The following is a 72,089-nucleotide window of genomic DNA, read 5'->3' as shown; positions in this document are numbered from 1 at the left end:
TATAAAAGGCACAATGCCGACTAAAGTACAAGAAGACTGAATCTTCTAACAGTTTGTGCTTTTAGCGGCTCCTGGGAGACCAGTATTGGATTCCGATGCACCAGTGCAGGTTTACTGTATCCCTTGGACCTTCACATTGACGATGAAACACAGAAATCGCATCGGATTTGAATATAAAAGGCACAATGCCAACTTAAGTACAAGAAGAGTGAATCTTCTAAGAGTTTGTGGTTTGAGCGGCATCTTGGAGACCAGTATTGGATTCCGATGCACCAGTGCAGGTTACCTGTATCCCTTGGACCTTCACATTGACGATGAAACAAAGAAATCGCATCGGAATTGAATATAAAAGGCACAATGCCGAGTTAAGTACAAGAAGAGTGAATCTTCTAGGAGTTTGTGGTTTGAGCGATTCCTGGGAGACCAGGATTAGATTCCAATGCACCAGTGCAGGTTTACAGTATCCCTTGGACCTTCACATTGAATATGAAACACAGAAATCGCATCGGAATTGAATATAAAAGGCACAATGCCGACTTAAGTACAAGAAGAGTGAATCTTCTAGGAGTTTGTGCTATGAGCGGCTCCTGGGAGACCAGTATTGGATTCCGATGCACCAGTGCAGTTTTACTGTATCCCATGGACCTTCACATTGACGATGAAACACAGAAATCGCATCGGAATTGAATATAAAAGGCACAATGCCGACTTAACTACAAGAAGAGTGAATCATCTAAGAGTTTGTGCTTTGAGCGGCTCCTGGGAGACCAGTATTGGATTCCGATGCACCAGTGCAGGTTTACTGTAGCCCTTGGACCTTTACATTGACGATGAAACACAGAAATCGCATCGGATTTGAATATAGAAGGCACAATGCCGACTTAAGTACAAGAAGAGTGAATCTTCTAAGAGTTTGTGCTTTGAGCGGCTCCTGGGAGACCAGTATTAGATTCCAATGCACCAGTGCAGGTTTACAGTATCCCTTGGACCTTCACATTGACGATGAAACACAGAAATCGCATCGGAATTGAATATAAAAGGCACAATGCCGACTTAAGTACAAGAAGAGTGAATCTTCTAGGAGTTTGTGCTATGAGCGGCTCCTGGGAGACCAGTATTGGATTCCGATGCACCAGTGCAGGTTTACTGTATCCCTTGGACCTTTACATTGACGATGAAACATAGAAATCGCATCGGAATTGAATATAGAAGGCACAATGCCGACTTAAGTACAAGAAGAGTGAATCTTCTAAGAGTTTGTGGTTTGAGCGGCTCCTGGGAGATCAGTATTAGATTCCAATGCACCAGTGCAGGTTTACAGTATCCCTTGGACCTTCACATTGACGATGAAACACAGAAATCGCATCGGAATTGAATATAAAAAGCACAATGCCGACTTAAGTACAAGAAGTGTGAATCTTCTAAGAGTTTGTGCTTTGAGCGGCTCCTGGGAGAACAGTATTGCATTCCGATGCACTAGTGCAGGCTTACTGTGTCCCTTGGACCTATACATTGACGACGAAACACAGATATCGCATCGGAATTGAATATAAAAGGCACAATGCCGACTTAAGTACAAGAAGAGTGAGCCCTCTAACAGTTACTGCTTTGAGCGGCTCCTGGGAGACCAGTATTGGATTCCGATGCACCAGTGCAGGTTTACTGTATCACTTGGACCTTCACATTGACGATGAAACACAGAAATCGCATCGGAATTGAATATAAAAAGCACAATGCCGACTTAAGTACAAGAAGAGTGAGTCTTCTAACAGTTTGTGCTTTGAGTGGCTCCTGGGAGTCTAGTATTGGATTCCGATGCACCAGTGCAGGTTTACTGTATCTCTTGGGCCTTCACATTGAGGATGATACACAGAAATTGCATCGGAATTGAATATAAAAGGCACAATGCCGACTTAAGTACAAGAAGAGTGAGCCTTCTAACAGTTTGTGCTTTGAGCGGCTCCTTGGAGACCAGTATTAGATTCCTATGCACCAGTGCTGGTTTACTGTATCCCTTGGACCTTCACATTGACGATGAAACACAGAAATCGCATCGGATTGAATATAAAAGGCACAATGCCGACTTAAGTACAAGAAGAGTGAGCCTTCTAACAGTTTGTGGTTTGAGCGGCTCCTTGGAGACCAGTCTCAGATTCCGATGCAACAGTGCAGGTTTACTGTATCCCTTGGACCTTCACATGGACGATGAAACACAGATATCGCATCGCAATTGAATATAAAAGGCACAATGCCGACTAAAGTACAAGAAGACTGAATCTTCTAACAGTTTGTGCTTTTAGCGGCTCCTGGGAGACCAGTATTGGATTCCGATGCACCAGTGCAGGTTTACTGTATCCCTTGGACCTTCACATTGACGATGAAACACAGAAATCGCATCGGATTTGAATATAAAAGGCACAATGCCAACTTAAGTACAAGAAGAGTGAATCTTCTAAGAGTTTGTGGTTTGAGCGGCATCTTGGAGACCAGTATTGGATTCCGATGCACCAGTGCAGGTTACCTGTATCCCTTGGAGCTTCACATTGACGATGAAACAAAGAAATCGCATCGGAATTGAATATAAAAGGCACAATGCCGAGTTAAGTACAAGAAGAGTGAATCTTCTAGGAGTTTGTGGTTTGAGCGGCTCCTGGGAGACCAGTATTAGATTCCAATGCACCAGTGCAGGTTTACAGTATCCCTTGGACCTTCACATTGAATATGAAACACAGAAATCGCATCGGAATTGAATATAAAAGGCACAATGCCGACTTAAGTACAAGAAGAGTGAATCTTCTAGGAGTTTGTGCTATGAGCGGCTCCTGGGAGACCAGTATTGGATTCCGATGCACCAGTGCAGTTTTACTGTATCCCATGGACCTTCACATTGACGATGAAACACAGAAATCGCATCGGAATTGAATATAAAAGGCACAATGCCGACTTAACTACAAGAAGAGTGAATCATCTAAGAGTTTGTGCTTTGAGCGGCTCCTGGGAGACCAGTATTGGATTCCGATGCACCAGTGCAGGTTTACTGTAGCCCTTGGAACTTTACATTGACGATGAAACACAGAAATCGCATCGGATTTGAATATAGAAGGCACAATGCCGACTTAAGTACAAGAAGAGTGAATCTTCTAAGAGTTTGTGGTTTGAGCGGCTCCTGGGAGACCAGTATTAGATTCCAATGCACCAGTGCAGGTTTACAGTATCCCTTGGACCTTCACATTGACGATGAAACACAGAAATCGCATCGGAATTGAATATAAAAGGCACAATGCCGACTTAAGTACAAGAAGAGTGAATCTTCTAGGAGTTTGTGCTATGAGCGGCTCCTGGGAGACCAGTATTGGATTCCGATGCACCAGTGCAGTTTTACTGTATCCCATGGACCTTCACATTGACGATGAAACACAGAAATCGCATCTGAATTGAATATAAAAGGCACAATGCCGACTTAACTACAAGAAGAGTGAATCACCTAAGAGTTTGTGCTTTGAGCGGCTCCTGGGAGACCAGTATTGGATTCCGATGCACCAGTGCAGGTTTACTGTATCCCTTGGACCTTTACATTGACGATGAAACATAGAAATCGCATCGGATTTGAATATAGAAGGCACAATGCCGACTTAAGTACAAGAAGAGTGAATCTTCTAAGAGTTTGTGGTTTGAGCGGCTCCTGGGAGACCAGTATTAGATTCCAATGCACCAGTGCAGGTTTACAGTATCCCTTGGACCTTCACATTGACGATGAAACACAGAAATCGCATCGGAATTGAATATAAAAGGCACAATGCCGACTTAAGTACAAGAAGAGTGAATCTTCTAGGAGTTTGTGCTATGAGCGGCTCCTGGGAGACCAGTATTGGATTCCGATGCACCAGTGTAGGTTTACTGTATCCCATGGACCTTCACATGGACGATGAAACACAGAAATCGCATCGGAATTGAATATAAAAGGCACAATGCCGACTTAACTACAAGAAGAGTGTATCATCTAAGAGTTTGTGCTTTGAGCGGCTCCTGGGAGACCAGTATTGGATTCCGATGCACCAGTGCAGGTATACTGTATCCCTTGGACCTTTACATTGACGATGAAACATAGAAATCGCATCGGAATTGAATATAGAAGGCACAATGCCGACTTAAGTACAAGAAGAGTGAATCTTCTAAGAGTTTGTGGTTTGAGCGGCTCCTGGGAGATCAGTATTAGATTCCAATGCACCAGTGCAGGTTTACAGTATCCCTTGGACCTTCACATTGACGATGAAACACAGAAATCGCATCGGAATTGAATATAAAAAGCACAATGCCGACTTAAGTACAAGAAGTGTGAATCTTCTGAGAGTTTGTGCTTTGAGCTGCTCCTGGGAGAACAGTATTGCATTCCGATGCACTAGTGCAGGCTTACTGTATCCCTTGGACCTATACATTGACGACGAAACACAGATATCGCATCGGAATTGAATATAAAAGGCACAATGCCGACTTAAGTACAAGAAGAGTGAGCCCTCTAACAGTTTCTGCTTTGAGCGGCTCCTGGGAGACCAGTATTGGATTCCGACGCACCAGTGCAGGTTTACTGTATCACTTGGACCTTCACATTGACGATGAAACACAGAAATCGCATCGGAATTGAATATAAAAGGCACAATGCCGACTTAAGTACAAGAAGAGTGAGCCTTCTAACAGTTTGTGGTTTGAGCGGCTCCTTGGAGACCAGTCTCAGATTCCGATGCAACAGTGCAGGTTTACTGTATCCCTTGGACCTTCACATGGACGATGAAACACAGATATCGCATCGCAATTGAATATAAAAGGCACAATGCCGACTAAAGTACAAGAAGACTGAATCTTCTAACAGTTTGTGCTTTTAGCGGCTCCTGGGAGGCCAGTCTTGGATTCCGATGCACCAGTGCAGGTTTACTGTATCCCTTGGACCTTCACATTGACGATGAAACACAGAAATCGCATCGGATTTGAATATAAAAGGCACAATGCCAACTTAAGTACAAGAAGAGTGAATCTTCTAAGAGTTTGTGGTTTGAGCGGCATCTTGGAGACCAGTATTGGATTCCGATGCACCAGTGCAGGTTACCTGTATCCCTTGGACCTTCACATTGACGATGAAACAAAGAAATCGCATCGGAATTGAATATAAAAGGCACAATGCCGAGTTTAGTACAAGAAGAGTGAATCTTCTAGGAGTTTGTGGTTTGAGCGATTCCTGGGAGACCAGGATTAGATTCCAATGCACCAGTGCAGGTTTACAGTATCCCTTGGACCTTCACATTGAATATGAAACACAGAAATCGCATCGGAATTGAATATAAAAGGCACAATGCCGACTTAAGTACAAGAAGAGTGAATCTTCTAGGAGTTTGTGCTATGAGCGGCTCCTGGGAGACCAGTATTGGATTCCGATGCACCAGTGCAGTTTTACTGTATCCCATGGACCTTCACATTGACGATGAAACACAGAAATCGCATCGGAATTGAATATAAAAGGCACAATGCCGACTTAACTACAAGAAGAGTGAATCATCTAAGAGTTTGTGCTTTGAGCGGCTCCTGGGAGACCAGTATTGGATTCCGATGCACCAGTGCAGGTTTACTGTAGCCCTTGGACCTTTACATTGACGATGAAACACAGAAATCGCATCGGATTTGAATATAGAAGGCACAATGCCGACTTAAGTACAAGAAGAGTGAATCTTCTAAGAGTTTGTGCTTTGAGCGGCTCCTGGGAGACCAGTATTAGATTCCAATGCACCAGTGCAGGTTTACAGTATCCCTTGGACCTTCACATTGACGATGAAACACAGAAATCGCATCGGAATTGAATATAAAAGGCACGATGCCGACTTAAGTACAAGAAGAGTGAATCTTCTAGGAGTTTGTGCTATGAGCGGCTCCTGGGAGACCAGTATTGGATTCCGATGCACCAGTGCAGTTTTACTGTATCCCATGGACCTTCACATTGACGATGAAACACAGAAATCGCATCGGAATTCAATATAAAAGGCACAATGCCGACTTAACTACAAGAAGAGTGAATCATCTAAGAGTTTGTGCTTTGAGCGGCTCCTGGGAGACCAGTATTGGATTCCGATGCACCAGTGCAGGTTTACTGTATCCCTTGGACCTTTACATTGACGATGAAACATAGAAATCGCATCGGAATTGAATATAGAAGGCACAATGCCGACTTAAGTACAAGCAGAGTGAATCTTCTAAGAGTTTGTGGTTTGAGCGGCTCCTGGGAGACCAGTATTAGATTCCAATGCACCAGTGCAGGTTTACAGTATCCCTTGGACCCTCACATGGACGATGAAACAGAGAAATCGCATCGGAATTGAATATAAAAGGCACAATGCCGACTTAACTACAAGAAGAGTGTATCATCTAAGAGTTTGTGCTTTGAGCGGCTCCTGGGAGACCAGTATTGGATTCCGATGCACCAGTGCAGGTTTACTGTATCCCTTGGACCTTTACATTGACGATGAAACATAGAAATCGCATCGGAATTGAATATAGAAGGCACAATGCCGACTTAAGTACAAGAAGAGTGAATCTTCTAAGAGTTTGTGGTTTGAGCGGCTCCTGGGAGATCAGTATTAGATTCCAATGCACCAGTGCAGGTTTACAGTATCCCTTGGACCTTCACATTGACGATGAAACACAGAAATCGCATCGGAATTGAATATAAAAAGCACAATGCCGACTTAAGTACAAGAAGTGTGAATCTTCTAAGAGTTTGTGCTTTGAGCGGCTCCTGGGAGAACAGTATTGCATTCCGATGCACTAGTGCAGGCTTACTGTGTCCCTTGGACCTATACATTGACGACGAAACACAGATATCGCATCGGAATTGAATATAAAAGGCACAATGCCGACTTAAGTACAAGAAGAGTGAGCCCTCTAACAGTTACTGCTTTGAGCGGCTCCTGGGAGACCAGTATTGGATTCCGATGCACCAGTGCAGGTTTACTGTATCACTTGGACCTTCACATTGACGATGAAACACAGAAATCGCATCGGAATGGAATATAAAAAGCACAATGCCGACTTAAGTACAAGAAGAGTGAGTCTTCTAACAGTTTGTGCTTTGAGTGGCTCCTGGGAGTCTAGTATTGGATTCCGATGCCCCAGTGCAGGTTTACTGTATCTCTTGGGCCTTCACATTGAGGATGATACACAGAAATTGCATCGGAATTGAATATAAAAGGCACAATGCCGACTTAAGTACAAGAAGAGTGAGCCTTCTAACAGTTTGTGCTTTGAGCGGCTCCTTGGAGACCAGTATTAGATTCCTATGCACCAGTGCTGGTTTACTGTATCCCTTGGACCTTCACATTGACGATGAAACACAGAAATCGCATCGGATTGAATATAAAAGGCACAATGCCGACTTAAGTACAAGAAGAGTGAGCCTTCTAACAGTTTGTGGTTTGAGCGGCTCCTTGGAGACCAGTCTCAGATTCCGATGCAACAGTGCAGGTTTACTGTATCCCTTGGACCTTCACATGGACGATGAAACACAGATATCGCATCGCAATTGAATATAAAAGGCACAATGCCGACTAAAGTACAAGAAGACTGAATCTTCTAACAGTTTGTGCTTTTAGCGGCTCCTGGGAGACCAGTATTGGATTCCGATGCACCAGTGCAGGTTTACTGTATCCCTTGGACCTTCACATTGACGATGAAACACAGAAATCGCATCGGATTTGAATATAAAAGGCACAATGCCAACTTAAGTACAAGAAGAGTGAATCTTCTAAGAGTTTGTGGTTTTTAGCGGCATCTTGGAGACCAGTATTGGATTCCGATGCACCAGTGCAGGTTACCTGTATCCCTTGGAGCTTCACATTGACGATGAAACAAAGAAATCGCATCGGAATTGAATATAAAAGGCACAATGCCGAGTTAAGTACAAGAAGAGTGAATCTTCTAGGAGTTTGTGGTTTGAGCGGCTCCTGGGAGACCAGTATTAGATTCCAATGCACCAGTGCAGGTTTACAGTATCCCTTGGACCTTCACATTGAATATGAAACACAGAAATCGCATCGGAATTGAATATAAAAGGCACAATGCCGACTTAAGTACAAGAAGAGTGAATCTTCTAGGAGTTTGTGCTATGAGCGGCTCCTGGGAGACCAGTATTGGATTCCGATGCACCAGTGCAGTTTTACTGTATCCCATGGACCTTCACATTGACGATGAAACACAGAAATCGCATCGGAATTGAATATAAAAGGCACAATGCCGACTTAACTACAAGAAGAGTGAATCATCTAAGAGTTTGTGCTTTGAGCGGCTCCTGGGAGACCAGTATTGGATTCCGATGCACCAGTGCAGGTTTACTGTAGCCCTTGGACCTTTACATTGACGATGAAACACAGAAATCGCATCGGATTTGAATATAGAAGGCACAATGCCGACTTAAGTACAAGAAGAGTGAATCTTCTAAGAGTTTGTGGTTTGAGCGGCTCCTGGGAGACCAGTATTAGATTCCAATGCACCAGTGCAGGTTTACAGTATCCCTTGGACCTTCACATTGACGATGAAACACAGAAATCGCATCGGAATTGAATATAAAAGGCACAATGCCGACTTAAGTACAAGAAGAGTGAATCTTCTAGGAGTTTGTGCTATGAGCGGCTCCTGGGAGACCAGTATTGGATTCCGATGCACCAGTGCAGTTTTACTGTATCCCATGGACCTTCACATTGACGATGAAACACAGAAATCGCATCGGAATTGAATATAAAAGGCACAATGCCGACTTAACTACAAGAAGAGTGAATCATCTAAGAGTTTGTGCTTTGAGCGGCTCCTGGGAGACCAGTATTGGATTCCGATGCACCAGTGCAGGTTTACTGTATCCCTTGGACCTTTACATTGACGATGAAACATAGAAATCGCATCGGAATTGAATATAGAAGGCACAATGCCGACTTAAGTACAAGCAGAGTGAATCTTCTAAGAGTTTGTGGTTTGAGCGGCTCCTGGGAGACCAGTATTAGATTCCAATGCACCAGTGCAGGTTTACAGTATCCCTTGGACCTTCACATTGACGATGAAACACAGAAATCGCATCGGAATTGAATATAAAAGGCACAATGCCGACTTAAGTACAAGAAGAGTGAATCTTCTAGGAGTTTGTGCTATGAGCGGCTCCTGGGAGACCAGTATTGGATTCTGATGCACCAGTGCAGTTTTACTGTATCCCATGGACCTTCACATTGACGATGAAACACAGAAATCGCATCGGAATTGAATATAAAAGGCACAATGCCGCCTTAACTACAAGAAGAGTGAATCATCTAAGAGTTTGTGCTTTGAGCGGCTCCTGGGAGACCAGTATTGGATTCCGATGCACCAGTGCTGGTTTACTGTATCCCTTGGACCTTTACATTGACGATGAAACACAGAAATCGCATCGGAATTGAATATAGAAGGCACAATGCCGACTTAAGTATAAGAAGAGTGAATCTTCTAAGAGTTTGTGGTTTGAGCGGCTCTTGGGAGACCAGTATTAGATTACAATGCACCAGTGCAGGTTTACACTATCCCTTGGACCTTCACATTGACGATGAAACACAGAAATCGCTTCGGAATTGAATATAAAAAGCACAATGGCGACTTAAGTACAAGAAGTGTGAATCTTCTAAGTGTTTGTGCTTTGACCGGCTCCTGGGAGACCAGTATTGCATTCCGATGCACTAGTGCAGGCTTACTGTATCCCTTGGACCTATACATTGACGATGAAACACAGATATCGCATCGGAATTGAATATAAAAGGCACAATGCCGACTTAAGTACAAGAAGAGTGAATCTTCTAAGAGTTTGTTGTTTGAGCGGCTCCTGGGAGACCAGTATTGGATTGCGATGCACCAGTGAAGGTTTACTGTATCACTTGGACCTTCACATTGACGATGAAACACAGAAATCGCATCGGAATTGAATATAAAATGCACAATGCCGACTTAAGTACAAGAAGAGTGAATCTTCTAAGAGTTTGTGGTTTGAGCGGCTCCTGGGAGACCAGTATTGGATTCCGATGCACCAGTGCAGGCTTACTGTATCACTTGGACCTTCACATTAACGATGAAACACAGAAATCGCATCGGAATCTAATATAAAAGGCACAATGCCGACTTAAGTACAAGAAGAGTGACTCTTCTAACAGTTTGTGCTTTGAGCGGCTCCTGGGACTCCAGTATTGGATTCCGATGCACCAGTGCGGGTTTACTGTATCCCTTGGACCTGCACATTGACGATGAAACACAGAAATCGCATCGGAATTGAATATAAAAGGCACAATGCCGACTTAAGTACAAGAAGAGTGAATCTTCTAAGAGTTTGTGGTTTGAGCGGCTCCTGGGAGACCAGTATTAGATTCCAATGCACCAGTGCAGGTTTACAGTATCCCTTGGACCTTCACATTGACGATGAAACACAGAAATCGCATCGGAATTGAATATAGAAGGCACAATGCCGACTTAAGTACAAGCAGAGTGAATCTTCTAAGAGTATGTGGTTTGAGCGGCTCCTGGGAGACCAGTATTAGATTCCAATGCTCCAGTGTAGGTTTACAGTATCCCTTAGACCTTCACATTGACGATGAAACACAGAAATCGCATCGGAATTGAATATAAAAAGCACAATGCCGACTTAAGTACAAGAAGTGTGAATCTTCTAAGAGTTTGTGCTTTGAGCGGCTCCTGGGAGACCAGTATTGGATTCCGATGCACCAGTGCTGGTTTACTGTATCCCTTGGACCTTCACATTGACGATGAAACACAGAAATCGCATCGGAATTGAATATAAAAGGCACAATGCCGACTGAAGTACAAGAAGAGTGAGCCTTCTAACAGTTTGTGGTTTGAGCGGCTCCTGGGAGACCAGTCTCAGATTCCGATGCACCGGTGCAGGTTTACTGTATCCCTTGGACCTTCACATTGACGATGAAACACAGATATCGCATCGCAATTGAATATAAAATGCACAATGCCGACTAAAGTACAAGAAGACTGAATCTTATAACAGTTTGTTGCATTGAGCGGCTCCTGGGAGACCAGTATTGGATTCCGATGCAACAGTGCAGGTTTACTGTATCCCTTGGACCTTCACATTGACGATGAAACACAGAAATCGCATCGGATTTGAATATAAAAGGCACAATGCCGACTTAAGTACAAGAAGAGTGAATCTTCTAGGAGTTTGTGATATGAGCGGCTCCTGGGAGACCAGTATTGGATTCCCATGCACCAGTTCAGTTTTACTGTATCCCATGGACCTTCACATTGACGACGAAACACAGAAATCGCATCGGAATTGAATATAAAAGGTACAATGCCGACTTCACTACAAGAAGAGTGAATCTTCTAAGAGTTTGTGGTTTGAGCGGCTCCTGGGAGACCAGTATTAGATTCCAATGCACCAGTGCAGGTTTACAGTATCCCTTGGACCTTCACATTGACGATGAAACACAGAAATCGCATCGGAATTGAATATAAAAGGCACAATGCCGACTTAAGTACAAGAAGAGTGAATCTTCTAGGAGTTTGTGCTATGAGCGGCTCCTGGGGGACCAGTATTGGATTCCGATGCACCAGCGCAGTTTTACTGTATCCCATGGACCTTCACATTGACGATGAAACACAGAAATCGCATCGGAATTGAATATAAAAGGCACAATGCCGACTTAACTACAAGAAGAGTGAATCATCTAAGAGTTTGTGCTTTGAGCGGCTCCTGGGAGACCAGTCTCAGATTCCGATGCACCAGTGCAGGTTTACTGTATCCCTTGGACCTTCACATTGACGATGAAACACAGATATCGCATCGCAATTGAATATAAAATGCACAATGCCGACTAAAGTACAAGAAGACTGAATCTTATAACAGTTTGTTGCATTGAGCGGCTCCTGGGAGACCAGTATTGGATTCCGATGCACCAGTGCAGGTTTACTGTATCCCTTGGACCTTCACATTGACGATGAAACACAGAAATCGCATCGGATTTGAATATAAAAGGCACAATGCCGACTTAAGTACAAGAAGAGTGAATCTTCTAGGAGTTTGTGCTATGAGCGGCTCCTGGGAGACCAGTATTGGATTCCCATGCACCAGTGCAGTTTTACTGTATCCCATGGACCTTCACATTGACGACGAAACACAGAAATCGCATCGGAATTGAATATAAAAGGTACAATGCCGACTTAACTACCAGAAGAGTGAATCTTCTACGAGTTTGTGGTTTGAGCGGCTCCTGGGAGACCAGTCTCAGATTCCGATGCACCAGTGCAGTTTTACAGTATCCCTTGGACCTTCACATTGACGATGAAACACAGAAATCGCATCGGAATTGAATATAAAAGGCACAATGCCGACTTAAGTACAAGAAGAGTGAATCTTCTAGGAGTTTGTGCTATGAGTGGCTCCTGGGAGACCAGTATTGGATTCCGATGCACCAGTGCAGTTTTACTGTATCCCATGGACCTTCACATTGACGATGAAACACAGAAATCGCATCGGAATTGAATATAAAAGGCACAATGCCGACTTAACTACAAGAAGAGTGAATCATCTAAGAGTTTGTGCTTTGAGCGGCTCCTGGGAGACCAGTATTGGATTCCGATGCACCAGTGCAGGTTTACTGTATCCCTTGGACCTTTACATTGACGATGAAACACAGAAATCGCATCGGAATTGAATATAGAAGGCACAATGCCGACTTAAGTACAAGAAGAGTGAATCTTCTAAGAGTTTGTGGTTTGAGCGGCTCTTGGGAGACCAGTATTAGATTCCAATGCACCAGTGCAGGTTTACACTATCCCTTGGACCTTCACATTGACGATGAAACACAGAAATCGCTTCGGAATTGAATATAAAAAGCACAATGGCGACTTAAGTACAAGAAGTGTGAATCTTCTAAGTGTTTGTGCTTTGAGCGGCTCCTGAGAGACCAGTATTGCATTCCGATGCACTAGTGCAGGCTTACTGTATCCCTTGGACCTATACATTGACGATGAAACACAGATATCGCATCGGAATTGAATATAAAAGGCACAATGCCGACTTAAGTACAAGAAGAGAGAATTTTCTAAGAGTTTGTGCTTTGAGCGGCTCCTGGGAGACGAGTATTGGATTCCGATGCACCAGTGCTGTTTTACTATATCCCTTGGACCTTTACATTGACGATGAAACACAGAAATCGCATCGGAATTAAATGTAAAAGGCACAATGCCGACTTAACTACAAGAAGAGTGAATCTGATAGAGTTTGTTGTTTGAGCGGCTCCTGAGAGACCAGTATTGGATTGCGATGCACCAGTGAAGGTTTACTGTATCACTTGGACCATCACATTGACGATGAAACACAGAAATCGCATCGGAATTGAATGTAAAAGACACAATGCCGACTTAACTACAAGAAGAGTGAATCTTCTAAGAGTTTGTTGTTTGAGCGGCTCCTGGGAGACCAGTATTGGATTGCGATGCACCAGTGAAGATTTACTGTATCACTTGGACGTTCACATTGACGATGAAACACAGAAATCGCATCGGAATTGAATATAAAATGCACAATGCCGACTTAAGTACAAGAAGAGTGAATCTTCTAAGAGTTTGTGGTTTGAGCGGCTCCTGGGAGACCAGTATTGGATTCTGATGCACCAGTGCAGGCTTACTGTATCACTTGGACCTTCACATTGATGATGAAACACAGAAATCGCATCGGAATTGAATATAAAAGGGCACAATGCCGACTTAACTACAAGAAGAGTGAACCATCTAAGAGTTTGTGCTTTGAGCGGCTCCTGGGAGACCAGTATTAGATTCCGATGCACCAGTGCAGGTTTACTGTATCCCTTGGACCTTCACATTGACGCTGATACACAAAAATCGCATCGGAATTGAATATAAAAGGCACGTTGCCGACTAATGTACAAGAAGAGTGAATCTTCTAAGAGTTTGTGCTTTGAGCGGCTCCTGGGAGACCAGTATTGGATTCCGATGCACCAGTGTAGGTTTACTGTATCGCTTGGACATTCACATTGACGATGAAACACAGAAATCGCATCGGAATTGAATATAAAATGCACAATGCCGACTTAAGTACAAGAAGAGTGAATCTTCTAAGAGTTTGTGCCTTGAGCGGCTCCTGGGAGACCAGTAATGGATTCCGATGCACCAGTGCAGGTTTACTGTATACCTTGGACCTTCACATTGATGATGAAACACAGAAATCGCATCGGAATTGAATATAAAAGGCACAATGCCGACTGAAGTACAAGAAGAGTGAATCTTCTAAGAGTTTGTGCTTTGAGCGGCTCCTGGGAGACCAGTATTAGATTCCGATGCACCAGAGCAGATTTACTGTATCCCTTGGACCTTCACATTGACGATGAAACACAGAAATCGCATCTGAATTGAATATAAAAGGCACAATGCCTACATAAGTACATGAAGAGTGAATCTTCTAAGAGTTTGTGCTTTGAGTGGCGCCTGGGAGACCAGTATTGGATTCCGATGCACCAGTGCAGGTTTACTGTATCCCTTGGACCTTCACATTGACGATGAAACACAGAAATCGCATCGGAATTGAATATACATGGCACAATGCCGACTTAACTACAAGAAGAGTGAATCTATTAAGAGTTTGTGGTTTGAGCGGCTCCTGGGAGACCAGTCTTCGATTCCGATGCACCAGTGCAGGTTTAATGTATCCCTTGGACCTTCACATTGACGATGAAACACAGATATCGCATCGCAATTGAATATAAAAGGCACAATGCCGACTAAAGTACAAGAAGACTGAATCTTCTAACAGTTTGTTCTTTGAGCGGCTCCTGGGAGACCAGTATTGGATTCCGATGCACCAGTGCAGGTTTACTGTATCCCTTGGACCTTCACATTGACGATGAAACACAGAAATCGCATCGTATTTGAATATAAAAGGCACAATGCCGACTTAAGTACAAGAAGAGTGAATCTTCTAAGAGTTTCTGGTCTGAGCGGCTCCTTGGAGACCATTATTGGATTCCGATGCACCAGTGCAGGTTACCTGTATCTCTTGGACTTTCACATTGACGATGAAACAAAGAAATCGCATCGTAATTGAATATAAAAGGCACATTGCTGACTTAACTACAAGAAGAGTGAATCTTCTAAGGGTTTGTTGTTTGAGCGGCTCCTGGGAGACGAGTATTGGATTCCGATGCACCAGTGAAGGATTAATGTATCACTTGGACCTTCACATTGACGATGAAACACAGAAATCGCTTCGGAATTGAATATGAAAGGCACAATGCCGACTTAAGTACAAGAAGAGTGAATCTTCTAATAGTTTGTGCTTTGAGCGGCTCCTGGGAGACCAGTATTAGATTCCGATGCACCAGTGCAGGTTTACTGTATCCCTTGGACCTTCACATTGCCGCTGAAACACATAAATCGCATCGGAATTGAATATAAAATGCACAATGCCGACTTAAGTACAAGAAGAGTGAATCTTCTATGAGTTTGTGGTTTGAGCGGCTCCTGGGAGACCAGTCTCAGATTCCGATGCACCAGTGCAGGTTTACTGTATCCCTTGGACCTTCACATTGACGATGAAACACAGATATCGCATCGCAATTGAATGTAAAATGCACAATGCCGACTAAAGTACAAGAAGACTGAATCTTCTAACAGTTTGTGCTTTTAGCGGCTCCTGCTAGACCAGTATTGGATTCCGATGCACCAGTGCAGGTTTACTGTATCCCTTGGACCTTCACATTGACGATGAAACACAGAAATCGCATCGGATTTGAATATAAAAGGCACAATGCCGACTTAAGTACAAGAAGAGTGAATCTTCAAAGAGTTTGTGGTTTGAGCGGCTCCTGGGAGACCAGTATTGGATTCCGATGCACCAGTGAAGGTTTACTGTATCACTTGGACCTTCACATTGACGATGAAACACAGAAATCGCAACGGATTTGAATATAAAAGGCACAATGCCGACTAAAGTACAAGAAGACTAAATCTTCTAACAGTTTGTTCTTTGAGCGGCTCCTGAGAGACCAGTATTGGATTCCGATGCACCAGTGCAGGTTTACTGTATCCCTTGGACCTTCACATTGACGATGAAACACAGAAATCGCATCGGATTTGAATATAAAAGGCACAATGCCGACTTAAGTACAAGAAGAGTGAATCTTCTAAGAGTTTGTGGTTTGAGCGGCTCCTTGGAGACCAGTATTGGATTCCGATGCACCAGTGCAGGTTACCTGTATCCCTTGGACCTTCACATTGACGATGAAACACAGAAATCGCATCGGATTTGAATATAAAATGCACAATGCCGACTTAAGTACAGGAAGAGTGAATCTTCTAAGAGTTTGTGGTTTGAGCGGCTCCTTGGAGACCAGTATTGGATTCCGATGCACCAGTGCAGGTTTACTGTATCCCTTGGACCTTTACAGTGACGATGAAACACAGAAATCGCATCGGATTTGAATATAGAAGGCACAATGTCGACTTAAGTACAAGAAGAGTGAATCTTCTAAGAGTTTGTGGTTTGAGCGACTCCTGGGAGACCAGTATTGGATTCCGATGCACCAGTGCAGGTTTACTGTATCCCTTGGACCTTTACTTTGACGATGAGACACAGAAATCGCATCGGAATTGAATATAGAAGGCACAATGCCGACTTAAGTACAAGAAGAGTGAATCTTCTAAGAGTTTGTGGTTTGAGCGGCTCCTGGGAGACCAGTATTAGATTCCAATGCACCAGTGCAGGTTTACAGTATCCCTTGGACCTTCACATTGACGATGAAACACAGAAATGGCATCGGAATTGAATATAAAAAGCACAATGCCGACTTAAGTACAAGAAGTGTGAATCTTCTAAGAGTTTGTGCTTTGAGCGGCTCCTGGGAGACCAGTATTGCATTCCGATGCACTAGTACAGGCTTACTGTATCCCTTGGACCTATACATTGACGATGAAACACAGATATCGCATCGGAATTGAATATAAAAGGCACAATGCCGACTTAACTACTAGAAGAGTGAATCTTCTAAGAGTTTGTTGTTTGAGCGGCTCTTGGGAGACCAGTATTGGATTCCGATGCACCAGTGAAGGATTACTGATTCACTTGGACCTTCACATTGACGATGAAACACAGAAATCGCATCGGAATTGAATATGAAAGGCACAATGCCGACTTAAGTACAAGAAGAGTGAATCTTCTAATAGTTTGTGCTTTGAGCGGCTCCTGGGAGACCAGTATTAGATTCCGATGCACCAGTGCAGGTTTACTGTATCCCTTGGACCTTCACATTGCCGCTGAAACACAAAAATCGCATCGGAATTGAATATAAAAGGCACAATGCCGACTTAAGTACAAGAAGAGTGAATCTTCTAGGAGTTTGTGGTTTGAGCGGCTCCTGGGAGACCAGTCTCAGATTCCGATGCACCAGTGCAGGTTTACTGTATTCCTTGGACCTTCACATTGACTATGAAACACAGATATCGCATCGCAATTGAATGTAAAAGGCACAATGCCGACTAAAGTACAAGAAGACTGAATCTTCTAACAGTTTGTGCTTTGAGCGGCTCCTGGGAGACCAGTATTGGATTCCGATGCACCAGTGCAGGTTTACTGTATCCCTTGGACCTTCACATTGACGATGAAACACAGAAATCGCATCGGATTAGAATATAAAAGGCACAATGCCGACTTAAGTACAGGAAGAGTGAATCTTCTAAGAGTTTGTGGTTTGAGCGGCTCCTTGGAGACCAGTATTGGATTCCGATGCACCAGTGCAGGTTACCTGTATCCCTTGGACCTTCACATTGACGATGAAACAAAGAAATCGCATCGGAATTGAATATAAAAGGCACAATGCCGACTAAACTACAAGAAGAGTGAATCTTCTAAGAGTTTGTTGTTTGAGCGGCTCCTGGGAGACCAGTATTGGATTGCGATCCACCAGTGAAGGTTTACTGTATCACTTGGACCTTCACATTGACGATGAAACACAGAAATCGCATCGGAATTGAATATAAAATGCACAATGCCGACTTAAGTACAAGAAGAGTGAATCTTCTAAGAGTTTGTGGTTTGAGCGGCTCCTGGGAGACCAGTATTGGATTCCGATGCACCAGTGCAGGCTTACTGTATCACTTGGACCTTCACATTGATGATGAAACACAGAAATCGCATCGGAATTGAATATAAAAAGCACAATGCCGACTTAAGTACAAGAAGAGTGAATCTTCTAAGAGTTTGTGCTTTGAGCGGCTCCTGGGAGACCAGTATTAGATTCCGATGCACCAGTGCAGATTTACTGTATCCCTTGGACCTGCACATTGACGATGAAACACAGAAATCGCATCGGAATTGAATATACAAGGCACAATGCCGACTTAAGTACAAGAAGAGTGAATCTATTAAGATTTTGTGCTTTGAGCGGCTCCTGGGAGACCAGTATTAGATTCCGATGCACCAGTGCAAGTTTACTGTATCCCTTGGACCTTCACATTGACGATTAAACACAGAAATCGCATCGGAATTGAATATAAAAGGCAAAATGCAGACTGAAGTACAAGAAGAGTGAGCTTTCTAACAGTTTGTGGTTTGAGCGGCTCCTGGGAGACCAGTCTTAGATTCCGATGCACCAGTGCAAGTTTACTGTATCCCTTGGACCTTCACATTGACGATGAAACACTGATATCGCATCGCAATTGAATATAAAAGGCACAATGCCGTTAAAGTACAAGAAGACTAAATCTTCTAACAGTTTGTTCTTTGAGCGGCTCCTGGGAGACCAGTATTGGATTCCGATGCACCAGTGCAGGTTTACTGTATCCCTTGGACCTTCACATTGACGATGAAACACAGAAATCGCATCGGATTTGAATATAAAAGGCACAATGCCGACTTAAGTACAAGAAGAGTGAATCTTCTAAGAGTTTGTGGTTTGAGCGGCTCCTTGGAGACCAGTATTGGATTCCGATGCACCAGTGCAGGTTACCTGTATCCCTTGGACCTTCACATTGACGATGAAACACAGAAATCGCATCGGATTTGAATATAAAAGGCACAAAGCCGACTTAAGTACAGGAAGAGTGAATCTTCTAAGAGTTTGTGGTTTGAGCGGCTCCTTGGAGACCAGTATTGGATTCCGATGCACCAGTGCAGGTTACCTGTATCCCTTGGACCTTCACATTGACGATGAAACAAAGAAATCGCATCGAAATTGAATATAAAAGGCACAATGCCGACTAAACTACAAGAAGAGTGAATCTTCTAAGAGTTTGTTGTTTGAGCGGCTCCTGGGAGACCAGTATTGGATTCCGATGCACCAGTGAAGGTTTACTGTATCACTTGGACCTTCACATTGACGATGAAACACAGAAATCGCATCGGAATTGAATATAAAATGCACAATGCCGACTAAAGTACAAGAAGACTAAATCTTCTAACAGTTTGTTCTTTGAGCGGCTCCTGGGAGACCAGTATTGCATTCCGATGCACCAGTGCAGGTTTACTGTATCGCTTCTACATTCACATTGACGATGAAACACAGAAATCGCATCGGAATTGAATATAAAAGGCACAATGCCGACTTAAGTACAAGAAGAGTGAGTCTTCTAAGAGGTTGTGTTTTGAGCGGCTCCTGGGAGACCAGTATTGGATTCCGATGCACCAGTGCAGGTTTACTGTATCCCTTGGACCTTCACATTGACGATGAAACACAGAAATCGCATCGGAATTGAATATAAAAGGCACAATGCCGACTTAACTACTAGAAGAGTGAATCTTCTAAGAGTTTGTTGTTTGAGCGGCTCTTGGGAGACCAGTATTGGATTCCGATGCACCAGTGAAGGATTACTGATTCACTTGGACCTTCACATTGACGATGAAACACAGAAATCGCATCGGAATTGAATATGAAAGGCACAATGCCGACTTAAGTACAAGAAGAGTGAATCTTCTAATAGTTTGTGCTTTGAGCGGCTCCTGGGAGACCAGTATTAGATTCCGATGCACCAGTGCAGGTTTACTGTATCCCTTGGACCTTCACATTGCCGCTGAAACACAAAAATCGCATCGGAATTGAATATAAAAGGCACAATGCCGACTTAAGTACAAGAAGAGTGAATCTTCTAGGAGTTTGTGGTTTGAGCGGCTCCTGGGAGACCAGTCTCAGATTCCGATGCACCAGTGCAGGTTTACTGTATTCCTTGGACCTTCACATTGACTATGAAACACAGATATCGCATCGCAATTGAATGTAAAAGGCACAATGCCGACTAAAGTACAAGAAGACTGAATCTTCTAACAGTTTGTGCTTTGAGCGGCTCCTGGGAGACCAGTATTGGATTCCGATGCACCAGTGCAGGTTTACTGTATCCCTTGGACCTTCACATTGACGATGAAACACAGAAATCGCATCGGATTTGAATATAAAAGGCACAATACCGACTTAAGTACAGGAAGAGTGAATCTTCTAAGAGTTTGTGGTTTGAGCGGCTCCTTGGAGACCAGTATTGGATTCCGATGCACCAGTGCAGGTTACCTGTATCCCTTGGACCTTCACATTGACGATGAAACAAAGAAATCGCATCGGAATTGAATATAAAAGGCACAATGCCGACTAAACTACAAGAAGAGTGAATCTTCTAAGAGTTTGTTGTTTGAGCGGCTCCTGGGAGACCAGTATTGGATTGCGATCCACCAGTGAAGGTTTACTGTATCACTTGGACCTTCACATTGACGATGAAACACAGAAATCTCATCGGAATTGAATATAAAATGCACAATGCCGACTTAAGTACAAGAAGAGTGAATCTTCTAAGAGTTTGTGGTTTGAGCGGCTCCTGGGAGACCAGTATTGGATTCCAATGCACCAGTGCAGGCTTACTGTATCACTTGGACCTTCACATTGATGATGAAACACAGAAATCGCATCGGAATTGAATATAAAAAGCACAATGCCGACTTAAGTACAAGAAGAGTGAATCTTCTAAGAGTTTGTGCTTTGAGCGGCTCCTGGGAGACCAGTATTAGATTCCGATGCACCAGTGCAGATTTACTGTATCCCTTGGACCTGCACATTGACGATGAAACACAGAAATCGCATCGGAATTGAATATACAAGGCACAATGCCGACTTAAGTACAAGAAGAGTGAATCTATTAAGATTTTGTGCTTTGAGCGGCTCCTGGGAGACCAGTATTAGATTCCGATGCACCAGTGCAAGTTTACTGTATCCCTTGGACCTTCACATTGACGATGAAACACAGAAATCGCATCGGAATTGAATATAAAAGGCAAAATGCAGACTGAAGTACAAGAAGAGTGAGCTTTCTAACAGTTTGTGGTTTGAGCGGCTCCTGGGAGACCAGTCTTAGATTCCGATGAACCATTGCAAGTTTACTGTATCCCTTGGACCTTCACATTGACGATGAAAAACTGATATCGCATCGCAATTGAATATAAAAGGCACAATGCCGTTAAAGTACAAGAAGACTAAATCTTCTAACAGTTTGTTCTTTGAGCGGCTCCTGGGAGACCAGTATTGGATTCCGATGCACCAGTGCAGGTTTACTGTATCCCTTGGACCTTCACATTGACGATGAAACACAGAAATCGCATCGGATTTGAATATAAAAGGCACAATGCCGACTTAAGTACAAGAAGAGTGAATCTTCTAAGAGTTTGTGGTTTGAGCGGCTCCTTGGAGACCAGTATTGGATTCCGATGCACCAGTGCAGGTTACCTGTATCCCTTGGACCTTCACATTGACGATGAAACACAGAAATCGCATCGGATTTGAATATAAAAGGCACAAAGCCGACTTAAGTACAGGAAGAGTGAATCTTCTAAGAGTTTGTGGTTTGAGCGGCTCCTTGGAGACCAGTATTGGATTCCGATGCACCAGTGCAGGTTACCTGTATCCCTTGGACCTTCACATTGACGATGAAACAAAGAAATCGCATCGAAATTGAATATAAAAGGCACAATGCCGACTAAACTACAAGAAGAGTGAATCTTCTAAGAGTTTGTTGTTTGAGCGGCTCCTGGGAGACCAGTATTGGATTCCGATGCACCAGTGAAGGTTTACTGTATCACTTGGACCTTCACATTGACGATGAAACACAGAAATCGCATCGGAATTGAATATAAAATGCACAATGCCGACTAAAGTACAAGAAGACTAAATCTTCTAACAGTTTGTTCTTTGAGCGGCTCCTGGGAGACCAGTATTGCATTCCGATGCACCAGTGCAGGTTTACTGTATCGCTTCTACATTCACATTGACGATGAAACACAGAAATCGCATCAGAATTGAATATAAAAGGCACAATGCCGACTTAAGTACAAGAAGAGTGAGTCTTCTAAGAGGTTGTGTTTTGAGCGGCTCCTGGGAGACCAGTATTGGATTCCGATGCACCAGTGCAGGTTTACTGTATCCCTTGGACCTTCACATTGACGATGAAACACAGAAATCGCATCGGAATTGAATATAAAAGGCACAATGCCGACTTAACTACTAGAAGAGTGAATCTTCTAAGAGTTTGTTGTTTGAGCGGCTCTTGGGAGACCAGTATTGGATTCCGATGCACCAGTGAAGGATTACTGATTCACTTGGACCTTCACATTGACGATGAAACACAGAAATCGCATCGGAATTGAATATGAAAGGCACAATGCCGACTTAAGTACAAGAAGAGTGAATCTTCTAATAGTTTGTGCTTTGAGCGGCTCCTGGGAGACCAGTATTAGATTCCGATGCACCAGTGCAGGTTTACTGTATCCCTTAAACCTTCACATTGCCGCTGAAACACAAAAATCGCATCGGAATTGAATATAAAAGGCACAATGCCGACTTAAGTACAAGAAGAGTGAATCTTCTAGGAGTTTGTGGTTTGAGCGGCTCCTGGGAGACCAGTCTCAGATTCCGATGCACCAGTGCAGGTTTACTGTGTTCCTTGGACCTTCACATTGACTATGAAACACAGATATCGCATCGCAATTGAATGTAAAAGGCACAATGCCGACTAAAGTACAAGAAGACTGAATCTTCTAACAGTTTGTGCTTTGAGCGGCTCCTGGGAGACCAGTATTGGATTCCGATGCACCAGTGCAGGTTTACTGTATCCCTTGGACCTTCACATTGACGATGAAACACAGAAATCGCATCGGATTTGAATATAAAAGGCACAATGCCGACTTAAGTACAGGAAGAGTGAATCTTCTAAGAGTTTGTGGTTTGAGCGGCTCCTTGGAGACCAGTATTGGATTCCGATGCACCAGTGCAGGTTACCTGTATCCCTTGGACCTTCACATTGACGATGAAACAAAGAAATCGCATCGGAATTGAATATAAAAGGCACAATGCCGACTAAACTACAAGAAGAGTGAATCTTCTAAGAGTTTGTTGTTTGAGCGGCTCCTGGGAGACCAGTATTGGATTGCGATCCACCAGTGAAGGTTTACTGTATCACTTGGACCTTCACATTGACGATGAAACACAGAAATCGCATCGGAATTGAATATAAAATGCACAATGCCGACTTAAGTACAAGAAGAGTGAATCTTCTAAGAGTTTGTGGTTTGAGCGGCTCCTGGGAGACCAGTATTGGATTCCAATGCACCAGTGCAGGCTTACTGTATCACTTGGACCTTCACATTGATGATGAAACACAGAAATCGCATCGGAATTGAATATAAAAAGCACAATGCCGACTTAAGTACAAGAAGAGTGAATCTTCTAAGAGTTTGTGCTTTGAGCGGCTCCTGGGAGACCAGTATTAGATTCCGATGCACCAGTGCAGATTTACTGTATCCCTTGGACCTGCACATTGACGATGAAACACAGAAATCGCATCGGAATTGAATATACAAGGCACAATGCCGACTTAAGTACAAGAAGAGTGAATCTATTAAGATTTTGTGCTTTGAGCGGCTCCTGGGAGACCAGTATTAGATTCCGATGCACCAGTGCAAGTTTACTGTATCCCTTGGACCTTCACATTGACGATGAAACACAGAAATCGCATCGGAATTGAATATAAAAGGCAAAATGCAGACTGAAGTACAAGAAGAGTGAGCTTTCTAACAGTTTGTGGTTTGAGCGGCTCCTGGGAGACCAGTCTTAGATTCCGATGAACCATTGCAAGTTTACTGTATCCCTTGGACCTTCACATTGACGATGAAACACTGATATCGCATCGCAATTGAATATAAAAGGCACAATGCCGTTAAAGTACAAGAAGACTAAATCTTCTAACAGTTTGTTCTTTGAGCGGCTCCTGGGAGACCAGTATTGGATTCCGATGCACCAGTGCAGGTTTACTGTATCCCTTGGACCTTCACATTGACGATGAAACACAGAAATCGCATCGGATTTGAATATAAAAGGCACAATGCCGACTTAAGTACAAGAAGAGTGAATCTTCTAAGAGTTTGTGGTTTGAGCGGCTCCTTGGAGACCAGTATTGGATTCCGATGCACCAGTGCAGGTTACCTGTATCCCTTGGACCTTCACATTGACGATGAAACACAGAAATCGCATCGGATTTGAATATAAAAGGCACAATGCCGACTTAAGTACAGGAAGAGTGAATCTTCTAAGAGTTTGTGGTTTGAGCGGCTCCTTGGAGACCAGTATTGGATTCCGATGCACCAGTGCAGGTTACCTGTATCCCTTGGACCTTCACATTGACGATGAAACAAAGAAATCGCATCGAAATTGAATATAAAAGGCACAATGCCGACTAAACTACAAGAAGAGTGAATCTTCTAAGAGTTTGTTGTTTGAGCGGCTCCTGGGAGACCAGTATTGGATTCCGATGCACCAGTGAAGGTTTACTGTATCACTTGGACCTTCACATTGACGATGAAACACAGAAATCGCATCGGAATTGAATATAAAATGCACAATGCCGACTAAAGTACAAGAAGACTAAATCTTCTAACAGTTTGTTCTTTGAGCGGCTCCTGGGAGACCAGTATTGGATTCCGATGCACCAGTGAAGGTTTACTGTATCCCTTGGACCTTCACATTGACGATGAAACACAGAAATCGCATCGGATTTGAATATAAAAGGCACAATGCCGACTTAAGTACAAGAAGAGTGAATCTTCTAAGAGTTTGTGGTTTGAGCGGCTCCTTGGAGACCAGTATTGGATTCCGATGCACCAGTGCAGGTTACCTGTATCCCTTGGACCTTCACATTGACGATGAAACACAGAAATCGCATCGGATTTGAATATAAAAGGCACAATGCCGACTTAAGTACAGGAAGAGTGAATCTTCCAAGAGTTTGTGGTTTGAGCGGCTCCTTGGAGACCAGTATTGGATTCCGATGCACCAGTGCAGGTTACCTGTATCCCTTGGACATTCACATTGACGATGAAACAAAGAAATCGCATCGGTTTTGAATATAAAAGGCACAATGCCGACTTAAGTACAGGAAGAGTGAATCTTCTAAGAGTTTGTGGTTTGAGCGGCTCCTTGGAGACCAGTATTGGATTCCGATGCACCAGTGAAGGTTTACTGTATCACTTGGACCTTCACATTGACGATGAAACACAGAAATCGCAACGGATTTGAATATAAAAAGGCACAATGCCGACTAAAGTACAAAAAGACTAAATCTTCTAACAGTTTGTTCTTTGAGCGGCTCCTGGGAGACCAGTATTGGATTCCGATGCACCAGTGCAGGTTTACTGTATCCCTTGGACCTTCACATTGACGATGAAACACAGAAATCGCATCGGATTTGAATATAAAAGGCACAATGCCGACTTAAGTACAAGAAGAGTGAATCTTCTAAGAGTTTGTGGTTTGAGCGGCTCCTTGGAGACCAGTATTGGATTCCGATGCACCAGTGCACGTTACCTGTATCCCTTGGACCTTCACATTGACGATGAAACACAGAAATCGCATCGGATTTGAATATAAAAGGCACAATGCCGACTTAAGTACAGGAAGAGTGAATCTTCTAAGAGTTTGTGGTTTGAGCGGCTCCTTGGAGACCAGTATTGGATTCCGATGCACCAGTGCAGGTTACCTGTATCCCTTGGACCTTCACATTAACGATGAAACAAAGAAATCGCATCGGAATTGAATATAAAAGGCACAATGCCGACTAAACTACAAGAAGAGTGAATCTTCTAAGAGTTTGTTGTTTGAGCGGCTCCTGGGAGACCAGTATTGGATTCCGATGCACCAGTGAAGGTTTACTGTATCACTTGGACCTTCACATTGACGATGAAACACAGAAATCGCATCGGAATTGAATATAAAATGCACAATGCCGACTAAAGTACAAGAAGACTAAATCTTCTAACAGTTTGTTCTTTGAGCGGCTCCTGGGAGACCAGTATTGGATTCCGATGCACCAGTGAAGGTTTACTGTATCCCTTGGACCTTCACATTGACGATGAAACACAGAAATCGCATCGGATTTGAATATAAAAGGCACAATGCCGACTTAAGTACAGGAAGAGTGAATCTTCTAAGAGTTTGTGGTTTGAGCGGCTCCTTGGAGACCAGTATTGGATTCCGATGCACCAGTGCAGGTTACCTGTATACCTTGGACCTTCACATTAACGATGAAACAAAGAAATCGCATCGGAATTGAATATAAAACGCACAATGCTGACTAAACTACAAGAAGAGTGAATCTTCTAAGAGTTTGTTGTTTGAGCGGCTCCTGGGAGACCAGTATTGGATTCCGATGCACCAGTGCAGGTTTACTGTATCCCTTGGACCTTTACTTTGACGATGAGACACAGAAATCGCATCGGAATTGAATATAGAAGGCACAATGCCGACTTAAGTACAAGAAGAGTGAATCTTCTAAGAGTTTGTGGTTTGAGCGGCTCCTGGGAGACCAGTATTAGATTCCAATGCACCAGTGCAGGTTTACAGTATCCCTTGGACCTTCACATTGACGATGAAACACAGAAATGGCATCGGAATTGAATATAAAAAGCACAATGCCGACTTAAGTACAAGAAGTGTGAATCTTCTAAGAGTTTGTGCTTTGAGCGGCTCCTGGGAGACCAGTATTGCATTCCGATGCACCAGTGCAGGTTTACTGTATCGCTTCTACATTCACATTGACGATGAAACACAGAAATCGCATCGGAATTGAATATAAAAGGCACAAGCCGACTTAAGTACAAGAAGAGTGAGTCTTCTAAGAGTTTGTGTTTTGAGCGGCTCCTGGGAGACCAGTATTGGATTCCGATGCACCAGTGCAGGTTTACTGTATCCCTTGGACCTTCACATTGACGATGAAACACAGAAATCGCATCGGAATTGAATATACAAGGCACAATGCCCACTTAAGTACAAGAAGAGTGAATCTATTAAGAGTTTGTGCTTTGAGCGGCTCCTGGGAGACCAGTATTAGATTCCGATGCACCAGTGCGAGTTTACCGTATCCCTTGGACCTTCACATTGGCGATGAAACACAGAAATCGCATTGGAATTGAATATAAAAGGCACAATGCCGACTGAAGTACAAGAAGAGTGAGCTTTCTAACAGTTTGTGGTTTGAGCGGCTCCTGGGAGACCAGTCTTAGATTCCGATGCACCAGTGCAGGTTTACTGTATCCCTTGGACCTTTACAGTGACGATGAAACACAGAAATCGCATCGGATTTGAATATAGAAGGCACAATGTCGACTTAAGTACAAGAAGAGTGAATCTTCTAAGAGTTTGTGGTTTGAGCGACTCCTGGGAGACCAGTATTGGATTCCGATGCACCAGTGCAGGTTTACTGTATCCCTTGGACCTTTACTTTGACGATGAGACACAGAAATCGCATCGGAATTGAATATAGAAGGCACAATGCCGACTTAAGTACAAGAAGAGTGAATCTTCTAAGAGTTTGTGGTTTGAGCGGCTCCTGGGAGACCAGTATTAGATTCCAATGCACCAGTGCAGGTTTACAGTATCCCTTGGACCTTCACATTGACGATGAAACACAGAAATGGCATCGGAATTGAATATAAAAAGCACAATGCCGACTTAAGTACAAGAAGTGTGAATCTTCTAAGAGTTTGTGCTTTGAGCGGCTCCTGGGAGACCAGTATTGCATTCCGATGCACTAGTACAGGCTTACTGTATCCCTTGGACCTATACATTGACGATGAAACACAGATATCGCATCGGAATTGAATATAAAAGGCACAATGCCGACTTAACTACTAGAAGAGTGAATCTTCTAAGAGTTTGTTGTTTGAGCGGCTCTTGGGAGACCAGTATTGGATTCCGATGCACCAGTGAAGGATTACTGATTCACTTGGACCTTCACATTGACGATGAAACACAGAAATCGCATAGGAATTGAATATGAAAGGCACAATGCCGACTTAAGTACAAGAAGAGTGAATCTTCTAATAGTTTGTGCTTTGAGCGGCTCCTGGGATACCAGTATTAGATTCCGATGCACCAGTGCAGGTTTACTGTATCCCTTGGACCTTCACATTGCCGCTGAAACACAAAAATCGCATCGGAATTGAATATAAAAGGCACAATGCCGACTTAAGTACAAGAAGAGTGAATCTTCTAGGAGTTTGTGGTTTGAGCGGCTCCTGGGAGACCAGTCTCAGATTCCGATGCACCAGTGCAGGTTTACTGTATTCCTTGGACCTTCACATTGACTATGAAACACAGATATCGCATCGCAATTGAATGTAAAAGGCACAATGCCGACTAAAGTACAAGAAAACTGAATCTTCTAACAGTTTGTGCTTTGAGCGGCTCCTGGGAGACCAGTATTGGATTCCGATGCACCAGTGCAGGTTTACTGTATCCCTTGGACCTTCACATTGACGATGAAACACAGAAATCGCATCGGATTTGAATATAAAAGGCACAATGCCGACTTAAGTACAGGAAGAGTGAATCTTCTAAGAGTTTGTGGTTTGAGCGGCTCCTTGGAGACCAGTATTGGATTCCGATGCACCAGTGCAGGTTACCTGTATCCCTTGGACCTTCACATTGACGATGAAACAAAGAAATCGCATCGGAATTGAATATAAAAGGCACAATGCCGACTAAACTACAAGAAGAGTGAATCTTCTAAGAGTTTGTTGTTTGAGCGGCTCCTGGGAGACCAGTATTGGATTGCGATCCACCAGTGAAGGTTTACTGTATCACTTGGACCTTCACATTGACGATGAAACACAGAAATCGCATCGGAATTGAATATAAAATGCAAAATGCCGACTTAAGTACAAGAAGAGTGAATCTTCTAAGAGTTTGTGGTTTGAGCGGCTCCTGGGAGACCAGTATTGGATTCCGATGCACCAGTGCAGGCTTACTGTATCACTTGGACCTTCACATTGATGATGAAACACAGAAATCGCATCGGAATTGAATATAAAAAGCACAATGCCGACTTAAGTACAAGAAGAGTGAATCTTCTAAGAGTTTGTGCTTTGAGCGGCTCCTGGGAGACCAGTATTAGATTCCGATGCACCAGTGCAGATTTACTGTATCCCTTGGACCTGCACATTGACGATGAAACACAGAAATCGCATCGGAATTGAATATACAAGGCACAATGCCGACTTAAGTACAAGAAGAGTGAATCTATTAAGATTTTGTGCTTTGAGCGGCTCCTGGGAGACCAGTATTAGATTCCGATGCACCAGTGCAAGTTTACTGTATCCCTTGGACCTTCACATTGACGATGAAACACAGAAATCGCATCGGAATTGAATATAAAAGGCTAAATGCAGACTGAAGTACAAGAAGAGTGAGCTTTCTAACAGTTTGTGGTTTGAGCGGCTCCTGGGAGACCAGTCTTAGATTCCGATGCACCAGTGCAAGTTTACTGTATCCCTTGGACCTTCACATTGACGATGAAACACTGATATCGCATCGCAATTGAATATAAAAGGCACAATGCCGTTAAAGTACAAGAAGACTAAATCTTCTAACAGTTTGTTCTTTGAGCGGCTCCTGGGAGACCAGTATTGGATTCCGATGCACCAGTGCAGGTTTACTGTATCCCTTGGACCTTCACATTGACGATGAAACACAGAAATCGCATCGGATTTGAATATAAAAGGCACAATGCCGACTTAAGTACAAGAAGAGTGAATCTTCTAAGAGTTTGTGGTTTGAGCGGCTCCTTGGAGACCAGTATTGGATTCCGATGCACCAGTGCAGGTTACCTGTATCCCTTGGACCTTCACATTGACGATGAAACACAGAAATCGCATCGGATTTGAATATAAAAGGCACAATGCCGACTTAAGTACAGGAAGAGTGAATCTTCTAAGAGTTTGTGGTTTGAGCGGCTCCTTGGAGACCAGTATTGGATTCCGATGCACCAGTGCAGGTTACCTGTATCCCTTGGACCTTCACATTGACGATGAAACAAAGAAATCGCATCGGAATTGAATATAAAAGGCACAATGCCGACTAAACTACAAGAAGAGTGAATCTTCTAAGAGTTTGTTGTTTGAGCGGCTCCTGGGAGACCAGTATTGGATTCCGATGCACCAGTGAAGGTTTACTGTATCACTTGGACCTTCACATTGACGATGAAACACAGAAATCGCATCGGAATTGAATACAAAATGCACAATGCCGACTAAAGTACAAGAAGACTAAATCTTCTAACAGTTTGTTCTTTGAGCGGCTCCTGGGAGACCAGTATTGGATTCCGATGCACCAGTGAAGGTTTACTGTATCCCTTGGACCTTCACATTGACGATGAAACACAGAAATCGCATCGGATTTGAATATAAAAGGCACAATGCCGACTTAAGTACAAGAAGAGTGAATCTTCTAAGAGTTTGTGGTTTGAGCGGCTCCTTGGAGACCAGTATTGGATTCCGATGCACCAGTGCAGGTTACCTGTATCCCTTGGACCTTCACATTGACGATGAAACACAGAAATCGCATCGGATTTGAATATAAAAGGCACAATGCCGACTTAAGTACAGGAAGAGTGAATCTTCCAAGAGTTTGTGGTTTGAGCGGCTCCTTGGAGACCAGTATTGGATTCCGATGCACCAGTGCAGGTTACCTGTATCCCTTGGACCTTCACATTGACGATGAAACAAAGAAATCGCATCGGATTTGAATATAAAAGGCACAATGCCGACTTAAGTACAGGAAGAGTGAATCTTCTAAGAGTTTGTGGTTTGAGCGGCTCCTGGGAGACCAGTATTGGATTCCGATGCACCAGTGAAGGTTTACTGTATCACTTGGACCTTCACATTGACGATGAAACACAGAAATCGCAACGGATTTGAATATAAAAGGCACAATGCCGACTAAAGTACAAGAAGACTAAATCTTCTAACAGTTTGTTCTTTGAGCGGCTCCTGGGAGACCAGTATTGGATTCCGATGCACCAGTGCAGGTTTACTGTATCCCTTGGACCTTCACATTGACGATGAAACACAGAAATCGCATCGGATTTGAATATAAAAGGCACAATGCCGACTTAAGTACAAGAAGAGTGAATCTTCTAAGAGTTTGTGGTTTGAGCGGCTCCTTGGAGACCAGTATTGGATTCCGATGCACCAGTGCAGGTTACCTGTATCCCTTGGACCTTCACATTGACGATGAAACACAGAAATCGCATCGGATTTGAATATAAAAGGCACAATGCCGACTTAAGTACAGGAAGAGTGAATCTTCTAAGAGTTTGTGGTTTGAGCGGCTCCTTGGAGACCAGTATTGGATTCCGATGCACCAGTGCAGGTTACCTGTATCCCTTGGACCTTCACATTAACGATGAAACAAAGAAATCGCATCGGAATTGAATATAAAAGGTACAATGCCGACTAAACTACAAGAAGAGTGAATCTTCTAAGAGTTTGTTGTTTGAGCGGCTCCTGGGAGACCAGTATTGGATTCCGATGCACCAGTGAAGGTTTACTGTATCACTTGGACCTTCACATTGACGATGAAACACAGAAATCGCATCGGAATTGAATATAAAATGCACAATGCCGACTAAAGTACAAGAAGACTAAATCTTCTAACAGTTTGTTCTTTGAGCGGCTCCTGGGAGACCAGTATTGGATTCCGATGCACCAGTGAAGGTTTACTGTATCCCTTGGACCTTCACATTGACGATGAAACACAGAAATCGCATCGGATTTGAATATAAAAGGCACAATGCCGACCTAAGTACAAGAAGAGTGAATCTTCTAAGAGTTTGTGGTTTGAGCGGCTCCTTGGAGACCAGTATTGGATTCCGATGCACCAGTGCAGGTTACCTGTATCCCTTGGACCTTCACATTGACGATGAAACACAGAAATCGCATCGGATTTGAATATAAAAGGCACAATGCCGACTTAAGTACAGGAAGAGTGAATCTTCTAGGAGTTTGTGGTTTGAGCGGCTCCTTGGAGACCAGTATTGGATTCCGATGCACCAGTGCAGGTTAACTGTATCCCTTGGACCTTCACATTGACGATGAAACACAGAAATCGCATCGGATTTGAATATAAAAGGCACAATGCCGACTTAAGTACAGGAAGAGTGAATCTTCTAAGAGTTTGTGGTTTGAGCGGCTCCTTGGAGACCAGTATTGGATTCCGATGCACCAGTGCAGGTTACCTGTATCCCTTGGACCTTCACATTGACGATGAAACAAAGAAATCGCATCGGAATTGAATATAAAAGGCACAATGCCGACTAAACTACAAGAAGAGTGAATCTTCTAAGAGTTTGTTGTTTGAGCGGCTCCTGGGAGACCAGTATTGGATTACGATGCACCAGTGCAGGCTTACTGTATCACTTGGACCTTCACATTGATGATGAAACACAGAAATCGCATCGGAATTGAATATAAAAGGCACAATGCCGACTTAAGTACAAGAAGAGTGAATCTTCTAAGAGTTTGTGCTTTGAGCGGCTCCTGGGAGACCAGTATTAGATTCCGATGCACCAGTGCAGATTTACTGTATCCCTTGGACCTGCACATTGACGATGAAACACAGAAATCGCATCGGAATTGAATATACAAGGCACAATGCCGACTTAAGTACAAGAAGAGTGAATCTATTAAGATTTTGTGCTTTGAGCGGCTCCTGGGAGACCAGTATTAGATTCCGATGCACCAGTGCAAGTTTACTGTATCCCTTGGACCTTCACATTGACGATGAAACACAGAAATCGCATCGGAATTGAATATAAAAGGCAAAATGCAGACTGAAGTACAAGAAGAGTGAGCTTTCTAACAGTTTGTGGTTTGAGCGGCTCCTGGGAGACCAGTCTTAGATTCCGATGCACCAGTGCAAGTTTACTGTATCCCTTGGACCTTCACATTGACGATGAAACACTGATATCGCATCGCAATTGAATATAAAAGGCACAATTACGACTAAAGTACTAGAAGACTAAATCTTCTAACAGTTTGTTCTTTGAGCGGCTCCTGGGAGACCAGTATTGGATTCCGATGCACCAGTGCAGGTTTACTGTATCCCTTGGACCTTCACATTGACGATGAAACACAGAAATCGCATCGGATTTGAATATAAAAGGCACAATGCCGACTTAAGTACAAGAAGAGTGAATCTTCTAAGAGTTTGTGGTTTGAGCGGCTCCTTGGAGACCAGTATTGGATTCCGATGCACCAGTGCAGGTTACCTGTATCCCTTGGACCTTCACATTGACGATGAAACACAGAAATCGCATCGGATTTGAATATAAAAGGCACAATGCCGACTTAAGTACAGGAACAGTGAATCTTCTAAGAGTTTGTGGTTTGAGCGGCTCCTTGGAGACCAGTATTGGATTCCGATGCACCAATGCAGGTTACCTGTATCCCTTGGACCTTCACATTGACGATGAAACACAGAAATCGCATCGGAATTGAATATAAAAGGCACAATGCCGACTAAACTACAAGAAGAGTGAATCTTCTAAGAGTTTGTTGTTTGAGCGGCTCCTGGGAGACCAGTATTGGATTCCGATGCACCAGTGAAGGTTTACTGTATCACTTGGACCTTCACATTGACGATGAAACACAGAAATCGCATCGGAATTGAATATAAAATGCACAATGCCGACTAAAGTACAAGAAGACTAAATCTTCTAACAGTTTGTTCTTTGAGCGGCTCCTGGGAGACCAGTATTGGATTCCGATGCACCAGTGAAGGTTTACTGTATCCCTTGGACCTTCACATTGACGATGAAACACAGAAATCGCATCGGATTTGAATATAAAAGGCACAATGCCGACTTAAGTACAAGAAGAGTGAATCTTCTAAGAGTTTGTGGTTTGAGCGGCTCCTTGGAGACCAGTATTGGATTCCGATGCACCAGTGCAGGTTACCTGTATCCCTTGGACCTTCACATTGACGATGAAACACAGAAATCGCATCGGATTTGAATATAAAAGGCACAATGCCGACTTAAGTACAGGAAGAGTGAATCTTCTAAGAGTTTGTGGTTTGAGCGGCTCCTTGGAGACCAGTATTGGATTCCGATGCACCAGTGCAGGTTACCTGTATCCCTTGGACCTTCACATTGACGATGAAACAAAGAAATCGCATCGGAATTGAATATAAAAGGCACAATGCCGACTAAACTACAAGAAGAGTGAATCTTCTAAGAGTTTGTTGTTTGAGCGGCTCCTGGGAGACCAGTATTGGATTCCGATGCACCAGTGAAGGTTTACTGTATCACTTGGACCTTCACATTGACGATGAAACACAGAGATCGCATCGGAATTGAATATAAAATGCACAATGCCGACTAAAGTACAAGAAGACTAAATCTTCTAACAGTTTGTTCTTTGAGCGGCTCCTGGGAGACCAGTATTGGATTCCGATGCACCAGTGAAGGTTTACTGTATCCCTTGGACCTTCACATTGACGATGAAACACAGAAATCGCATCGGATTTGAATATAAAAGGCACAATGCCGACCTAAGTACAAGAAGAGTGAATCTTCTAAGAGTTTGTGGTTTGAGCGGCTCCTTGGAGACCAGTATTGGATTCCGATGCACCAGTGCAGGTTACCTGTATCCCTTGGACCTTCACATTGACGATGAAACACAGAAATCGCATCGGATTTGAATATAAAAGGCACAAAGCCGACTTAAGTACAGGAAGAGTGAATCTTCTAAGAGTTTGTGGTTTGAGCGGCTCCTTGGAGACCAGTATTGGATTCCGATGCACCAGTGCAGATTACCTGTATCCCTTGGACCTTCACATTGACGATGAAACAAAGAAATCGCATCGGATTTGAATATAAAAGGCACAATGCCGACTAAACTACAAGAAGAGTGAATCTTCTAAGAGTTTGTTGTTTGAGCGGCTCCTGGGAGACCAGTATTGGATTCCGATGCACCAGTGAAGGTTTACTGTATCACTTGGACCTTCACATTGACGATGAAACACAGAAATCGCATCGGATTTGAATATAAAAGGCACCTTGCCGACTAAAGTACAAGAAGACTAAATCTTCTAACAGTTTGTTCTTTGAGCGGCTCCTGGGAGACCAGTATTGGATTCCGATGCACCAGTGCAGGCTTACTGTATCCCTTGGACCTTCACATTGACGATGAAACACAGAAATCGCATCGGATTTGTATATAAAAGGCACAATGCCGACTTAAGTACAAGAAGAGTGAATCTTCTAAGAGTTTGTGCTTTGAGCGGCTCCTTGGAGACCAGTATTGGATTCCGATGCACCAGTGCAGGTTACCTGTATCCCTTGGACCTTCACATTGACGATGAAACACAGAAATCGCATCGGATTTGAATATAAAAGGCACAATGCCGACTTAAGTACAGGAAGAGTGAATCTTCTAAGAGTTTGTGGTTTTTGCGGCTCCTTGGAGACCAGTATTGGATTCCGATGCACCAGTGCAGGTTACCTGTATCCCTTGGACCTTCACATTGACGATGAAACAAAGACATCGCATCGGAATTGAATATAAAAGGCACAATGCCGACTAACCTACAAGAAGAGTGAATCGTCTAAGAGTTTGTTGTTTGAGCGGCTCCTGGGAGACCAGTATTGGATTCCGATGCACCAGTGAAGGTTTACTGTATCACTTGGACCTTCACATTGACGATGAAACACAGAAATCGCATCGGAATTGAATATAAAATGCACAATGCCGACTAAAGTACAAGAAGACTAAATCTTCTAACAGTTTGTTCTTTGAGCGGCTCCTGGGAGACCAGTATTGGATTCCGATGCACCAGTGCAGGTTTACTGTATCCCTTGGACCTTCACATTGACGATGAAACACTGATATCGCATCGGATTTGAATATAAAAGGCACAATGCCGACTAAACTACAAGAAGAGTGATTCTTCTAAGAGTTTGTTGTTTGAGCGGCTCCTGGGAGACCAGTATTGGATTCCGATGCACCAGTGAAGGTTACCTGTATCCCTTGGACCTTCACATTGACGATGAAACAAAGAAATCGCATCGGAATTGAATATAAAAGGCACAATGCCGACTTAACTACAAGAAGAGTGAATCTTCTAAGAGTTTGTTGTTTGAGCGGCTCCTGGGAGACAAGTATTGGATTCCGATGCGCCAGTGAAGGATTACTGTATCACTTGGACCTTCACATTGACGATGAAACACAGAAATCGCATCGGAATTGAATATGAAAGGCACAATGCCGACTTAAGTACAAGAAGAGTGAATCTTCTAATAGTTTGTGCTTTGAGCGGATCCTGGGAGACCAGTATTAGACTCCGATGCACCAGTGCAGGTTTACTGTATCCCTTGGACCTTCACATTGCCGCCGAAACACAAAAATCGCATCGGAATTGAATATAAAAGGCACAATGCCGACTTAAGTACAAGAAGAGTGAATCTTCTAGGAGTTTGTGCTATGAGCGGCTCCTGGGAGACCAGTATTGGATTCCGATGCACCAGTGCAGTTTTACTGTATCCCATGGACCTTCACATTGACGATGAAACACAGAAATCGCATCGGAATTGAATATAAAAGGCACAATGCCGACTTAACTACAAGAAGTGTGAATCATCTAAGAGTTTGTGGTTTGAGCGGCTCCTGGGAGACCAGTATTGGAATCCGATGCACCAGTGCAGGTTTACTGTATCCCTTGGACCTTTACATTGACGATGAAACACAGAAATCGCATCGGATTTGAATATAGAAGGCACAATGCCGACTTAAGTACAAGAAGAGTGAATCTTCTAAGAGTTTTTGATTTGAGCGGCTCCTGGGAGACCAGTATTAGATTCCAATGCACCAGTGCAGGTTTACAGTATCCCTTGGACCTTCACATTGACGGTGAAACACAGAAATCGCATCGGAATTGAATATAAAAGTCACAATGCCGACTTAAGTACAATAAGAGTGAATCTTCTAGGAGTTTGTGCTATGAGCGGCTCCTGGAAGACCAGTATTGGATTCCGATGCACCAGTGCAGGTTACCTGTATCCCTTGGACCTTCACATTGACGATGAAACACAGAAATCGCATCGGATTTGAATATAAAAGGCACAATGCCGACTTAAGTACAGGAAGAGTGAATCTTCTAAGAGTTTGTGGTTTTTGCGGCTCCTTGGAGACCAGTATTGGATTCCGATGCACCAGTGCAGGTTACCTGTATCCCTTGGACCTTCACATTGACGATGAAACAAAGACACCGCATCGGAATTGAATATAAAAGGCACAATGCCGACTAACCTACAAGAAGAGTGAATCGTCTAAGAGTTTGTTGTTTGAGCGGCTCCTGGGAGACCAGTATTGGATTCCGATGCACCAGTGAAGGTTTACTGTATCACTTGGACCTTCACATTGACGATGAAACACAGAAATCGCATCGGATTTGAATATAAAAGGCACAATGCCGACTTAACTACAAGAAGAGTGAATCTTCTAAGAGTTTGTTGTTTGAGCGGCTCCTGGGAGTCCAGTATTGGATTCCGATGCACCAGTGCAGGTTTACTGTATCCCTTGGACCTTCACATTGACGATGAAACACAAAAATCGCATCGGATTTGAATATAAAAGGCACAATGCCGACTTAAGTACAAGAAGAGTGAATCTTCTAAGAGTTTGTGGTTTGAGCGGCTCCTTGGAGACCAGTATTGGATTCCGATGCACCAGTGCAGGTTACCTGTATCCCTTGGACCTTCACATTGACGATGAAACAAAGAAATCGCATCGGAATTGAATATAAAAGGCACAATGCCGACTTAACTACAAGAAGAGTGAATCTTCTAAGAGTTTGTTGTTTGAGCGGCTCCTGGGAGACAAGTATTGGATTCCGATGCGCCAGTGAAGGATTACTGTATCACTTGGACCTTCACATTGACGATGAAACACAGAAATCGCATCGGAATTGAATATGAAAGGCACAATGCCGACTTAAGTACAAGAAGAGTGAATCTTCTAATAGTTTGTGCTTTGAGCGGATCCTGGGAGACCAGTATTAGACTCCGATGCACCAGTGCAGGTTTACTGTATCCCTTGGACCTTCACATTGCCGCTGAAACACAAAAATCGCATCGGAATTGAATATAAAAGGCACAATGCCGACTTAAGTACAAGAAGAGTGAATCTTCTAGGAGTTTGTGCTATGAGCGGCTCCTGGGAGACCAGTATTGGTTTCCGATGCACCAGTGCAGTTTTACTGTATCCCATGGACCTTCACATTGACGACGAAACACAGAAATCGCATCGGAATTGAATATAAATGGCACAATGCCGACTTAACTACAAGAAGTGTGAATCATCTAAGAGTTTGTGGTTTGAGCGGCTCCTGGGAGACCAGTATTGGAATCCGATGCACCAGTGCAGGTTTACTGTATCCCTTGGACCTTTACATTGACGATGAAACACAGAAATCGCATCGGATTTGAATATAGAAGGCACAATGCCGACTTAAGTACAAGAAGAGTGAATCTTCTAAGAGTTTTTGATTTGAGCGGCTCCTGGGAGACCAGTATTAGATTCCAATGCACCAGTGCAGGTTTACAGTATCCCTTGGACCTTCACATTGACGGTGAAACACAGAAATCGCATCGGAATTGAATATAAAAGTCACAATGCCGACTTAAGTACAATAAGAGTGAATCTTCTAGGAGTTTGTGCTATGAGCGGCTCCTGGAAGACCAGTATTGGATTCCGAAGCACCAGTGCAGGTTTACTGTATCCCTTGTACCTTCACATTGACGATGAAACACAGAAATCGCAGCGGATTTGAATATAAAAGGCACATTGCCGACTTAACTACAAGAAGAGTGAATCTTCTAAGAGTTTGTTGTTTGAGCGGCTCCTGGGAGACCAGTATTGGATTCCGATGCACCAGTGAAGGTTTACTGTATCACTTGGACCTTCACATTGACGATGAAACACAGAAATCGCATCGGAATTGAATATAAAATGCACAATGCCGACTTAAGTACAAGAAGAGTGAATCTTCTAAGAGTTTGTGGTTTGAGCGGCTCCTGGGAGACCAGTATTGGATTCCGATGCACCAGTGCAGGCTTACTGTATCACTTGGACCTTCACATTGACGATGAAACACAGAAATCGCATCGGAATTGAATATAAAAGGCACAATGCCGACTTAAGTACAAGAAGAGTGAGTCTGCTAACAGTTTGTGCTTTGAGCGGCTCCTGGGAAACCAGTATTGGATTCCGATGCGCCAGTGCAGGTTTACTGTATCCCTTGGACCTGCACATTGACGATGAAACACAGAAATCGCATCGGAATTGAATATAAAAGGCACAATGCCGACTTAAGTACAAGAAGAGTGAATCTTCTAAGAGTTTGTTGTTTGAGCGGCTCCTGGGAGACCAGTATTGGATTCAGATGCACCAGTGAAGGTTTACTGTATCACTTGGACCTTCACATTGACGATGAAACACAGAAATCGCATCGGAATTGAATATAAAATGCACAATGCCGACTTGAGTACAAGAAGAGTGAATCTTCTAAGAGTTTGTGGTTTGAGCGGCTCCTGGGAGACCAGTATTGGATTCCGATATACCAGTGCAGGCATACTGTATCACTTGGACCTTCACATTGACGATGAAACATAGAAATCGCATCGGAATTGAATATAAAAGGCACAATGCCGACTTAAGTACAAGAAGAGTGAGTCTTCTAACAGTTTGTGCTTTGAGCGGCCCCTGGGAGTCCAGTATTAAATTCCGATGCACCAGTGCAGGTTTACAGTATCCCTTGGACCATCACATTGACGATAAAACACAGAAATCGCATCGGAATTGAATATAAAAGGCACATTGCCGACTAATGTACAAGAAGAGTGAATCTTCTAAGAGTTTAAGCTTTGAGCGGCTCCTGGGAGACCAGTATTGGATTCCGATGCACCAGTGTAGGTTTACTGAATTGCTTGGACCTTCACATTGACGATGAAACACAGAAATCGCATCGCAATTGAATATAAAAGGGCACAATGCCGACTTAAGTACAAGAAGAGAGAATCTTCTAATAGTTTGTGCTTTGAGCGGCTCCTGGGAGACCAGTATTAGATTCCGATGCACCAGTGCAGGTTTACTGTATCCCTTGGACCTTCACATTGACGCTGAAACACAAAAATCGCATCGGAATTGAATATAAAAGGCACGTTGCCGACTAATTTACAAGAAGAGTGAATCTTCTAAGAGTTTGTGCTTTGAGCGGCTCCTGGGAGACCAGTATTGGATTCCGATGCACCAGTGAAGGTTACCTGTATCCCTTGGACCTTCACATTGACGATGAAACAAAGAAATCGCATCGGAATTGAATATAAAAGGCACAATGCCGACTTAACTACAAGAAGAGTGAATCTTCTAAGAGTTTGTTGTTTGAGCGGCTCCTGGGAGACAAGTATTGGATTCCGATGCGCCAGTGAAGGATTACTGTATCACTTGGACCTTCACATTGACGATGAAACACAGAAATCGCATCGGAATTGAATATAAAAGGCACAATGCCGACTGAAGTACAAGAAGAGTGAATCTTCTAAGAGTTTGTTGTTTGAGCGGCTCCTGGGAGACAAGTATTGGATTCCGATGCGCCAGTGAAGGATTACTGTATCACTTGGACCTTCACATTGACGATGAAACACAGAAATCGCATCGGAATTGAATATAAAAGGCACAATGCCGACTTAAGTACAAGAAGAGTGAATCTTCTAATAGTTTGTGCTTTGAGCGGATCCTGGGAGACCAGTATTAGACTCCGATGCACCAGTGCAGGTTTACTGTATCCCTTGGACCGTCACATTGACGAAGAAACACAGAAATCGCATCGGAATTCAATATAAAAGGCACAATGCCGACTGAAGTACAAGAAGAGTGAATCTATTAAGAGTTTGTGCTTTGAGCGGCTCCTGGGAGACCAGTATTAGATTCCGATGCACCAGTGCAAGTTTACTGTATCCGTTGGACCTTCACATTGACGATGAAACACAGAAATCGCATCGGAATTGAATATAAAAGGCACAATGCCGACTGAAGTACAAGAAGAGTGAGCTTTCGAACAGTTTGTGGTTTGAGCGGATCCTGGGAGACCAGTCTTAGATTCCGATGCATCAGTGCAGGTTTACTGTATCCCTTGGACCTTCACATTGACGATGAAACACAGATATCGCATCGCAATTCAATATAAAAGTCACAATGCCGACTAAAGTACAAGAAGACTGAATCTTCTAACAGTTCGTGCTTTCAGCGGCTCCTGGGAGACCAGTATTGGATTCCGATGCACCAGTGCAGGTTTACTGTATCCCTTGGACCTTCACATTGACGATGAAACGCAGAAATCGCATCGGATTTGAATATAAAAGGCACAATGCCGACTTAAGTACAAGAAGAGTGAATCTTCTAAGAGTTTCTGGTATGAGCGGCTCCTTGGAGACCAGTATTGGATTCCGATGCACCAGTGCAGGTTACCTGTATCCCTTGGACCTTCACATTGACGATGAAACAAAGAAATCGCATCGGAATTGAATATAAAAGGCACAATGCCGACTTAACTACAAGAAGAGTGAATCTTCTAAGAGTTTGTTGTTTGAGCGGCTCCTGGGAGACCAGTATTGGATTCCGATGCACCAGTGAAGGATTACTGTATCACTTGGACCTTCACATTGACGATGAAACACAGAAATCGCATCGGAATTGAATATAAAATGCACAATGCCGACTTAAGTACAAGAAGAGTGAATCTTCTAAGAGTTTGTGGTTTGAGCGGCTCCTGGGAGACCAGTATTAGAATCCGATGCACCAGTGCAGGCATACTGTATCACTTGGACCTTCACATTGACGATGAAACACAGAAATCGCATCGCAATTGAATATGAAAGGCACAATGCCGACTTAAGTACAAGAAGAGTGAATCTTCTAATAGTTTGTGCTTTGAGCGGCTCCTGGAAGACCAGTAGTAGATTCCGATGCACCAGTGCAGGTTCACTGTATCCCTTCTACATTCACATTGACGATGAAACACAGAAATCGCATCGGAATTGAATATAAAAGGCACAATGACGACTTAAGTACAAGAAGAGTGAGCCCTCTAACAGTTTGTGCTTTGAGCGGCTCCTGGGAGACCAGTATTTGATTCCGATGCACCAGTGCAGGTTTACTGTATCCCTTGGACCTTCACATTGACGATGAAACACAGAAATCGCATCTGAATTGAATATAAAAGGCACAATGCCGACTTAAGTACATGATGAGTGAATCTTCTAAGAGTTTGTGCTTTGAGCGGCTCCTGGGAGACCAGTATTAGCTTCCGATGCACCAGTGCAAGTTTACTGTATCCCTTGGACCTTCACATTGACGATGAAACACAGAAATCCAATCGGAATTGAATATAAAAGGCACAATGCCGACTGAAGTACAAGAAGAGTGAGCTTTCTAACAGTTTGTGGTTTGAGCGGCTCCTGGGAAACCAGTATAGGATTCCGATGCACCAGTGCAGGTTTACTGTATCCCTTGGACCTTCACATTGACGATGAAACACAGAAATCGCATCGGATTTGAATATAAAAGGCACAATGCCGACTTAACTACAAGAAGAGTGAATCTTCTAAGAGTTTGTTGTTTGAGCGGCTCCTGGGAGACCAGTATTGGATTCCGATGCCCCAGTGAAGGATTACTGTATCACTTGGACCTTCACATTGACGATGAAACACAGAAATCGCATCGGAATTGAATATAAAATAAACAATGCCGACTTAAGTACAAGAACAGTGAATCTTCTAAGAGTTTGTGGTTTGAGCTTCTCCTGGGAGACCAGTATTGGAATCCGATGCACCAGTGCAATCATACTGTATCACTTGGACCTTCACATTGACGATGAAACACAGAAATCGCATCGGAATTGAATATGAAAGGCACAATGCCGACTTAAGTACAAGAAGAGTGAATCTTCTAATAGTTTGTACCTTGAGCGGCTCCTGGGAGACAAGTATTAGATTCCGATGCACCAGTGCAGGTTTACTGTATCCCTTGGACCTTCACATTGACGCTGAAACACAAAAATCGCATCGGAATTGAATATAAAAGGCACGTTGCCGACTAATGTACAAGAAGAGTGAATCTTCTAAGAGTTTGTGCTTTGAGCGGCTCCTGGGAGACCAGTATTGAATTCCGATGCACCAGTGTAGGTTTACTGTATCGCTTGGACCTTCACATTGACGATGAAACACAGAAATCGCATCGGAATTGAATATAAAATGCACAATGCCGACTTAAGTACAAGAAGAGTGAATCTTCTAAGAGTTTGTGCCTTGAGCGGCTCCTGGGAGACCAGTAATGGATTCCGATGCACCAGTGCAGGTTTACTGTATACCTTGGACCTTCACATTGATGATGAAACACAGAAATCGCATCGGAATTTAATATAAAAGGCACAATGCCGACTTAAGTACAAGAAGAGTGAATCTTCTAAGAGTTTGTGCTTTGAGCGGCTCCTGGGAGACCAGTATTGCATTCCGATGCACCAGTGAATGTTTACTGTATCCCTTCTACATTCACATTGACGATGAAACACAGAAATCACATCGGAATTGAATATACAAGGCACAATGCCGACTTAAGTACAAGAAGAGTGAATCTATTAACAGTTTGTGCTTTGAGCGGCTCCTGGGAGACCAGTATTGGATTCCGATGCACCAGAGCAGGTTTACTGTATCCCTTGGACCTTCACATTGACGATGAAACACAGATATCGCATCGAAATTGAATATAAAAGGCACAATGCTGACTTAAGTACAAGAAGAGTGAGTCTACTAAAAGTTTGTGCTTTGAGCGGCTCCTGGGAGACCAGTATTAGATTCCGATGCACCAGTGAAGGTTTACTGTATCCCTTGGACCTTCACATTGACGATGTAACACAGAAATCGCATCGGAATTGAATATAAAAGGAACAAAGATGACTTAAGTACAAGAAGAGTGAGTCTGCTAACAGTTTGTGCTTTGAGCGGCTCCTGGGAGACCAGTATTGGATTCCGATGCACCAGTGAAGAATTACTGTATCACTTGGACCTTCACATTGACGATGAAACACAGAAATCGCATCGGAATTAAATATAAAATGCACAATGCCGACTTAAGTACAAGAAGAGTGAATCTTCTAAGAGTTTGTGCTTTGAGCGGCTCCTGCGAGACCAGTATTGGAATCCGATGCACCAGTGCAGGCATACTGTATCACTTGGACCTTCACATTGACGATGAAACACAGAAATCGCATCGGATTTGAATATGAAAGGCACAATGCCGACTTAAGTACAAGAAGAGTGAGACTTCTAACAGTTTGTGCTTTGAGCGGCTACTGGGAGTCCAGTATTGGATTCCGATGCACCAGTGCAGGTTTACTGTATCCCTTGGACCTGCACATTTACGATGAAATACACAAATCGCATCGGAATTGAATATAAAAGGCACAATGCCGACTTAAGTACAAGAAGAGTGAATCTTCTAAGAGTTTGTGGATTGAGCGGCTCCGGGGAGACCAGTATTAAATTCCGATGCACCAGTGCACGTTTACAGTATCCCTTGGACCTTCACATTGACGATGAAACACAGAAATCGCATTGGAATGGAATATAAAACGCACAATGCCGACTTAAGTACAAGAAGTGTGAATCTTCTAAGAATTTGTGCTTTGAGCGGCTCCTTGGAGACCAATATTGGATTCCGATGCACCAGTGAAGGTTTACTGTATCACTTGGACCTTCACATTGACGATGAAACACAGAAATCGCATCGGAATTGAATATAAAATGCACAATGCCGACTTAAGTACAAGAGGAGTGAATCTTCTAAGAGTTTGTGGTTTGAGCGGCTCCTGGGAGACCAGTATTGGATTCCGATGCACCAGTGCAGGCTTACTGTATCACTTGGACCTTCACATTGACGATGAAACACAGAAATCGCGTCGGAATTGAATGTAAAAGACACAATGCCGACTTAAGTACAAGAAGAGAGAATCTTCTAAGAGTTTGTGCTTTGAGCGGCTCCTGGGAAACCAGTATTGGATTCCGATGCACCAGTGCAGTTTTACTGTATCCCTTGGACCTTTACATTGACGATGAAACACAGAAATCGCATCGGAATTAAATGTAAAAGGCACAATGCCGACTTAAGTACAAGAAGAATGAATCTTCTAAGAGTTTGTGGTATGAGTGGCTACGGGGAGACCAGTATTAAATTCCGATGCACCAGTGCAGGTTTACAGTATCCCGTGGACCTTCACATTGACGATAAAACACAGAAATCGCACCGGAATTGAATATAAAGGGGCACAATGCCGACTTAAGTACAAGAAGAGAGAATCTTCTAATAGTTTGTGGTTTGAGCGGCTCCTGGGAGACCAGTATTAGATTCCGATGCATCAGTGCAGGTTTTCTGTATCCCTTGGACCTTCACATTGACGCTGAAACACAAAAATCGCATCGGAATTGAATATAAAAGGCAGTTTGCCGACTTAAGTACATGAAGAGTGAATCTTCTAACAGTTTGTGCTTTGAGTGGCTCCTGGGAGACCAGTATTGCATTCCGATGCACCAGTGCAGGTTTACAGTATCCCTTCTACATTCACATTGACGATGAAACACAGAAATCACATCGGAATTGAATATACAAGGCACAATGCCGACTTAAGTACAATAAGAGTGAATCTTCTAATAGTTTGTGCCATGAGCGGCTCCTGGGAGACCAGTATTAGATTCCGATGCACCAGTGCAGGTTTACTGTATCCCTTGGACCTTCACATTGACGCTGAAACACAAAAATCGCATCGGAATTGAATATAAAAGGCACGTTGCCGACTAATGTACAAGAAGAGTGAATCTTCTAAGAGTTTGTGCTTTGAGCGGCTCCTGGGAGACCAGTATTGGATTCCGATGCACCAGTGTAGGTTTACTGTATCGCTTGGACCTTCACATTGACGATGAAACACAGAAATCGCATCGGAATTGAATATAAAATGCACAATGCCGACTTAAGTACAAGAAGAGTGAATCTTCTAAGAGTTTGTGCCTTGAGCGGCTCCTGGGAGACCAGTAATGGATTCCGATGCACCAGTGCAGGTTTACTGCATACCTTGGACCTTCACATTGATGATTAAACACAGAAATCGCATCGGAATTGAATATAAAAGGCACAATGACGACTTAAGTACAAGAAGAGTGAATCTTCTAAGAGTTTGTGCTTTGAGCGCCTCCTGGGAGACCAGTATTGGATTCCGATGCACCAGTGCTGGTTTACTGTATCCCTTGGACATTCACATTGACGATGAAACACAGAAATCGCATCGGAATTGAATATACAATGCACAATGCCGACTTAAGTACAAGAAGAGTGAATCTATTAAGAGTTTGTGCTTTGAGCGGCTCCTGGGAGACCAGTATTACATTCCGATGCACCAGTGCAAGTTTACTGTATCCCTTGGACCTTCACATTGACGATGAAACACAGATATCGCATCGAAATTGAATATAAAAGGCACAATGCTGACTTAAGTACAAGAAGAGTGAGTCTACTAACAGTTTGTGCTTTGAGCTGCTCCTGGGAGACCAGTAATGGATTCCGATGCACCAGTGCAGGTTTACTGTATACCTTGGACCTTCACATTGATGATGAAACACAGAAATCGCATCGGAATTTAATATAAAAGGCACAATGCCGACTTAAGTACAAGAAGAGTGAATCTTCTAAGAGTTTGTGCTTTGAGCGGCTCCTGGGAGACCAGTATTAGATTCCGATGCACCAGTGCAGATTTACTGTATTCCTTGGACCTTCACATTGACGATGAAACACAGAAATCGCATCTGAATTGAATATAAAAGGCACAATGCCGACTTAAGTACATGATGAATGAATCTTCTAAGAGTTTGTGCTTTGAGCGGCTCCTGGGAGACCAGTATTGCATTCCGATGCACCAGTGAATGTTTACTGTATCCCTTCTACATTCACATTGACGATGAAACACAGAAATCACATCGGAATTGAATATACAAGGCACAATGCCGACTTAAGTACAAGAAGAGTGAATCTATTAAGAGTTTGTGCTTTGAGCGGCTCCTGGGAGACCAGTAATAGCTTCCGATGCACCAGTGCAAGTTTACTGTATCCCTTGGACCTTCACATTGACGATGAAACACAGATATCACATCGGAATTGATTATACAATGCACAATGCCGACTTAAGTACAAGAAGAGTGAATCTAGTAAGAGTTTGTGCTTTGAGCGGCTCCTGGGAGACCAGTATTACATTCCGATGCACCAGTGCAAGATTACTGTATCCCTTGGACCTTCACATTGACGATGAAACACAGAAATCGCATCGGGATTGAATATAAAAGGCACAATGCCGACTGAAGTACAAGAAGAGTGAGCTTTCTAACAGTTTGTGGTTTGAGCGGCTCCTGGGAGACCAGTCTTAGATTCCGATGCACCAGTGCAGGTTTACTGTATCCCTTGGACCTTCACATTGACGATGAAACACAGATATCGCATCGCAATTGAATATAAAAGGCACAATGCCGACTAAAGTACAAGAAGACTGAATCTTCTAACAGTTTGTGCTTTGAGCGGCTCCTGGGAGACCAGTATTGGATTCCGATGCACCAGTGCAGGTTTACTGTATCCCTTGGACCTTCACATTGACGATGAAACACAGATATCGCATCGAAATTGAATATAAAAGGCACAATGCTGACTTAAGTACAAGAAGAGTGAGTCTACTAAAAGTTTGTGCTTTGAGCGGCTCCTGGGAGACCAGTATTAGATTCCGATGCACCAGTGAAGGTTTACTGTATCCCTTGGACCTTCACATTGACGATGTAACACAGAAATCGCATCGGAATTGAATATAAAAGGAACAAAGATGACTTAAGTACAAGAAGAGTGAGTCTGCTAACAGTTTGTGCTTTGAGCGGCTCCTGGGAGACCAGTATTGGATTCCGATGCACCAGTGAAGAATTACTGTATCACTTGGACCTTCACATTGACGATGAAACACAGAAATCGCATCGGAATTAAATATAAAATGCACAATGCCGACTTAAGTACAAGAAGAGTGAATCTTCTAAGAGTTTGTGCTTTGAGCGGCTCCTGCGAGACCAGTATTGGAATCCGATGCACCAGTGCAGGCATACTGTATCACTTGGACCTTCACATTGACGATGAAACACAGAAATCGCATCGGATTTGAATATGAAAGGCACAATGCCGACTTAAGTACAAGAAGAGTGAGACTTCTAACAGTTTGTGCTTTGAGCGGCTACTGGGAGTCCAGTATTGGATTCCGATGCACCAGTGCAGGTTTACTGTATCCCTTGGACCTGCACATTTACGATGAAATACACAAATCGCATCGGAATTGAATATAAAAGGCACAATGCCGACTTAAGTACAAGAAGAGTGAATCTTCTAAGAGTTTGTGGTTTGAGCGGCTCCGGGGAGACCAGTATTAAATTCCGATGCACCAGTGCACGTTTACAGTATCCCTTGGACCTTCACATTGACGATGAAACACAGAAATCGCATTGGAATGGAATATAAAACGCACAATGCCGACTTAAGTACAAGAAGTGTGAATCTTCTAAGAATTTGTGCTTTGAGCGGCTCCTTGGAGACCAATATTGGATTCCGATGCACCAGTGAAGGTTTACTGTATCACTTGGACCTTCACATTGACGATGAAACACAGAAATCGCATCGGAATTGAATATAAAATGCACAATGCCGACTTAAGTACAAGAGGAGTGAATCTTCTAAGAGTTTGTGGTTTGAGCGGCTCCTGGGAGACCAGTATTGGATTCCGATGCACCAGTGCAGGCTTACTGTATCACTTGGACCTTCACATTGACGATGAAACACAGAAATCGCGTCGGAATTGAATGTAAAAGACACAATGCCGACTTAAGTACAAGAAGAGAGAATCTTCTAAGAGTTTGTGCTTTGAGCGGCTCCTGGGAAACCAGTATTGGATTCCGATGCACCAGTGCAGTTTTACTGTATCCCTTGGACCTTTACATTGACGATGAAACACAGAAATCGCATCGGAATTAAATGTAAAAGGCACAATGCCGACTTAAGTACAAGAAGAATGAATCTTCTAAGAGTTTGTGGTATGAGTGGCTACGGGGAGACCAGTATTAAATTCCGATGCACCAGTGCAGGTTTACAGTATCCCGTGGACCTTCACATTGACGATAAAACACAGAAATCGCACCGGAATTGAATATAAAGGGGCACAATGCCGACTTAAGTACAAGAAGAGAGAATCTTCTAATAGTTTGTGGTTTGAGCGGCTCCTGGGAGACCAGTATTAGATTCCGATGCATCAGTGCAGGTTTTCTGTATCCCTTGGACCTTCACATTGACGCTGAAACACAAAAATCGCATCGGAATTGAATATAAAAGGCAGTTTGCCGACTTAAGTACATGAAGAGTGAATCTTCTAAGAGTTTGTGCTTTGAGTGGCTCCTGGGAGACCAGTATTGCATTCCGATGCACCAGTGCAGGTTTACAGTATCCCTTCTACATTCACATTGACGATGAAACACAGAAATCACATCGGAATTGAATATACAAGGCACAATGCCGACTTAAGTACAATAAGAGTGAATCTTCTAATAGTTTGTGCCATGAGCGGCTCCTGGGAGACCAGTATTAGATTCCGATGCACCAGTGCAGGTTTACTGTATCCCTTGGACCTTCACATTGACGCTGAAACACAAAAATCGCATCGGAATTGAATATAAAAGGCACGTTGCCGACTAATGTACAAGAAGAGTGAATCTTCTAAGAGTTTGTGCTTTGAGCGGCTCCTGGGAGACCAGTATTGGATTCCGATGCACCAGTGTAGGTTTACTGTATCGCTTGGACCTTCACATTGACGATGAAACACAGAAATCGCATCGGAATTGAATATAAAATGCACAATGCCGACTTAAGTACAAGAAGAGTGAATCTTCTAAGAGTTTGTGCCTTGAGCGGCTCCTGGGAGACCAGTAATGGATTCCGATGCACCAGTGCAGGTTTACTGCATACCTTGGACCTTCACATTGATGATTAAACACAGAAATCGCATCGGAATTGAATATAAAAGGCACAATGACGACTTAAGTACAAGAAGAGTGAATCTTCTAAGAGTTTGTGCTTTGAGCGCCTCCTGGGAGACCAGTATTGGATTCCGATGCACCAGTGCTGGTTTACTGTATCCCTTGGACATTCACATTGACGATGAAACACAGAAATCGCATCGGAATTGAATATACAATGCACAATGCCGACTTAAGTACAAGAAGAGTGAATCTATTAAGAGTTTGTGCTTTGAGCGGCTCCTGGGAGACCAGTATTACATTCCGATGCACCAGTGCAAGTTTACTGTATCCCTTGGACCTTCACATTGACGATGAAACACAGATATCGCATCGAAATTGAATATAAAAGGCACAATGCTGACTTAAGTACAAGAAGAGTGAGTCTACTAACAGTTTGTGCTTTGAGCTGCTCCTGGGAGACCAGTAATGGATTCCGATGCACCAGTGCAGGTTTACTGTATACCTTGGACCTTCACATTGATGATGAAACACAGAAATCGCATCGGAATTTAATATAAAAGGCACAATGCCGACTTAAGTACAAGAAGAGTGAATCTTCTAAGAGTTTGTGCTTTGAGCGGCTCCTGGGAGACCAGTATTAGATTCCGATGCACCAGTGCAGATTTACTGTATTCCTTGGACCTTCACATTGACGATGAAACACAGAAATCGCATCTGAATTGAATATAAAAGGCACAATGCCGACTTAAGTACATGATGAATGAATCTTCTAAGAGTTTGTGCTTTGAGCGGCTCCTGGGAGACCAGTATTGCATTCCGATGCACCAGTGAATGTTTACTGTATCCCTTCTACATTCACATTGACGATGAAACACAGAAATCACATCGGAATTGAATATACAAGGCACAATGCCGACTTAAGTACAATAAGAGTGAATCTATTAAGAGTTTGTGCTTTGAGCGGCTCCTGGGAGACCAGTAATAGCTTCCGATGCACCAGTGCAAGTTTACTGTATCGCTTGGACCTTCACATTGACGATGAAACACAGATATCACATCGGAATTGATTATACAATGCACAATGCCGACTTAAGTACAAGAAGAGTGAATCTATTAAGAGTTTGTGCTTTGAGCGGCTCCTGGGAGACCAGTATTACATTCCGATGCACCAGTGCAAGATTACTGTATCCCTTGGACCTTCACATTGACGATGAAACACAGAAATCGCATCGGGATTGAATATAAAAGGCACAATGCCGACTGAAGTACAAGAAGAGTGAGCTTTCTAACAGTTTGTGGTTTGAGCGGCTCCTGGGAGACCAGTCTTAGATTCCGATTCACCAGTGCAGGTTTACTGTATCCCTTGGACCTACACATTGACGATGAAACACAGATATCGCATCGCAATTGAATATAAAAGGCACAATGCCGACTAAAGTACAAGAAGACTGAATCTTCTAACAGTTTGTGCTTTGAGCGGCTCCTGGGAGACCAGTATTGGATTCCGATGCACCAGTGCAGGTTTACTGTATCCCTTGGACCTTCACATTGACGATGAAATACAGATATCGCATCGAAATTGAATATAAAAGGCACAATGCTGACTTAAGTACAAGAAGAGTGAGTCTACTAAAAGTTTGTGCTTTGAGCGGCTCCTGGGAGACCAGTATTAGATTCCGATGCACCAGTGAAGGTTTACTGTATCCCTTGGACCTTCACATTGACGATGTAACACAGAAATCGCATCGGAATTGAATATAAAAGGAACAAAGATGACTTAAGTACAAGAAGAGTGAGTCTGCTAACAGTTTGTGCTTTGAGCGGCTCCTGGGAGACCAGTATTGGATTCCGATGCACCAGTGAAGAATTACTGTATCACTTGGACCTTCACATTGACGATGAAACACAGAAATCGCATCGGAATTAAATATAAAATGCACAATGCCGACTTAAGTACAAGAAGAGTGAATCTTCTAAGAGTTTGTGCTTTGAGCGGCTCCTGCGAGACCAGTATTGGAATCCGATGCACCAGTGCAGGCATACTGTATCACTTGGACCTTCACATTGACGATGAAACACAGAAATCGCATCGGATTTGAATATGAAAGGCACAATGCCGACTTAAGTACAAGAAGAGTGAGACTTCTAACAGTTTGTGCTTTGAGCGGCTACTGGGAGTCCAGTATTGGATTCCGATGCACCAGTGCAGGTTTACTGTATCCCTTGGACCTGCACATTTACGATGAAATACAGAAATCGCATCGGAATTGAATATAAAAGGCACAATGCCGACTTAAGTACAAGAAGAGTGAATCTTCTAAGAGTTTGTGGTTTGAGCGGCTCCGGGGAGACCAGTATTAAATTCCGATGCACCAGTGCAGGTTTACTGTATACCTTGGACCTTCACATTGATGATGAAACACAGAAATCGCATCGGAATTGAATATAAAAGGCACAATGCCGACTTAAGTACAAGAAGAGTGAATCTTCTAAGAGTTTGTGCTTTGAGCGGCTCCTGGGAGACCAGTATTAGATTCCGATGCAACAGTGCAGATTTAGTGTATTGCTTGGACCTTCACATTGACGATGAAACACAGAAATCGCATCTGAATTGAATATAAAAGGCACAATGCCGACTTAAGTACATGATGAGTGAATCTTCTAAGAGTTTGTGCTTTGAGCGGCTCCTGGGAGTCCAGTATTGCATTCCGATGCACCAGTGCAGGTTTACTGTATACCTTGGACCTTCACATTGACGATGAAACACAGAAATCGAATCGGAATTGAATATACAATGCACAATGCCGACTTAAGTACAAGAAGAGTGAATCTATTAAGAGTTTGTGCTTTTGCGGCACCTGGGAGACCAGTATTACATTCCGATGCACCAGTGCAAGTTTGCTGTATCCCTTGGACCTTCACATTGACGATGAAACACAGAAATCGCATCGGAATTGAATATAAAAGACACAATGCCGACTGAAGTACAAGAAGAGTGAGCTTTCTAACAGTTTGTGGTTTGAGCGGCTCCTGGGAGACCAGTGTTAGATTCCGATGCACCAGTGAAGATTTACTGTATCCCTTGGACCTTCACATTGACGATTAAACACAGAAATCGCATCGGAATTGAATATAAAAGGAACAAAGATGACTTAAGTACAAGAAGAGTGAGTCTACTAACAGTTTGTGCTTTGAGCGGCTCCTGGGAGACCAGTATTGGATTCCGATGCACCAGTGAAGGATTGCTGTATCACTTGGACCTTCACATTGACGATGAAACACAGAAATCGCATCGGAATTGAATATAAAATGCACAATGCCGACTTAAGTACAAGAAGAGTGAATCTTCAAAGAGTTTGTGCTTTGAGCGGCTCCTGGGAGACCAGTATTGGAATCCGATGCACCAGTGCAGGCATACTGTATCACTTGGACCTTCACATTGACGATGAAACACAGAAATCGCATCGGAATTGAATATGAAAGGCACAATGCCGACTTAAGTACAAGAAGAGTGAGACTTCTAACAGTTGGTGCTTTGAGCGGCTACTGGGAGTCCAGTATTGGATTCCGATGCACCAGTGCAGGTTTACTGTATCCCTTGGACCTGCACATTGACGATGAAATACAGAAATCGCATCGGAATTGAATATAAAAGGCACAATGCCGACATAAGTACAAGAAGAGTGAATCTTCTAAGAGTTTGTGGTTTGAGCGGCTCCGGGGAGACCAGTATTAAATTCCGATGCACCAGTGCAGGTTTACTGTATCCCTTGGACCTTCACATTGACGATGAAACACAGAAATCGCATCGGAATTGAATATGAAATGCACAATGCCGACTTAAGTACAAGAAGAGTGAATCTTCTAAGAGTTTGTGCCTTGAGCGGCTCCTGGGAGACCAGTAATGGATTCCGATGCACCAGTGCAGGTTTACTGTATACCTTGGACCTTCACATTGATGATTAAACACAGAAATCGCATCGGAATTGAATATAAAAGGCACAATGACGACTTAAGTACAAGAAGAGTGAATCTTCTAAGAGTTTGTGCTTTGAGCGGCTCCTGGGAGACCAGTATTGGATTCCGATGCACCAGTGCTGGTTTACTGTATCCCTTGGACCTTCACATTGACGATGAAACACAGAAATCGCATCGGAATTGAATATACAATGCACAATGCCGACTTAAGTACAAGAAGAGTGAATCTATTGAGAGTTTGTGCTTTGAGCGGCTCCTGGGAGACCAGTATTACATTCCGATGCACCAGTGCAAGTTTACTGTATCCCTTGGACCTTCACATTGACGATGAAACACAGATATCGCATCGAAATTGAATATAAAAGGCACAATGCTGACTTAAGTACAAGAAGAGTGAGTCTACTAACAGTTTGTGCTTTGAGCTGCTCCTGGGAGACCAGTATTAGATTCCGATGCACCAGTGAAGGTTTACTGTATCCCTTTGGACCTTCACATTGACGATGAAACACAGAAATCGCATCGGAATTGAATATAAAAGGCACAATGCCGACTTAAGTACAAGAAGAGTGAATCTCCTAAGAGTTTGTGGTTTGAGCGGCTCCTGGGAGACCAGTATTGGATTCCGATGCACCAGTGAAGGATTGCTGTATCACTTGGACCTTCACATTGACGATGAAACACAGAAATCGCATCGGAATTGAATATAAAACGCACAATGCCGACTTAAGTACAAGAAGAGTGAATCTTCTAAGAGTTTGTGGTTTGAGCGGCTCCTGGGAGACCACTATTGGATTCCGATGCACCAGTGCAGGCTTACTGTATCACTTGGACCTTCACATTGACGATGAAACACAGAAATCGCATCGGAATTGAATGTAAAAGACACAATGCCGACTTAAGTACAAGAAGAGAGAATCTTCCAAGAGTTTGTGCTTTGAGCGGCTCCTGGGAAACCAGTATTGGATTCCGATGCACCAGTGCAGTTTTACTGTATCCCTTGGACCTTTACATTGACGATGAAACACAGAAATCGCATCGGAATTAAATGTAAAAGGCACAATGCCGATTTAAGTACAAGAAGAATGAATCTTCTAAGAGTTTGTGGTATGAGTGGCTCCGGGGAGACCAGTATTAAATTCCGATGCACTAGTGCAGGTTTACAGTATCCCGTGGACCTTCACATTGACGATAAAACACAGAAATCGCACCGGAATTGAATATAAAAGGCACATTGCCGTCTAATGTACAAGAAGGGTGAATCTTCTAAGAGTTTGTGCTTTGAGCGGCTCCTGTGAGACCAGTATTGGATTCCGATGCACCAGTGTAGGTTTACTGTATCGCTTGGACCTTCACATTGACGATGAAACACAGAAATCGCATCGGAATTGAATATAAAAGGGCACAATGCCGACTTAAGTACAAGAAGAGAGAATCTTCTAATAGTTTGTGCTTTGAGCGGCTCCTGGGAGACCAGTATTAGATTCCGATGCATCAGTGCAGGTTTACTGTATCCCTTGGACCTTCACATTGACGCTGAAACACAAAAATCGCATCGGAATTGAATATAAAAGGCAGTTTGCCGACTTAAGTACATAAAGAGTGAATCTTCTAAGAGTTTGTGCTTTGAGTGGCTCCTGGGAGACCAGTATTGCATTCCGATGCACCAGTGCAGGTTTACTGTATCCCTTCTACATTCACATTGACGATGAAACACAGAAATCACATCGGAATTGAATATACAAGGCACAATGCCGACTTAAGTACAAGAAGAGTGAATCTATTAAGAGTTTGTGCTTTGAGCGGCTCCTGGGAGACCAGTAATAGCTTCCGATGCACCAGTGCAAGTTTACTGTATCCCTTGGACCTTCACATTGACGATGAAACACAGAAATCCATTCGGAATTGAATATAAAAGGCACAATGCCGACTGAAGTACAAGAAGAGTGAGCTTTCTAACAGTTTGTGGTTTGAGCGGCTCCTGGGAAACCAGTATTGGATTCCGATGCACCAGTGCAGGTTTACTGTATCCCTTGGACCTTCATATTGACGATGAAACACAGATATCGCATCGGATTTGAATATAAAAGGCACAATGCCGACTTAACTACAAGAAGAATGAATCTTCTAAGAGTTTGTTGTTTGAGCGGCTCCTGGGAGACCAGTATTGGATTCCGATGCACCAGTGAAGGATTACTGTATCACTTGGACCTTCACATTGACGATGAAACACAGAAATCGCATCGCAATTGAATATTAAAATGCACAATGCCGACTTAAGTACAAGAAGAGTGAATCTTCTAAGAGTTTGTGGTTTGAGCGGTTCCTGGGAGACCAGTATTGGAATCCGATGCACCAGTGCAGGCATACTGTTTCACTTGGACCTTCACATTGACAATGAAACACAGAAATCGCATCGGAATTGAATATGAAAGGCACAATGCCGACTTAAGTACAAGAAGAGTGAATCTTCTAATAGTTTGTGCCTTGAGCGGCTCCTGGGAGACCAGTATTAGATTCCGATGCACCAGTGCAGGTTTACTGTATCCCTTGGACCTTCACATTGACGCTGAGACACAAAAATCGCATCGGAATTGAATATAAAAGGCACAATGCCGACTTAAGTACAAGAAGAGTGAATCTTCAAAGAGTTTTGATTTGAGCGGCTCCTGGGAGACCAGTAATAGATTCCGATGCACCAGTGCAGGTTTACTGTATACCTTGGACCTTCACATTGATGATGAAACACAGAAATCGCATCGGAATTGAATATAAAAGGCACAATGCCGACTTAAGTACAAGAAGAGTGAATCTTCTAAGAGTTTGTGCTTTGAGCGGCTCCTGGGAGACCAGTATTAGATTCCGATGCAACAGTGCAGATTTAGTGTATTGCTTGGACCTTCACATTGACGATGAAACACAGAAATCGCATCTGAATTGAATATAAAAGGCACAATGCCGACTTAAGTACATGATGAGTGAATCTTCTAAGAGTTTGTGCTTTGAGCGGCTCCTGGGAGTCCAGTATTGCATTCCGATGCACCAGTGCAGGTTTACTGTATACCTTGGACCTTCACATTGACGATGAAACACAGAAATCGAATCGGAATTGAATATACAATGCACAATGCCGACTTAAGTACAAGAAGAGTGAATCTATTAAGAGTTTGTGCTTTTGCGGCACCTGGGAGACCAGTATTACATTCCGATGCACCAGTGCAAGTTTACTGTATCCCTTGGACCTTCACATTGACGATGAAACACAGAAATCGCATCGGAATTGAATATAAAAGACACAATGCCGACTGAAGTACAAGAAGAGTGAGCTTTCTAACAGTTTGTGGTTTGAGCGGCTCCTGGGAGACCAGTGTTAGATTCCGATGCACCAGTGAAGATTTACTGTATCCCTTGGACCTTCACATTGACGATTAAACACAGAAATCGCATCGGAATTGAATATAAAAGGAACAAAGATGACTTAAGTACAAGAAGAGTGAGTCTACTAACAGTTTGTGCTTTGAGCGGCTCCTGGGAGACCAGTATTGGATTCCGATGCACCAGTGAAGGATTGCTGTATCACTTGGACCTTCACATTGACGATGAAACACAGAAATCGCATCGGAATTGAATATAAAATGCACAATGCCGACTTAAGTACGAGAAGAGTGAATCTTCAAAGAGTTTGTGCTTTGAGCGGCTCCTGGGAGACCAGTATTGGAATCCGATGCACCAGTGCAGGCATACTGTATCACTTGGACCTTCACATTGACGATGAAACACAGAAATCGCATCGGAATTGAATATGAAAGGCACAATGCCGACTTAAGTACAAGAAGAGTGAGACTTCTAACAGTTGGTGCTTTGAGCGGCTACTGGGAGTCCAGTATTGGATTCCGATGCACCAGTGCAGGTTTACTGTATCCCTTGGACCTGCACATTGACGATGAAATACAGAAATCGCATCGGAATTGAATATAAAAGGCACAATGCCGACATAAGTACAAGAAGAGTGAATCTTCTAAGAGTTTGTGGTTTGAGCGGCTCCGGGGAGACCAGTATTAAATTCCGATGCACCAGTGCAGGTTTACTGTATCCCTTGGACCTTCACATTGACGATGAAACACAGAAATCGCATCGGAATTGAATATACAATGCACAATGCCGACTTAAGTACAAGAAGAGTGAATCTATTAAGCGTTTGTGCTTTGAGCGGCTCCTGGGAGACCAGTATTACATTCCGATGCACCAGTGCAAGTTTACTGTATCCCTTGGACCTTCACATTGACGATGAAACACAGATATCGCATCGAAATTGAATATAAAAGGCACAATGCTGACTTAAGTACAAGAAGAGTGAGTCTACTAACAGTTTGTGCTTTGAGCTGCTCCTGGGAGACCAGTATTAGATTCCGATGCACCAGTGAAGGTTTACTGTATCCCTTTGGACCTTCACATTGACGATGAAACACAGAAATCGCATCGGAATTGAATATAAAAGGCACAATGCCGACTTAAGTACAAGAAGAGTGAATCTCCTAAGAGTTTGTGGTTTGAGCGGCTCCTGGGAGACCAGTATTGGATTCCGATGCACCAGTGAAGGATTGCTGTATCACTTGGACCTTCACATTGACGATGAAACACAGAAATCGCATCGTAATTGAATATAAAATGCACAATGCCGACTTAAGTACAAGAAGAGTGAATCTTCTAAGAGTTTGTGCTTTGAGCGGCTCCTGGGAGACCAGTATTGGAATCCGATGCACCAGTGCAGGCATACTGTATCACTTGGACCTTCACATTGACGATGAAACACAGAAATCGCATCGGAATTGAATATAAAACGCACAATGCCGACTTAAGTACAAGAAGAGTGAATCTTCTAAGAGTTTGTGGTTTGAGCGGCTCCTGGGAGACCACTATTGGATTCCGATGCACCAGTGCAGGCTTACTGTATCACTTGGACCTTCACATTGACGATGAAACACAGAAATCGCATCGGAATTGAATGTAAAAGACACAATGCCGACTTAAGTACAAGAAGAGAGAATCTTCCAAGAGTTTGTGCTTTGAGCGGCTCCTGGGAAACCAGTATTGGATTCCGATGCACCAGTGCAGTTTTACTGTATCCCTTGGACCTTTACATTGACGATGAAACACAGAAATCGCATCGGAATTAAATGTAAAAGGCACCATGCCGACTTAAGTACAAGAAGAATGAATCTTCTAAGAGTTTGTGGTATGAGCGGCTCCGGGGAGACCAGTATTAAATTCCGATGCACTAGTGCAGGTTTACAGTATCCCGTGGACCTTCACATTGACGATAAAACACAGAAATCGCACCGGAATTGAATATAAAAGGCACATTGCCGTCTAATGTACAAGAAGGGTGAATCTTCTAAGAGTTTGTGCTTTGAGCGGCTCCTGGGAGACCAGTATTGGATTCCGATGCGCCAGTGTAGGTTTACTGTATCGCTTGGACCTTCACATTGACGATGAAACACAGAAATCGCATCGGAATTGAATATAAAAGGGCACAATGCCGACTTAAGTACAAGAAGAGAGAATCTTCTAATAGTTTGTGCTGTGAGCGGCTCCTGGGAGACCAGTATTAGATTCCGATGCATCAGTGCAGGTTTACTGTATCCCTTGGACCTTCACATTGACGCTGAAACACAAAAATCGCATCGGAATTGAATATAAAAGGCAGTTTGCCGACTTAAGTACATGAAGAGTGAATCTTCTAAGAGTTTGTGCTTTGAGTGGCTCCTGGGAGACCAGTATTGCATTCCGATGCACCAGTGAAGGTTTACTGTATCCCTTCTACATTCACATTGACGATGAAACACAGAAATCACATCGGAATTGAATATACAAGGCACAATGCCGACTTAAGTACAAGAAGAGTGAATCTATTAAGAGTTTGTGCTTTGAGCGGCTCCTGGGAGACCAGTAATAGCTTCCGATGCACCAGTGCAAGTTTACTGTATCCCTTGGACCTTCCCATTGACGATGAAACACAGAAATCCAATCGGAATTGAATATAAAAGGCACAATGCCGACTGAAGTACAAGAAGTGTGAGCTTTCTAACAGTTTGTGGTTTGAGCGGCTCCTGGGAAACCAGTATTGGATTCCGATGCACCAGTGCAGGTTTACTTTATCCCTTGGACCTTCACATTGACGATGAAACACAGAAATCGCATCGGATTTGAATATAAAAGGCACAATGCCGACTTAACTACAAGAAGAATGAATCTTCTAAGAGTTTGTTGTTTGAGCGGCTCCTGGGAGACCAGTATTGGATTCCGATGCACCAGTGAAGGATTACTGTATCACTTGGACCTTCACATTGACGATGAAACACAGAAATCGCATCGCAATTGAATATTAAAATGCACAATGCCGACTTAAGTACAAGAAGAGTGAATCTTCTAAGAGTTTGTGGTTTGAGCGGTTCCTGGGAGACCAGTATTGGAATCCGATGCACCAGTGCAGGCATACTGTATCACTTGGACCTTCACATTGACGATGAAACACAGAAATCGCATCGGAATTGAATATGAAAGGCACAATGCCGACTTAAGTACAAGAAGAGTGGATCTTCTAATAGTTTGTGCCTTGAGCGGCTCCTGGGAGACCAGTATTAGATTCCGATGCACCAGTGCAGGTTTACTGTATCCCTTGGACCTTCACATTGACGCTGAAACACAAAAATCGCATCGGAATTGAATATAAAAGGCACAATGCCGACTTAAGTACAAGAAGAGTGAATCTTCTAAGAGTGTTGATTTGAGCGGCTCCTGGGAGACCAGTAATAGATTCCGATCCACCAGTGCAGGTTTACTGTATACCTTGGACCTTCACATTGATGATGAAACACAGAAATCGCATCGGAATTGAATATAAAAGGCACAATGCCGACTTAAGTACAAGAAGAGTGAATCTTCTAAGAGTTTGTGCTTTGAGCGGCTCCTGGGAGACCAGTATTAGATTCCGATGCAACAGTGCAGATTTAGTGTATTGCTTGGACCTTCACATTGACGATGAAACACAGAAATCGCATCTGAATTGAATATAAAAGGCACAATGCCGACTTAAGTACATGATGAGTGAATCTTCTAAGAATTTGTGCTTTGAGCGGCTCCTGGGAGTCCAGTATTGCATTCCGATGCACCAGTGCAGGTTTACTGTATCCCTTCTACATTCACATTGACGATGAAACACAGAAATCGCATCGGAATTGAATATAAAACGCACAATGACGACTTAAGTACAAGAAGAGTGAGTCTTCTAAGAGTTTGTGCTTTGAGCGGCTCCTGGGAGACCAGTATTGGATTCCGATGCACCAGTGCAGGTTTAATGTATCCCTTGGACCTTCACATTGACGATGAAACACAGAAATCGAATCGGAATTGAATATACAATGCACAATGCCGACTTAAGTACAAGAAGAGTGAATCTATTAAGAGTTTGTGCTTTTGCGGCACCTGGGAGACCAGTATTACATTCCGATGCACCAGTGCAAGTTTACTGTATCCCTTGGACCTTCACTTTGACGATGAAACACAGAAATCGCATCGGAATTGAATATAAAAGACACAATGCCGACTGAAGTACAAGAAGAGTGAGCTTTCTAACAGTTTGTGGTTTGAGCGGCTCCTGGGAGACCAGTGTTAGATTCCGATGCACCAGTGAAGATTTACTGTATCCCTTGGACCTTCACATTGACGATGAAACACAGAAATCGCATCGGAATTGAATATAAAAGGAACAAAGATGACTTCAGTACAAGACGAGGGAGGCTACTAACAGTTTGTGCTTTGAGCGGCTCCTGGGAGACCAGTATTGGATTCCGATGCACCAGTGAAGGATTGCTGTATCACTTGGACCTTCACATTGACGATGAAACACAGAAATCGCTTCGGAATTGAATATAAAATGCACAATGCCGACTTAAGTACAAGAAGAGTGAATCTTCAAAGAGTTTGTGCTTTGAGCGGCTCCTGGGAGACCAGTATTGGAATCCGATGCACCAGTGCAGGCATACTGTATCACTTGGACCTTCACATTGACGATGAAACACAGAAATCGCATCGGAATTGAATATGAAAGGCACAATGCCGACTTAAGTACAAGAAGAGTGAGACTTCTAACAGTTGGTGCTTTGAGCGGCTACTGGGAGTCCAGTATTGGATTCCGATGCACCAGTGCAGGTTTTCTGTATCCCTTGGACCTGCACATTGACGATGAAATACAGAAATCGCATCGGAATTGAATATAAAAGGCACAATGCCGACATAAGTACAAGAAGAGTGAATCTTCTAAGAGTTTGTGGTTTGAGCGGCTCCGGGGAGACCAGTATTAAATTCCGATGCACCAGTGCAGGTTTACTGTATCCCTTGGACCTTCACATTGACGATGAAACACAGAAATCGCATCGGAATTGAATATACAATGCACAATGCCGACTTAAGTACAAGAAGAGTGAATCTATTAAGCGTTTGTGCTTTGAGCGGCTCCTGGGAGACCAGTATTACATTCCGATGCACCAGTGCAAGTTTACTGTATCCCTTGGACCTTCACATTGACGATGAAACACAGATATCGCATCGAAATTGAATATAAAAGGCACAATGCTGACTTAAGTACAAGAAGAGTGAGTCTACTAACAGTTTGTGCTTTGAGCTGCTCCTGGGAGACCAGTATTAGATTCCGATGCACCAGTGAAGGTTTACTGTATCCCTTTGGACCTTCACATTGACGATGAAACACAGAAATCGCATCGGAATTGAATATAAAAGGCACAATGCCGACTTAAGTACAAGAAGAGTGAATCTCCTAAGAGTTTGTGGTTTGAGCGGCTCCTGGGAGACCAGTATTGGATTCCGATGCACCAGTGAAGGATTGCTGTATCACTTGGACCTTCACATTGACGATGAAACACAGAAATCGCATCGTAATTGAATATAAAATGCACAATGCCGACTTAAGTACAAGAAGAGTGAATCTTCTAAGAGTTTGTGCTTTGAGCGGCTCCTGGGAGACCAGTATTGGAATCCGATGCACCAGTGCAGGCATACTGTATCACTTGGACCTTCACATTGACGATGAAACACAGAAATCGCATCGGAATTGAATATAAAACGCACAATGCCGACTTAAGTACAAGAAGAGTGAATCTTCTAAGAGTTTGTGGTTTGAGCGGCTCCTGGGAGACCACTATTGGATTCCGATGCACCAGTGCAGGCTTACTGTATCACTTGGACCTTCACATTGACGATGAAACACAGAAATCGCATCGGAATTGAATGTAAAAGACACAATGCCGACTTAAGTACAAGAAGAGAGAATCTTCCAAGAGTTTGTGCTTTGAGCGGCTCCTGGGAAACCAGTATTGGATTCCGATGCACCAGTGCAGTTTTACTGTATCCCTTGGACCTTTACATTGACGATGAAACACAGAAATCGCATCGGAATTAAATGTAAAAGGCACCATGCCGACTTAAGTACAAGAAGAATGAATCTTCTAAGAGTTTGTGGTATGAGCGGCTCCGGGGAGACCAGTATTAAATTCCGATGCACTAGTGCAGGTTTACAGTATCCCGTGGACCTTCACATTGACGATAAAACACAGAAATCGCACCGGAATTGAATATAAAAGGCACATTGCCGTCTAATGTACAAGAAGGGTGAATCTTCTAAGAGTTTGTGCTTTGAGCGGCTCCTGGGAGACCAGTATTGGATTCCGATGCGCCAGTGTAGGTTTACTGTATCGCTTGGACCTTCACATTGACGATGAAACACAGAAATCGCATCGGAATTGAATATAAAAGGGCACAATGCCGACTTAAGTACAAGAAGAGAGAATCTTCTAATAGTTTGTGCTGTGAGCGGCTCCTGGGAGACCAGTATTAGATTCCGATGCATCAGTGCAGGTTTACTGTATCCCTTGGACCTTCACATTGACGCTGAAACACAAAAATCGCATCGGAATTGAATATAAAAGGCAGTTTGCCGACTTAAGTACATGAAGAGTGAATCTTCTAAGAGTTTGTGCTTTGAGTGGCTCCTGGGAGACCAGTATTGCATTCCGATGCACCAGTGAAGGTTTACTGTATCCCTTCTACATTCACATTGACGATGAAACACAGAAATCACATCGGAATTGAATATACAAGGCACAATGCCGACTTAAGTACAAGAAGAGTGAATCTATTAAGAGTTTGTGCTTTGAGCGGCTCCTGGGAGACCAGTAATAGCTTCCGATGCACCAGTGCAAGTTTACTGTATCCCTTGGACCTTCCCATTGACGATGAAACACAGAAATCCAATCGGAATTGAATATAAAAGGCACAATGCCGACTGAAGTACAAGAAGAGTGAGCTTTCTAACAGTTTGTGGTTTGAGCGGCTAGTGGGAAACCAGTATTGGATTCCGATGCACCAGTGCAGGTTTACTTTATCCCTTGGACCTTCACATTGACGATGAAACACAGAAATCGCATCGGATTTGAATATAAAAGGCACAATGCCGACTTAACTACAAGAAGAATGAATCTTCTAAGAGTTTGTTGTTTGAGCGGCTCCTGGGAGACCAGTATTGGATTCCGATGCACCAGTGAAGGATTACTGTATCACTTGGACCTTCACATTGACGATGAAACACAGAAATCGCATCGCAATTGAATATTAAAATGCACAATGCCGACTTAAGTACAAGAAGAGTGAATCTTCTAAGAGTTTGTGGTTTGAGCGGTTCCTGGGAGACCAGTATTGGAATCCGATGCACCAGTGCAGGCATACTGTATCACTTGGACCTTCACATTGACGATGAAACACAGAAATCGCATCGGAATTGAATATGAAAGGCACAATGCCGACTTAAGTACAAGAAGAGTGGATCTTCTAATAGTTTGTGCCTTGAGCGGCTCCTGGGAGACCAGTATTAGATTCCGATGCACCAGTGCAGGTTTACTGTATCCCTTGGACCTTCACATTGACGCTGAAACACAAAAATCGCATCGGAATTGAATATAAAAGGCACAATGCCGACTTAAGTACAAGAAGAGTGAATCTTCTAAGAGTTTTGATTTGAGCGGCTCCTGGGAGACCAGTAATAGATTCCGATCCACCAGTGCAGGTTTACTGTATACCTTGGACCTTCACATTGATGATGAAACACAGAAATCGCATCGGAATTGAATATAAAAGGCACAATGCCGACTTAAGTACAAGAAGAGTGAATCTTCTAAGAGTTTGTGCTTTGAGCGGCTCCTGGGAGACCAGTATTAGATTCCGATGCAACAGTGCAGATTTAGTGTATTGCTTGGACCTTCACATTGACGATGAAACACAGAAATCGCATCTGAATTGAATATAAAAGGCACAATGCCGACTTAAGTACATGATGAGTGAATCTTCTAAGAGTTTGTGCTTTGAGCGGCTCCTGGGAGTCCAGTATTGCATTCCGATGCACCAGTGCAGGTTTACTGTATCCCTTCTACATTCACATTGACGATGAAACACAGAAATCGCATCGGAATTGAATATAAAACGCACAATGACGACTTAAGTACAAGAAGAGTGAGTCTTCTAAGAGTTTGTGCTTTGAGCGGCTCCTGGGAGACCAGTATTGGATTCCGATGCACCAGTGCAGGTTTAATGTATCCCTTGGACCTTCACATTGACGATGAAACACAGAAATCGAATCGGAATTGAATATACAATGCACAATGCCGACTTAAGTACAAGAAGAGTGAATCTATTAAGAGTTTGTGCTTTTGCGGCACCTGGGAGACCAGTATTACATTCCGATGCACCAGTGCAAGTTTACTGTATCCCTTGGACCTTCACTTTGACGATGAAACACAGAAATCGCATCGGAATTGAATATAAAAGACACAATGCCGACTGAAGTACAAGAAGAGTGAGCTTTCTAACAGTTTGTGGTTTGAGCGGCTCCTGGGAGACCAGTGTTAGATTCCGATGCACCAGTGAAGATTTACTGTATCCCTTGGACCTTCACATTGACGATGAAACACAGAAATCGCATCGGAATTGAATATAAAAGGAACAAAGATGACTTCAGTACAAGACGAGGGAGGCTACTAACAGTTTGTGCTTTGAGCGGCTCCTGGGAGACCAGTATTGGATTCCGATGCACCAGTGAAGGATTGCTGTATCACTTGGACCTTCACATTGACGATGAAACACAGAAATCGCTTCGGAATTGAATATAAAATGCACAATGCCGACTTAAGTACAAGAAGAGTGAATCTTCAAAGAGTTTGTGCTTTGAGCGGCTCCTGGGAGACCAGTATTGGAATCCGATGCACCAGTGCAGGCATACTGTATCACTTGGACCTTCACATTGACGATGAAACACAGAAATCGCATCGGAATTGAATATGAAAGGCACAATGCCGACTTAAGTACAAGAAGAGTGAGACTTCTAACAGTTTGTGCTTTGAGCGGCTACTGGGAGTCCAGTATTGGATTCCGATGCACCAGTGCAGGTTTACTGTATCCCTTGGACCTGCACATTGACGATGAAATACAGAAATCGCATCGGAATTGAATATAAAAGGCACAATGCCGACATAAGTACAAGAAGAGTGAATCTTCTAAGAGTTTGTGGTTTGAGCGGCTCCGGGGAGACCAGTATTAAATTCCGATGCACCAGTGCAGGTTTGCAGTATCCCTTGGACCTTCACATTGACGATGAAACACAGAAATCGCATTGGAATTGAATTTAAAACGCACAATGCCGACTTAAGTACAAGAAGAGTGAATCTTCTAAGAATTTGTGCTTTGAGCGGCTCCTGGGAGACCAGTATTAGATTCCGATGCACCAGTGCAGGTTTACTGTATCCCTTGGACCTTCACATTGACGATGAAACACAAAAATCGCATCGGAATTGAATATAAATGGCACATTGCCGACTGATGTACAAGAAGAGTGAATCTTCTAAGAATTTGTGCTTTGAGCGGCTCCTGGGAGACCAGTATTGGATTCCGATGCACCAGTGTAGGTTTACTGTATCGCTTGGACCTTCACATTGACGATGAAACACAGAAATCGCATCGGAATTGAATATAAAAGGCACAATGCCGACTTAAGTACAATAAGAGTGAATCTTCTAAGAGTTTGTGCCTTGAGCGGCTCCTGGGAGACCAGCAATGGATTCCGATCCACCAGTGCAGGTTTACTGTATCCCTTGGACCTTCACATTGACGATGAAACACAGAAATCGCATCGGAATTGAATATAAAAGACACAATGCAGACTTAAGTACAAGAAGAGTGAATCTTCTAAGACTTTGTGCTTTGAGCGGCTCCTGGGAGACCAGTATTGGATTCCGATGCACCAGTGCAGGTTTACTGTATCCCTTCTACATTCACATTGACGATGAAACACAGAAATCGCATCGGAATTGAATATAAAAGGCACAATGCCGACTTAAGTACAAGAAGAGTGAGTCTTCTAAGAGCTTGTGCTTTGAGCGGCTCCTGGGAGACCAGTATTGGATTCCGATGCACCAGTGCAGGTTTACTGTATCCCTTGGACCTTCACATTGACGATGAAACACAGAAATCGCATCGGAATTGAATATACAAGGCACAATGACAACTTAAGTACAAGAAGAGTGAATCTTCTAAGTTAGTTCTTTGAGCGGTTCCTGGCAGACCAGTATTAGATTCCGATGCACCAGTGCAGATTTACTGTGTCCCTTTGACTTTCACATTGACGAAGAAACACAGAAATCACATCTGAATTGAATATAAAGGGCACAATGCCGACTTAAGTACATGAAGAGTGAATCTTCTAAGAGTTTGTGCTTTGAGCGGCTCCTGGGAGACCAGTATTGGATTCCGATGCACCAGTGCAGGTTTACTGTATCCCTTCTACATTCACTTTGACGATGAAACACAGAAATCGCATCTTAATTGAATATAAAAGGCACAATGACAACTTAAGTACAAGAAGAGTGAATCTATTAAGAGTTTGTGATTTGAGCGGCTCCTGGGGACCAGTATTACATTCCGATGCACCAGTGCAGGTTTACTGTATCCCTTGGACCTTCACATTGACGATGAAACACAGAAATCGCATCGGAATTGAATATAAAAGGCACAATGCCGACTTAATTACAAGAAGAGCGAATCTTCTAAGAGTTTGTGGTTTGAGCGGTTCCTGGGAGACCAGTATTGGATTCCGATGCACCAGTGCAGGTTTACTGTATCCCTTCTACCTTCACATTGACGATGAAACACAGAAATCGCATCGGAATTGAATATAAAAGGCACAACGCCGACTGAAGTACAAGAAGAGTGAGTCTTCTAAGAGTTTGTGATTTGAGCGGCTCCTGGGAGACCAGTATTGGATTCCGATGCACCAGTGCAGATTTACTGTATCCCTTGGACCTTCACATTGACGATGAAACACAGAAATCGCATCGCAATTGAATATAAAAGCCACAATGCCGACTTAAGTACAGGAAGAGTGAATCTTCTAAGAGTTTGTGCTTTGAGCGGCTCCTGGGAGACCAGTATTAGATTCCGATGCACCAGTGCAGGTTTACTGTATCGCTTGGACCTTCACATTGACGATGAAACACAGAAATCGCATCGGAATTGATTATAAAAGACACAATGCCGACTTAATTACAAGAAGAGTGAATCTTCTAAGAGTTTGTGGTTTGAGCGGCTCCTGGGAGACTAGTATTGGATTCCGATGCACCAGTGCAGGTTTACTGTATCCCTTCTACCTTCACATTGACGATGAAACACAGAAATCGCATCGGAATTGAATATAAAAGGCACAATGCCGACTGAAGTACAAGAAGAGTGAGTCTTCTAAGAGTTTGTGATTTGAGCGGCTCCTGGGAGACCAGTATTGGATTCCGATGCACCAGTGCACATTTACTGTATCCCTTGGACCTTCACATTGACGATGAAACACAGAAATCGCATCGCAATTGAATATAAAAGGCACAATGCCGACTTAAGTACAGGAAGAGTGAATCTTCTAAGAGTTTTTGCTTTGAGCGGTTCCTGGGAGACCAGTATTAGAATCCGATGCACCAGTGCAGGTTTACTGTATCCCTTCTACATTCACATTGACGATGAAACACAGAAATCGCATCGGAATTGAATATAAAAGGCACAATGCCGACTTAAGTACAAGAAGAGTGAGTCTTCTAAGAGCTTGTGCTTTGAGCGGCTCCTGGGAGACCAGTATTGGATTCCGATGCACCAGTGCAGGTTTACTGTATCCCTTGGACCTTCACATTGACGATGAAACACAGAAATCGCATCGGAATTGAATATACAAGGCACAATGACAACTTAAGTACAAGAAGAGTGAATCTTCTAAGTTAGTTCTTTGAGCGGTTCCTGGCAGACCAGTATTAGATTCCGATGCACCAGTGCAGATTTACTGTGTCCCTTGGACTTTCACATTGACGAAGAAACACAGAAATCACATCTGAATTGAATATAAAGGGCACAATGCCGACTTAAGTACATGAAGAGTGAATCTTCTAAGAGTTTGTGCTTTGAGCGGCTCCTGGGAGACCAGTATTGGATTCCGATGCACCAGTGCAGGTTTACTGTATCCCTTCTACATTCACTTTGACGATGAAACACAGAAATCGCATCTTAATTGAATATAAAAGGCACAATGACAACTTAAGTACAAGAAGAGTGAATCTATTAAGAGTTTGTGATTTGAGCGGCTCCTGGGGACCAGTATTACATTCCGATGCACCAGTGCAGGTTTACTGTATCCCTTGGACCTTCACATTGACGATGAAACACAGAAATCGCATCGGAATTGAATATAAAAGGCACAATGCCGACTTAATTACAAGAAGAGCGAATCTTCTAAGAGTTTGTGGTTTGAGCGGTTCCTGGGAGACCAGTATTGGATTCCGATGCACCAGTGCAGGTTTACTGTATCCCTTCTACCTTCACATTGACGATGAAACACAGAAATCGCATCGGAATTGAATATAAAAGGCACAACGCCGACTGAAGTACAAGAAGAGTGAGTCTTCTAAGAGTTTGTGATTTGAGCGGCTCCTGGGAGACCAGTATTGGATTCCGATGCACCAGTGCAGATTTACTGTATCCCTTGGACCTTCACATTGACGATGAAACACAGAAATCGCATCGCAATTGAATATAAAAGCCACAATGCCGACTTAAGTACAGGAAGAGTGAATCTTCTAAGAGTTTGTGCTTTGAGCGGCTCCTGGGAGACCAGTATTAGATTCCGATGCACCAGTGCAGGTTTACTGTATCGCTTGGACCTTCACATTGACGATGAAACACAGAAATCGCATCGGAATTGATTATAAAAGACACAATGCCGACTTAATTACAAGAAGAGTGAATCTTCTAAGAGTTTGTGGTTTGAGCGGCTCCTGGGAGACTAGTATTGGATTCCGATGCACCAGTGCAGGTTTACTGTATCCCTTCTACCTTCACATTGACGATGAAACACAGAAATCGCATCGGAATTGAATATAAAAGGCACAATGCCGACTGAAGTACAAGAAGAGTGAGTCTTCTAAGAGTTTGTGATTTGAGCGGCTCCTGGGAGACCAGTATTGGATTCCGATGCACCAGTGCACATTTACTGTATCCCTTGGACCTTCACATTGACGATGAAACACAGAAATCGCATCGCAATTGAATATAAAAGGCACAATGCCGACTTAAGTACAGGAAGAGTGAATCTTCTAAGAGTTTTTGCTTTGAGCGGTTCCTGGGAGACCAGTATTAGAATCCGATGCACCAGTGCAGGTTTACTGTATCCCTTGGACCTTCACATTGACGATGAAACACAGAAATCGCATCGGAATTGAATATAAAAGGCACAATGCCGACTTAAGTACAAGAAGAGTGAATCTTCTAAGACTTTGTGCTTTGAGCGGCTCCTGGGAGACCAGTATTGGATTCCGATGCACCAGTGCAGGTTTACTGTATCCCTTCTACATTCACATTGACGATGAAACACAGAAATCGCATCGGAATTGAATATAAAAGGCACAATGCCGACTTAAGTACAAGAAGAGTGAGTCTTCTAAGAGCTTGTGCTTTGAGCGGCTCCTGGGAGACCAGTATTGGATTCCGATGCACCAGTGCAGGTTTACTGTATCCCTTGGACTTTCACATTGACGATGAAACACAGAAATCGCATCGGAATTGAATATACAAGGCACAATGACAACTTAAGTACAAGAAGAGTGAATCTTCTAAGTTAGTTCTTTGAGCGGTTCCTGGCAGACCAGTATTAGATTCCGATGCACAAAAGCAGATTTACTGTGTCCCTTGGACTTTCACATTGACGAAGAAACACAGAAATCACATCTGAATTGAATATAAAGGGCACAATGCCGACTTAAGTACATGAAGAGTGAATCTTCTAAGAGTTTGTGCTTTGAGCGGCTCCTGGGAGACCAGTATTGGATTCCGATGCACCAGTGCAGGTTTACTGTATCCCTTCTACATTCACTTTGACGATGAAACACAGAAATCGCATCATAATTGAATATAAAAGGCACAATGCCGACTTAAGT

This window comes from Schistocerca nitens, unplaced genomic scaffold (genome assembly GCF_023898315.1).
Source record: "Schistocerca nitens isolate TAMUIC-IGC-003100 unplaced genomic scaffold, iqSchNite1.1 HiC_scaffold_528, whole genome shotgun sequence".
Taxonomy (NCBI): Eukaryota; Metazoa; Arthropoda; class Insecta; order Orthoptera; family Acrididae; genus Schistocerca; species Schistocerca nitens.
Note: the sequence above shows the minus strand (reverse complement) of the source record.